Below are 60,948 nucleotides of genomic sequence, written 5' to 3'. Positions count from 1 at the left end.
TTTGTGAGAAAAAATTGGAAAAAGCTGAAACATTAATACGAAAAGCAAAATGAAAAGAAAGAAAGGAAGATTTGCAGTGGGATGAGAACACGTAGATTTGGGGTGGAAAGTATGCATTTTTGAAGGGCTAACTTCAAATCCATTTAAAGCATTATTTCACTATTTTATATGCATTGCCTAATTAATTAAATAATGCTTCTTATAATCCTTTTTAATCAAAAGTCACTTCTTTTCAGCAACAAAGTTATCACACCAACCTCTTACAAAACTTATAGTACTATATATTTTGTGTTTTACTCGCTGGATGATATTGGTATTGTTAATCTTCATAAAATCAGTAATGTATACTATATATCCATTTTTATTCTAACTAGACCTACTAAAAATTTGAGGATGCTTTAGCTAGCTCACTTTTTTTGTTTTCCCTATGTGTTTGTTATAGATTAGAATAAATAAATACTATTACTTCATTTGTATGCTAATAAATGTCTCATTTCATTTTTATTAGTTTTGGTAAGTAAGTCACGCATTTCACTAACTCAATTCACTATCATTTTATGATAAATTCAATATAAAAGTAGGATACATATCTACTTACTTTTCAATTCATTTTTCATTACAAAGGCTACCTGACCTGACCTGATCAACTATGATACGATTATTGGTGGACGGAGGAGTAATACAGAGAGAGCGAGTGGGCCGACTTGACTCAATTGTGGCCTACCATCTGGTAGAAGCCAATTGGCTTAACGCATCAAGATTAAATCTTTGCATGGCATCGTCATGCTCAACTTTTAACATCGATTATCATCATTATTCAATTTAATTAAATTCAATTCAATTAAATTCCAACCTGCCCCATCACAATTCACACACTTTTCACAGTGGGTCTCCTCGTAATCCCATGCATAACTGAATAACAGAATTAAGAAACGAATCTGTTTATTGATTTATTCACCTCTCCATTTTATCTTCTCCCTTTCCAATCTAATTTCATCATCTAGAAATTTCACACCATAAAGACAATAGAGTAAACACCATTACCAAAACCAAAACCAAAACCACTTTTTCTTCGGCACAATATATCCCCTCAATCAAAATGGAGAGAAGACAGTTAAATTATCATGAAAATGTGGTTGTTTTGTTGTGTGTGATTATGATGATGGCAAAATCATCATCATCATCATCATCATCATCATCATCATCATCATCATCAAGCAGCAGCAATAGTGTGGGAGTGAATTGGGGCACAATGGCAACACATCAATTGCCTCCTTCGAGCGTCGTTGATATGCTGAAAAACAACAACTTCAACAAGGTGAAGCTATTCGACGCCGACGAGGCCATCTTGGATGCATTATCTGGCACTTCCATCGAGGTCATGCTCGCCGTCCCCAACTACATGCTGGCCGAGATCAGCTCCGACCCCTCCATTGCCGCCTCGTGGGTCGACGCCAACGTCACTGCTTACGCCTACCCCGGTGGAGTCAACATCAAGTAAGGCTCTTCTTAATTAATTATATAGTCAGTACATTTATTCAAGAATAAACTGATTAGTACGTGTGAGTTGGCCTAGTGGAAGAGTGGATGTCTGAAACCACATGTCTCAGGTTTAACTTTCAATTCATTTGCCTATAAAAAAATAATTTTAAGAAAAAACTGATTAATCTAGTATGTAGATACGTAGCCGTTGGAAACGAGCCGTTTTTGAAGACGTACAACGGGACCTACTTGCAGCAGACGCTGCCGGCGTTGAAAAACATCCAGGAAGCTATCAACAATGCCGGCCTCGGGTCAAAGATCAAGGCCACGGTCCCGTTCAACGCCGACGTCTACAACTCGCCCGAGTCGAACCCAGTGCCGTCCGCGGGCGAGTTCCGCGCTGAGATACGCGATCTGACGGTCCAGATCGTCCAGTATCTCTACTCCAACGACGCCCCGTTCGTCGTCAACATCTACCCGTTCCTGAGCCTCTACGGAAATTCCTATTTCCCCCTTGACTTTGCCTTCTTCGACGGCTACAACAAGCCGCTCCGGGACGGAAACTGCGTCTACACTAACGTGTTTGACGCAAATCTAGATACCCTGCTCTGGTCGCTCACCAGAGCAGGGTACCCTGACATGAAGATCATAGTTGGTGAAGTGGGATGGCCCACTGATGGTGACGTCCATGCAAATGTACAGAGTGCTAAGAGATTCAATCAAGGTCTAATCGAACACGTGATGAGTGGACAGGGCACACCTCTGAGAAAAGGCAGAATAGATGTTTATCTATTCAGCCTGATCGACGAGGATGCCAAGAGCATCGACCCAGGAAGCTTCGAGCGACACTGGGGGATATTGGAATTCGATGGTAGGCCTAAATACGAGCTCGATATCTCAGGCTCGCATCAGAACAGGAGCCTCGTGGCCGTGCAGGGCGTGTCCTACATGGGGAGGCGGTGGTGCGTGTTGGACCCACGCGCCAAGGATGTTGAGTGGGATTTGGCGAAGAATGTGGACTACGCCTGCAGCCAGTCTGATTGCACGGCGCTGGGCTACGGCTCGTCGTGCAATCACCTGAGCCTGCAGGGGAACGCGTCGTACGCGTTCAACATGTACTATCAGTTGAAGGATCAAAATGAGTGGGATTGCGATTTCGCGGGCCTGGCCGTGATCACGGACCAGGACCCCTCGGATAGCAGATGCAAGTTTCCTGTTATGATTGCATATGGCAAGCGTCCCGTGCTGATGCTGCATAAGAAATTGGTCGACATTTTGCTTGTGGTTGCTGAGGGTTGTGTAGTGTTTCTGCTTCTTGTGTCTTAGGTTGTTGGGATTGATCTTACCCTTACTTACATGGATTTAGGACAGAAACAGAGTTCTATTTCTATCGTGGTATATTGCCATTTAATTTACTCTTTGTTTGAGGAGGAAAGGAGGGGTGTGTTTTGTATGTTTGTTAAGAATCATACCACTCGATTCTAAACACATTTATGCAACCATCGATTTTGTAATCATAAAAATATCATTTGAATCAGTGTTTGTATGACAACTTTTATATGTATAAAAATGATGTAAAGTGTTAGCTCAATTCAAACTTCACATAGTCACAAGCACCCCATTCAATCACTATATATAGATAATTGGATTGTTAAAAATGTATATTTAATTTGATACATCCATTTACTTAAAATATTGCCGAAGTTAATCTTAATATTCAACCCCTGAAATCTGAATTCACAATTAAGATACATTCAATTGTAAATTGCACTTTAAATAAGGCAATTTAGCACAAATTACAGGTGTGGGTGTGAATTGCGTCGCCTATTAATATGTTTGGTTGTGAATTTAATTTTGAATTTGCCAACTACAAGTAAAACAGTACTTCAATTCTAAAAATGTACTATAGGAGTATTTTATTATTATTATTATTATTATTATTATTATTATTATTATTATTATTATTATTATTATTATTATTATTTTTCTATCTTTTCGTAACTATTTCTCATATTTGCAATGGAAAGTGGGTATTTTGAAATATTTTATAGTTGAATTTGTGAGGGTGAAATGAAGGGTTTAGACCATTATGGGGAGTTTACTGAATAATAGTATTTCAGATCCTGGGGATAATGTATGAGCTGGGTCCAATTAATGTAAAGCATGTTCCCCATTTAACATATACTGTAATTAACTTTTTAAAAGTAATTATTATCCCCCACCCCAATTTGTAAAAGGCTTCATGGTCGAAAGGGCTAGCTGTTATATTTTGAAAGCATAATTTATGATCTACAACATTTGCTCTCTCTCTCTCTCAAATACACACACATTTAAGATGACTCAAACCTTAAATCCGTCATTTGTGCATCATGCATGGATTGGATTTGTAGAGGAAGACCAAATCTCATGCCTAATTGAAGAATTTAGGGCAAATTGCATGTAAAGTCATGAATTTTTAAAACAGTTTGGTTTTTACCGTGAATTTTAAATGTTGCATGAAAAGTTATGAACTTTATCGAACTGTGTAAATTTCTCATCCGAACCGACCCGATAGATTTCCGACACAAATTTATCCTACGTGGCACACCGCATGCGTGACTTGGCAAATGACAAATTTATGGTTCAATTCAAATTATGGAGTTAATGCTACTTTTATGCTGAATTCGATTTGTATGTTTTTATTTGTGCTACTTGTATGTTTGTAATAAGTTCAGGGTTTGAGATTAGTGGAAGACAAACAATCAGAATTAGTGGAGTTGCCAAGTCACGCCTACGGCGCGCCACGTAGGATAAGTTTGTGCCAGAAATCTATCGGGTCGGGTCGGATGAGAAATTTACACAGTCTGGTAAAGTGCATGACTTTTCTTGCAACATTTAAAGTTAAACAGAAAAAAAAAACCAAACTAAGTATTTTAAAAGTTTATGACTTTACAGGCAATTTGGCCAAGAATTTATAATTAATTGGAAGCAAATTCATCTAAAGTAAAGTGCATATAAAAGGAAAACAAGAATCTTTATTCGTGAAATTAAATTATAGTACTAATTTCAAATGATAACATAATTTTGCGTCTCTGGATGATTTGGAATGATATAAAAAATCAGTATCATATATTATACGAATAAAAAAGCAGTGGCTATTTTTCACGTCGCCCGATGTTGATTCCTGATGTAATTATTTTGGAGAATTAACAATATCCTCTTTTTTTTCCGAGGGAATAAATAGGTGAGTAACTATTGAATAAGTTTATTTTTGTAATATCGAAACTGTGATTCTCTCTTATCGAATCGAATCCGGGGTCTAACATGTCACGTGATGTCATACCACGTCAGCCTCCCACTGAAAATAAAATAAAGATAACTAAAAACCCTAATTCAACTCTTTGCAGCAAAGTATGTAGTGTAGGGCATCCAATCCAACCATGAAGCATCCACAATAAGATCTTGATTTTCAGCCGTAGTCATCAGTGATCCAACCATCATTCAACCCTGTGAAGCAGCAGCATTATTTGGGAGGATAAATTCATTCATCTCGTCATCTTGTGGATCATATTGATTAAAAAGCTCGTTAAATGAATTTAAAATTGAAAAAATTAGAGAGTAAATGAAGAACGAATTTGGAAGTGAAATAGGGTATGTATGTATCTATGTAAAGAATTTCATTTTATTAACAAGAAAAGGAAAAATCAGACCCCTCCAAACTCTCTTTCTGCTTTCTTTACTCGCAGGAGTTTAAGAAATATTAAAAAACATTATTTATCAAAAATAATAAAATTTAAATAAGATATTTTATCGTCCACATTCATTTTTGGTAAAAAAGATACGGGGTAATATTTTTATAGATGGGCTAAATATCAAACTATATATTTATGATATTCCTGGATCCTCCTTCATTTAAATATTCAGGGGCTTCATCTAAAGAATTTATTTTTTGTTAAAGTTTTTTTTATATTTTTCTCTGGAGAAGGGGGTTCACCACATGCTCAATGGCGGTTCAAATAGGACAAAATGAAGAATTAAAAATAGTAGTATGAACGTAACTAACATCTAACTTAGTAAATACAGTATCACTTCAAGACTTCACCTAACGATTTTTTAAAGTAAAAAAGTAAGCTTTAGTTAATGTGCAATTTTGGACGCAAGAACGTCCTATATAATAGTAGTAAAGATTTTATTGTAGTTTTAATTAAAAAATGAAAATGGAAATTGTCTATGTGGAATTACTGTAAAATGCATTATGCTCACAACAAATTAAAGTAGAGGCAAACAGAATATTTGATCCATCTGGACTCACATTTTTATCCTAATTAGCCTATTAATTACCAAAAGTCAAATTTATCTGATTCGTAGTAACATAATGGTCTCCAAAGCAATAGATTAATCTAATAATTGAGTCATATATTCCTCTCGATCTATTTTATTCGCTCACTCCCATAATAATGTCAGCTTTTTAGGTGTAAAATAACTAGGAATCTTACAAATATGAAAAAAATTATAGCCCGTCAGTCAATTATTTCAGACAGGCAAAAGCTTTGCAGAATATACCCTATCTATTTTTGAAGCAAAAAGATGTTAACTTTTTTTCATGTTAGCATTGCACTAAAAAATTCTTTACAATTAAACTGGAATTTGCCTCCTTAATTAGTAGAAATTATGAGAGGCCGTTTTATAGCAGTATCTACTTTTTTTTCTTTTTCTAGCTTTTTTGTTACTCTATGAACTCAAGCATGTTAAATGCATAGTAGGAGTAACCACATGCATGCATTATTAAATTGCATGCAAACAAAAAATGGTCAAGGAAGGTATGTACATAATCATTAAATTGCACTATAATATTGTTGAAAATTGCATGCAAACAAAAATGCTCAAAGAAGGTGGTATACATCATTATTCAAGCCGGATCGAGTTTATAAAAACATGAAATGTGCCTGGTTATTGGTAAGAATATGTTACCAAACAATTACACCATGTTTTTTTTTGCCAAACTAATTTAAGTACTATTATTTACCAACTCCAAAAACAAAATTTATGTTTTTAGAACCCATCCTTTGATTCGGTAAATTTTTTTAAAAAGAAGATGAGTAATTTAATATAGGCATTGGTGATTCATCATGGGGTGATCTATTGAATTATTATTAGAAAAGAAGGAATATAGAAGGGTGCAAGGATGAATATTGGAATTTGACAATGGATGTGCATTATGAGGAATAGATTCCAAATTTTTTTATCTGTTTCATTTCTTTCTCCTATTTTACACTAGCCTGAACCACATTGACCGGACCATATAAAACCTCTAGCTATACGTATTTCCATCATCTTATAAATAGCATTGAAAATATAGTTTCATTACATTTTATCGTATTAAGTGCTAATATACACCACAATTGACATCATATACTACTAATACACACAGACATCTATCTTTGATTTGATTGTGACAATTAATTTATGTATATAAGTATAGTATATGGGGTGAAAATGAAATAATATATGGAGGCACCTCACAATTCACAAATAACATCTACCCCTCATAATGCCTAGCTACCCCCGCAAATGGGCATAGAATACAGAATAATATTTCCAACTCTTTTTCAGTAATAATGCATATCGAATCACCCAAAAGGCACCATTATTGATCTATCACTTGTTTTTTTCAACTTACCAATTTCCATACTAGTATAAGTTTTAACCATAAGAGAATTACAATTTCTTTCAAAATTAAGCTTGATGGCCGCATTTAAAAATTTGATTAGCGATAGTTAGAATAGTCCATCAAAGTAACAGTTTGTTAATTTTTACCCTAAGTAGGGTAGATAACTTATCTAGGGATGAAATTCTATGAATAAAAATCATAAAATTTAATCTGTATATGAGTTATCTACCTTACCGAACATGAGCATGAGGTGATACTATAAGACATGTGTTGAGCTAGAACGATTTTACTATAAGCCACCTTACCTTCATATGCACGTTTCTGGATAGGAAAAAAATGTGTCGTCAGATAGGAATCCCATCTGAAGAGACAAGTCGACACAAAACACAAGTTTTAGGGGCCCACAGGGCCTCCCTCACTAGTATATAAACCCCATGATATCCATTCTCCTAATTTACCACCACCTTCAACAACAACAAAATACATATCAAGAGAGAATGAGTAGAGAAGGAGGAGATTGGATGTGCCAGGCGTGCCAGCACATCAACTTCAAGAAGCGGGAGGCCTGCCAGCGGTGCAGTTGCCCCAAGTACTCCACCGCCGCTGAGGTGGAGGCGTATGCCGCGGCGCAGAGGACGGAGGTGATGGCGGGGGACTGGTATTGCGGCGCCATGAACTGCGGCGCTCACAACTACGCCAGCCGAAGCACCTGCTACCGCTGCGGCGCTGTCAAGACCTACTGCACCTACGGCGGCTATGCCTACGAGGCCGTTCCCGGCTGGAAAACCGGCGACTGGATTTGCAATCGGTAATTACTAATTACTGTACTCATCTTTCATCTTTATTGATTTATATTGCTATTTTTTTATTTTATTTTTTATTTTTTGCAGACTAGGATGCGCCATGCACAACTATGCTAGCAGGACGGAATGCTATAAATGCAAAACACCCAGAGAGTGAGGTCATTTCTCTCTCTAAACAACAAATGTGGATGGTTTTGGTAGTAACTAACTAATTATGTGTTTAATTAATACTACTAATTTTTGTTTTCTTGTGATTTAATACTAATGCAGGAAGAGTAATTGGGTGGGGAATTGGAAGATACTAACTAGTAGTAGGAGGGAGTTGAACAAGTGCTCTTTTCTTGTACTTTTATTCTACTAGAATTTTGTTTTATTCTTTTTCAGATTTCATTTGAATTAATGATCATCCATCGATCACAAATTGTTAATCCCACTGCATTATTTATAGGTTAATTATGTTGTGACTAATTAAGATAAGGTGGTATTTTTTCTAATATCTCATCGCAACGTTGGATGAATTATGAATGATGGGATACGAACTAAACAACTAAACAATAATTGCAAGCCCAATAGCAGTGACGGCCCATCAGCCCAAAACCCAAGAAAGAGTATCAGTTCGGCACAACCAAAGAGTTCGGTCACAGCCTATAGCTCGGTAAAAACCGACCAATCGAGCTCAACTCTCAGATCGGCAAAAGCTGATCGGCAAAGTTCAGCAGTTCGGTCTCAGTATTCGACCGAACAAGGAGATAGTGGACCCATGCAGGATCTCCACGACCTCCATTACACCCACGATCTATTTAGTGGTATTAAGCAGTTATCAACCCCCCTACCAGGGCTGCAAACCACGATCTTAGTTCGAATGTATAAATAGAACTTAGATCAGATAGACCAGGGTTAAGTTCTCTAGATCCTGAATCTCATATAGCAAATCAGTATTGTAATCTGTAAGCTAGATCAAGCAATACAAATTTGCCCTCTATTCTTCCCGTGGACGTAGATTTACCTCAGTAAATCGAACCACGTAATTCTCAGTGTTGTGATCTTCATTTATTACTTGCATTTATTCCCATCAAAAATTCGCTAAATCATCACTGGCGCCGTCTGTGGGAACACAGAAAACCAAAACTGTGATAAAAGCGAGTTTTTGATCCTCTTCCACCAAAAAATGCGTACCAGATCACATAATACCCATACTTCCGTCCGTGATGAACGTGAGGAAGCTAGTCCAGCCCGTAGGTCTGGAAAACAGCCTCGGGAGAAATCTGCCTCCAGTTCTCACGGTGAAAGAACAAACCACTCAAAAAGTCATCGCACCGAGCCTCCCCAGCAGCTCGATTTGAATGAGGCTGTCAAGTTGTTCTTGGCTGAGAAGCAGGATGAGTTCTTAACATTCCTGCAAAAGAGCCAGAAGCCGGAGAAGAAAACGGCGGATTCTCCCTCCCCCTCCAGACATGAAAGTCACTACCGCAGTAGTGTCGTATCTTCCAGGAGAAAGAATCCTCACCACCGATATGTTCCTTCTCCTCCTTGTTACCGAAATCACAGGAGAACTCCATCTCCACCATACCGTAGAGATGTCGGATTCGCTATGTATGGAGCGCTGAAGACTCCATTTTCGGATGATATCACCAGAACTCCGTTGCCACAGAATTACCGAACTCCGTCAGTGACTTATGACGGGTTAGTGGATCCTCATGATTTCCTGGGACGCTATCAGTATAATATGGCGAACCAAGGTCTCAATGAGGTTCATATGTGTAAGCTGTTTCCCGAGCTGCTCATCGGGAACGCAAGAAGGTGGTTTGATAGCCTCCCTCAAGGCAGCATTAGATCTTACAGAGATCTAATGGACGCTTTTCATAGGAGGTTCTTCCAGAAAGCTGAAACCCGAATCACTTCGGCTCAGCTGCTTTCTATACGTCAAGGTCGCGATGAAAAGATTAGCGACTTCATGACAAGATTCCACAAGGAATGCCTACAAGTAGATGATCTCAATGATCTACTTGTCATTTCGGCATTCCAAAATGGAATTCTGCCAGGAGCTCTCTACAGAATGCTCGTTGAATGCAGTCCGCAAACAGCTCAAGAGATGTGGGACATTGCGGACCAGTTTTCTCGTGCTGATGAGGCAGACCGTCGAAAACGGTCTTTAGACAGCTCTTCCAGAGGAGACAAGAGGAAGCCCGATCATAGCGATCAGGGACATCCTCGCCGAACTCCTTTTGAAAGAATTCAAAGGGCACCGGTACAAGACAGATTGGGACCACGTCTCAATCCTGAGAAACCACCCGCTCAGTTCGTACCATTGAACAAGTCGAGAGCGGAAATTTTCGAACTGCATTCTGATATGTTCGAAAAACCAAAGCCGATGACGAAATCGGCCACGCGCCGAAGTCAGGATAAATATTGCTCCTTCCATCAAGACCACGGTCACGATACCGAGGAGTGCCGAAATTTGGCAGCAGATATTGATGTTCTTGTGAAAGCAGGGACGTTAAAAAAATACCAAAGCAAGCCGCCGAAAAAGAATAAGAAACAGAGAAGTGCGAACTGCGCTCCTCAGGATCCTAAAAGGCAACAGGATCCCGAAGACGATGACGAGCCGCAATATGATGGAGTGATCCAGACTATTGACGCTCTCCCAGCCGGGAAGACTAAATCGTCTCTAAAATCAGAGCGCAGAGGCTTCAATCGAGAAGAGCCAATACATAAAAGGCTGAAGAAGGAGGAAGTAATTACATTTTCAGATGCAGATCCCGTCCCGGCCATTTCTCCTCATCAAGACGCTATTGTCATTCAAGCTGGAGTGGCAAATAAACTGATCCACAGAGTGTTTGTGGATACAGGAGCGTCGGTTAGCATTCTTTTTAAAGAATGTTTTGATAAACTGGAAGTGGATCCAGCTCGGCTCAGTCCGGCCCCAATTCCTCTGAAAAGTTTCGCCCAGGAGGACACCCGCCCTGAAGGTATTATCAGCCTTCCGATTACGGTAGGAAGAGCGCCTACTAGCTCCAGTACGGTGATCGAGTTTTTTATGGTAAAAGCTCGATCCCCGTATAACATTATACTGGGAAGAGACTGGCTCAACACAGTTCGGGCCATTTGCTCTACTTATCACCTCACAATCAAGATCCCCACTAAAGGAGGGATAGCAGTCATCCGAGGTGATCAAAAGAGAGCAAAAGAATGTTTGCAGATTGCGCTTAAAAGTGCCGAACAATCAGATCGGCACCATCAAGCATAGCAATCACAGCAGCCGGAGTCAGAGGCAGGCGAAATGAACGAAGTCACACCGGAGCCGAACTCGATGAAAGTTCAGTTATACGAAGATGATCCATCCAGAACGGTCAAGATCGGTTTCGCGGGAACACCTCTACTCCGGGAAAAGACCATCCAGCTCCTCAAAGAGTACAAAGATGTCTTTGCGTGGTCTCCGTTGGACATGACTGGAGTGTCTCCCGAGGTAATTACACATCGGTTAAATATTGATCCTTCAGTCCGGCCTATAAAACGGAAGCAAAGACTCTTTGCGGCAGAAAGAAATCAAGTCATCCATGACGAAGTCCGCCAATTACTGAAAGCGGATGTATTATTTGAAGTAAAATATCCTTCTTGGGTGGCCAATCCTGTGATGATCAAGAAAAAAGAAGGAGGATGGCGGATGTGCATAGATTTTACGGATCTAAATAAGCACTGTCCTAAAGATTGCTACCCCCTTCCCAACATAGATAAAAAAGTAGAAGCTCTGATAGGCTTCGAAATTTTCTGTTTTCTTGATTTGTATAAAGGATACCACCAAGTTTTAATGGATGATAATGATGCTTCAAAAACGGCTTTCATTACTGACTTCGGTATTTTTGCTTATAAAAAGATGCCATTTGGTTTAAAGAATGCCGGAGCCACATATCAAAGGATGGTAGATAAGCTATTTCGGCACCTGATCGGAAAAGAGGTTGAAGTATATGTTGACGACATAGTTGTTAAAAGCAGAAGCACTTCGGAGTACGAAAACAATCTCAAATCCACTCTCGACGTGCTCAAAAAAGCCAACCTCAAACTCAATCCCCAAAAATGTACCTTTTTGGTAGATTCGGGAAAATTTCTGGGTTGTTGGGTTTCAAAGGAAGGACTCAAGGCAAATCCCCTAAAGGTTCAAGTTGTTCAGAACATGGCAATGCCGAAGTCCATACATGATGTGCAAAGGCTAACTGGATGTCTAGCCGCACTGAATAGATTCCTTTCCCAAGCAGCCGAAAAGCAAATGCCGTTCTTCAATGTTTTGAAGAAGGCACCAAAGTTTGAGTGGGGAGCCGAACAGAAAAAGGCTTTTGACGAACTCAAAAGTTATTTAACCGAACTTCCTACTCTCTCTGCTCCAACAGATGCCGAAGTGATATTCTTATATTTAGCAGCATCAGATCAAACCATTAGCGCGGTGCTTGTACGAGAAGAAGGCCTAAAACAGCGTCCTATCTACTTTACAAGCCGAGCATTAAGAGGTCCCGAAACAAGGTATCAACCTCTGGAAAAAATTGCTCTGGCATTAGTAAATGCAGCAAGGAGACTGCGGCCATATTTCTATGCTCACAAAGTATGCGTCTTAACCGATCTTCCACTTCGGCAAGTTTTGACTAAGCCAGAAGCATCAGGCAGAATTGCCAAGTGGGCCATAGAGTTGGGAGAACATTCAATAGAATATCTACCTCGGAAAGCCATCAAGGGACAAGCCTTGGCAGATTTTCTTGTAGAGGCAAAGTTCGATCAGGCAATCCCTATTATTGCCGAACAGAAAAATCCTACCAATGATGAACTAACACAGCCCCAGAAACCCGAAGTAGAGCCGCCGGACTGTTGGATTGGATTCGTAGATGGAGCTTCGAATAAGACAGGAAGTGGAGCTGGTATTCTACTTATCGCTCCCGACGGACACGAAGTAACTTATTCACTTCGGTTCTTGTTCCCAACCACTAATAACGAAGCCGAATACGAAGCCCTTCTTGCCGGACTTCAGTTAGCGCAACGTCTACTTGTCAAATCTCTCAAAATTCATTGTGATTCACAAGTCATAGTGAATCACATGCTGGGTACAAGTGAAGCCCGTGGTGAAAGGATGAAAAAATACTTGGACAAAGCGCAAAGTATTAGCCGAAATTTCTCTTATTTTCGGATAATCCGCATTCCCAGAGCGGGAAATAGCCGAGCAGATACTTTAAGTAAGTTGGCCTCATATCCGAGCTCAAAGGTGGAGGAATTACCGCACAGAAGCATTGATGAAGCTGAAGTACACTCAGTAACCAGTTCACCAAACTGGATGACGCCAATATTAAAGTATCTAGATCAAGGACAACTGCCCGAGGATAAGAGAGAAGCAAGGAAAATCACATGCCGAGCACGTCGGTATGAACTTCATGAAGGAGTCCTATATAGAAAGTCCTACCTTCAACCGTTATTGCGATGTGTAGGACCAGAAGAGACGGATTACATCCTTAGAGAAGTTCATGAAGGATCTTGCGGTAGCCACATCGGAGCTAGAGCATTAGCTAAAAAAGTTCTGAGATGGGGATATTATTGGCCAACTTTGGTACAAGAAGCAGTACAGCTAGTTAAGAAATGTACGAAATGCCAAATCCATGCAAATATCCCAAGGACGCCGCAGACTGATCTATGTGCTATGCAAAGCCCTTGGCCTTTTATGCAATGGGGCATAGACATAGTAGGACCACTACCACAAGCTCCCCGGCAAATGAAATTCTTGATCGTTGCCGTGGATTACTTCACAAAGTGGGTGGAGGCTGAACCATTAGCTACGATAACAAGCTCAAAGGCATTAGATTTTGTCTGGAAGAACATAGTTTGCCGATTTGGCATACCCCATATCCTCATTTCAGATAATGGGACTCAGTTTACTGACAAAACATTCAAGAATTGGTGCCAAGAGTTGAATATTCAACAGCGGTTCACTTCAGTCTCTCACCCACAAGCAAACGGACAAACGGAAGTAACAAACCGTACTTTGGTGAAAGGATTAAAAACTCGGTTAGAACAAGCCAAAGGACAATGGGTAGAAAATCTTCCTCAAGTCCTATGGTCTTACCGAACTACACCAAAAACCTCCAACGGTGAAACTCCGTACAGTCTAGTGTACGGCACTGAAGCCGTAATTCCGGTTGAGATCGGCATACCCAGCCCCCGAACCCTTAATTTCTCAACAGAACTGAATGGCGACGGACTGAGAGCCGAACTAGATCTTGCCGAAGAAAGAAGAGAATTGGCCTTCATAAAAGAAGCCAAGTACAAGGAGCAAGTAACCCGGTATTATAACCAAAGGGTGAAAAAGCTGCAGTTTCAAGTGGGAGATCTCGTATTGAGAAACAATGAAGTAAGCCGAGCAGAAAAGCTGGGCAAACTTGAACCCACATGGGAAGGTCCGTATCGGGTGTCAGAAGTCCTGGGAAAAGGGTCTTATAAATTAACTCACATGTCAGGAGAACAAGTACCCCGAACATGGCATATTTCCAACCTCAAGAAGTTCTATTTGTAAGAGACAAGGTCCGGTCAGTCTTGTGTCTAGTTCAGTCCTAGGGTTATGTGCTTTCATATTTTTATTGTTCTTTATACTTGTCGTTTTTTAAAAAGTTTAAAATCTTTTTCGTCCTTTTTATTTGTCTCTCTATGTGCGTTTTGTCTCTTACAAATGTTACTGAGGTATATTGTTCCTTAAAGGCTGATCCCTTTTTTTTAGATCATGTATTAAAGACAATTGTGAGTCCAAGCTTCTAAGGAAGATACAAGATTCCACAATTCAGCTTAAGAAACAAGCAATTCGTCTGAAACGAACTGCAATAAGCCGAAAACCACTCCGGTTAACTAGGGAATGTCCAATCCAAGCGATAAAACTCGCCAAATAAGGACACTAACTAAGTCCGGTTAAAGAAGAGTTTACTTCATAAGACCGAGGACGAGTACAATAAATGAAATAAAAAATCGCTGAACTGTAAATACGCAGTGATAGAAGCGAAATGAAAAAATTTCATTTACTAAGTCTTGTTGGGCATACAATTCCGCTGCCCTACGAGAATGCGTTACACCATTACAAAGGACTATTCTACTGTCTACGATTGCTAAAGTTGAGCCACCTATCCGAAAAATCCTCATGATGCTGAGTTCGGGCGTTCCGAGCAGTTGAAGAATAAGTAGGTGGACGAGATGCTCTGATCGACCTACCGCCTCTTCCCTGAGTCCGGGAAGTTCTAGCACCTCGGCGGCGAAGAGTCTCTTCACGAAGCATTCGCTGATCTTGCTCACTCATATTCACAACTCCTCTACGAACTTCAGGGCGTTCTTGTCTTGACGTTTCCGGTTGCTCCTGAGTCCGTTGCTGATTTGGAGTAGAATTTTGAGTAAGTGGATTAGAGGTTTGAGTTGGAGTGTGAGCATCTGTTAGCGGGAAACGGCTAAGGAATCTCTCGATTGAGGGACGCCGGGAAAGAATGATGTCGTACAGAGAAGCCAAGCGCCGCAATGATTTCACAACTTGTTGGCAAGCCGAGCTCTCCAGCACATTGTTCTCCCGGAGTACATGAAGCTTCTCCCACAGTTCATCAACTTGATTCTGAACATCAGATATAGTCATTCCCCCGCGCCCGCAGATGAAATCTTCATATGCAGTCCTCTCAGCGATGACAGTATTCAGCTCGGCCTCCAGATCTTTCTTTATGCACTCTAAGTCCTTATTGTTGGACTCCAGCTCCACTAAACGAGCCAAGAGTTCATCATACTTCACCTGGTCATCTATAGCTTTTTTCTCAGCTTCATTTAAAGCCAAAGAGTATAGCCGCTTCCAGTGAAGTACCTCCAGCTCCTTAGAGTTAAGAATACGAAGCAGCTATGTCAGTTCGGCATTTCAGTTTACCGAGCAGGCAGTAAACCACAATAGGAGTAAAAGAGATTAAGAAGAGCTATAAGGAAGACACGAGTGTAGAAAGAAGAATTTTTTTTCATTCACAAGAAAAAATTTACACAAGGAGGGCTTCAAGGCCATTTTACAAATAGAAAGAAAGAAACTAAACTAAGAGAAGGGAGACGAAATCATACTCCGCCAGTTTCGTCTCCGGCTTCCCTGTGGGTTTCAGCTTCTTTCTCCTTGTCGACCTTGGTCTCAGCCTCGGCCTCCCTCCTCCCTCCCTCCTGCTCGGCGCCCCCATCGCCGATCTGCTGCACCTCTTGCTCGGCGTGCCCGTCGCCGGTCTGCTGATCCTTCTGCTCGGTCTCCTTGCCGGCCTCATTTTCCTGCTCACCCTCTTCTTTGAAAATTGAAGCGGGTGAAACAGGCCCCAAGGAGGCAAAGATGGCCTCCATGTTCTCGTCACGGTCAGCACGGCAATTACGGACTCGTTCAGCAGAAAGCAGGACCGATGAAGACGCAAGCTCCTCAAGGAGCGGCAGACTCTGGAGACGCGCTGCAATCTCTCGGCCATACAGCGGCAAGACGACTTCGGGTTCCTGCTCAACATTATCGGTCATCAATTTCAGCAGATCACCGATAAGGGCCGAAAATTGATTGCTCAAAAAGAGTTTCTCCGTGTAAACACGGAGAGCCTCCCCCTGAGCAACCACGGCAGCCGCCTCCCTCTGTTTCGACCGCTCTCTCTGGATGATGAGCTGGTCTTTGGCACGCTGGGCTTCATCTTGAGCCGAGATCATAGCGGCCCTTGCCCTCTCAAAGTCTGCCCGAGCCTGTTCGGCCTGGTGACGAGCAGCATTCAAATTCCTCTGCATCTCATCATAATCGCTGGACGCTTTAGAGAGTTCAACTGTGACGAGTTTGCAGAGCATATTGTTCCTCTGAAAATGGAAAAAGGAAAAAGTCAACAGAGGGGCCACAAAAAAAATATAGGAAAGAAGCAAAGCCATAAAATCAAGAAGAAAATTCACCTCTACAAAGTCCTTTGGCCATAAAAAGGGCTCAGAGATATGTTCCGAAGTGGCCGTAACCACTCCTGATCCATAACCCCCCTGGACAATGTCTCTCTCTGGCGCTTTTGGGGGTTTCTGAGTCTTCGCCTTCCCCCTTGCCGAGGTCGATCCCGGCTTTTTTGGATCCGAAGACTGACTCGAAGAGGTCTTCTGCCTCTTCGGATTCTTCTCGGCATCAGACGCCGAGCTGGTGGTTTTCTGTTTCTCCGGCTCCTTTGATTCGGAGGATTTGCGACCAAGCCTGCTTAGCATGTTCACTGCCAAAAAGCAAGAAAACAAAGTTAGTTTTCGCCGCTAAAGCAGTAAAGCATAAAAAAGAAATCCTCACCCTCAGTCTCTTCGTCCGAAGACGAGGAGTCGAACACGAAGTCACCCTTGACGAGCTCAGATTCCAAATACTGTTTCCTAATCATGGGAATCTTATTGATCCCGCCCTCGAGCTCGTCCAACGGTTCTACCCGAGGATGAGGAATTACGGACTTCGGCCCTCTCCAGGAAAAGTCCGGAGCCGCTGTCCTATTGTAAAAAAAGAAGCGATTTTTCCACATCGGCCATTTGGTTTTACAGAAGGCTCTAAAGGGCTGTAAAGGGATCAAGTAAAACCAGGATCCCTTTCTCTTAAACTGAAAGAAATTAAGGATTGCCCTCAGAGACAGATCCTTTTCTAGTCTACGCAGCTCGGCAGCAAAGGCCGATAAGTGCCTCCAAGAATTTGGAGTCACCTGACCTAAAGGAAGTTGGAAAAAATCAAGAAGCTCTACAAAGGCGGGGGGAAGAGGGAAACGAAGCCCGCATTCTAAGCAGGCTTCGTAAACGGTGGCATAACCCTCCGGCGGCGAGTTAGCCCTATGAGTGTCGTCGGGAATCACCACTAACCCCCCAGGAAGAAAATATTTTCTGTGTAAGGATATCACAGTATCCTTACTCAAAATGCTGTGAAAATATTCTACCGTCTTCTCCCCGGACTTTTTCCGGCCAGAAGATCCCTTACCCCCCTTCCTACCACTACCTGATTCAGAAACAGTTTCAGAAGAAGAAGACATGATTCTTACTCTTTGATGGTCGAAAGTCTCTGAAGAAATTCTTGAAGAAGCGGAAGAAAATTTTACGAAAAAGAGAGAGAATGCAGAAGAAATAATCGCAAAAGTGTTCCAATGATGAAGAAAGGAAATATTTATCAGATTCGCAGAGGCGTTTTCAAATTCGTCGCACCGTTTCAAATCCCACTTTTTCTGGATTCTCTGGCCGGATTTGCTGTCACATTTAATGCAGACACGTGCAGAGCACGTCCCCTGACGTCAGCCTCCCCCTTACACTTATCCAAAATGCCGAAGTGATTCACTTCGCTTTTCGGGGGGGGTGGTGATGGGATACGAACTAAACAACTAAACAATAATTGCGAGCCCAATAGCCAGTGACGGCCCATCAGCCCAAAACCCAAGAAAGAGTATCAGTTCGGCACAACCAAAGAGTTCGGTCACAGCCTATAGCTCGGTAAAAACCGACCAATCGAGCTCAACTCTCAGATCGGCAAAAGCTGATCGGCAAAGTTCAGCAGTTCGGTCTCAGTATTCGACCGAACAAGGAGATAGTGGACCCATGCAGGATCTCCACGACCTCCATTACACCCACGATCTATTTAGTGGTATTAAGCAGTTATCAACCCCCCTACCAGGGCTGCAAACCACGATCTTAGTTCGAATGTATAAATAGAACTTAGATCAGATAGACCAGGGTTAAGTTCTCTAGATCCTGAATCTCATATAGCAAATCAGTATTGTAATCTGTAAGCTAGATCAAGCAATACAAATTTGCCCTCTATTCTTCCCGTGGACGTAGATTTACCTCAGTAAATCGAACCACGTAATTCTCAGTGTTGTGATCTTCATTTATTACTTGCATTTATTCCCATCAAAAATTCGCTAAATCATCAATGAACGTAGTAGTTTAAAATAGTCATGTCAGATTTCACAAGGCACATCCAAAGACATATATTTTCGCTACAAGTTTTATAGGGTGGATAATGTTTCCCGAGCAACATAATTTTTTTCATAATATTCTTTTTTCACTCTTCACTCTCAATCATAGTGCGATAATATTTTTCCATGCAAGTACAATATCACAATAACCTTTTCTCATCCCAGAAACGTCGGATAAAAAAGGTAGGAACTACTACCATTTGATAAATTTTTCTTGTATATATAACCCCTTGTTTATTGTAATACTCCCTCCGTCCACAATTAGTTGAGTCCGTTTGACTCGGCTCGAGTTTTAAAAAATATAGTGACAAGTGAGTAGAAAAAGTTAGTCGAATGTGAATCCTACTTTTATATATTAGTTTTAAAATAAAATGTGAGTGTAATAAGTTAGTGAGATGTGAGATTTATTACCAAAAGTACCTCCGCCTCACTCAAGATGTCTATATTCTTGAGTGGCACGAGATTTTAGGAGGAGTTTTTAGTTGAAGTAAGTAAAGAGAAAAATGTAGTTGTATATATTAAATGAGGAGAGAGTGATTTATTTTCAAATATAGAAAATGGACATCTTGAATGAGACAAACTAAATAAGAAAGGTGGACATTTTAAGAGAGACTGAGAGAGTAAAATGTAGGGTTGTCAATTAATTTTGGATGGGCGAAAAATAAATTAGTGTCAATTAATCGGAGTGAGTATATTGTTCTTAGAGTTTTTAATGGTATTCATTTTTATTTTGAACTGAATTTCAGTTTTGTTATAATTACGGCTATTATTGATTTTATTTTACTACTAGTATGTATTTATTTCTACTCTTATACATTTGTTGCACATGATTTATTGTTTTAAAGATTATGATATGATTCTATAAATTCCAAGTTTTTATCCATCAATGAATTAGTCTAATCGAGCTTGCTTGGTGAAGAATTAGCAATGATTGACGTTTACTACCAAAGTTACAATTTGATATTGTGATTCTGTATTACAAAATGAGTGTTGATCTAATTGATAAAAATCTCATTTTCATTGTAATGTATTTGCTAAATCTTTTTTATTGTGTAATTGAGTTTTAAATATGGCAACAAATTGCATTTACTTTTTGCAGTCTCTAAAATTGAACTTTGATCTACTAAATAGATATGTTGAACATGGTGTGTTGAGACGTGGGAGTTTTTAAAAATTCAATGCCCAAAATCGAAAATCTAATGCCACTACAAAAATAAGGGTAATTACCGAGCACCAAAGTGCTCGGAATAAAGGGTGAAAGTGCTCGGTAAACAGAAAATGCCGAGCACATTCCGAGTACTTTAGGTAGTCGGTATTTGCTTCGTCTGAATATTTATCCGAGCATTGTTGGTGCTCGGCGAACTGGTCAACCATGTCTTAGGATAGGCGAGTGATGGTTGGGCGAATTTTTGATGGTAGTAAATGCAGGTAATAAATACAGATCACGACACAAGGAATTACGTGGTTCGATTTACTGAGGTAAATCTACGTCCACGGGAAGAAAGGAGGGCAAGATTGTATTGCTTGATCTGGTTTACCAGCTTACAAATACAGACTTGCTATATGATATTTGATGTCTAGAGAGCTTTCTTTCTCCTCCTCCTTAGTCTATCTGATCTAAGTTCTATTTATACATTGAACTAAGATCGTGGCTTGCATCACCACTAACTAGGTCGTGGCTTACATCACCACTAACTAGGTTGTGGATGTCGTGGATGTCATGAGATCCTGCATGGGTCCACTATCTCTTTGTTTGGTCCGCTATCCTGCATGAGATCCTGCATGAGTTGACACCACTATCTCCCAGTTCGGTCGAATAATGAGACCGAACTGCTGAACTATTGCCGAGCAGCTTTTGCCAATCTGAGAGTAGAGCTTGATTGGTCGGCTTTTACCGAGCTGTAGGCTGGGGCCGAACTCTTTGGTAATGCCGAACTGATACTCTTCCTTGGGGACCGAACTGCTGAGCTATTGCCGAGCAGCTTTTGCCAATCTGAGAGTAGAGCTTGATTGGTCGGCTTTTACCGAGCTGTAGGCTGGGGCCGAACTCTTTGGTAATGCCGAACTGATACTCTTCCTTGGGCTTTGGGCTGATGGGCCGTCACTGCTATTGGGCTTGTTTAGTACGTACCCCATCACTACCCCCCCCCGAAAAGCGAAGTGAATCACTTCGGCGAAGCGAGTCACTTCGGCATTCTGGATAAAGGTACGGGGAAGGCTGACGTCAGGGGACGTGCCTTGCGCGTGACTGCATTAAATGCGACAGTAAAATCCGGCCGTTGAATCCTGAAAAGGTGGGATTCGAAACGGTGCGATGATTTTGAAATCTTCTCCGAATCTGATAAATACGTCCTTTCTTCATCATTTGAACACTTTTGCTATTGCTTCTTCTGCATTCTCTCTCTTTCGCGTAAAAATTTCCTTCCGCTTTCAAGAATTTCTTCAGAATTTCTTCAGACTTTCAAAGAGTAAGAACTATGTCTTCTTCTTCTTCTTCTGAGTCAGGTAGCGGTAGGAAAGGGGATAAGGGGTCTTCTAGCCGGAAAGAATCCGGGGAGAAGACCGTAGAGTATTTTCACAGCATCTTGAGTAAGGATACTGTGATATCCCTACACGAAAAATATTTTTTTCCTGGGGGGAAGGTTGCGATTCCCGACGACCTTCATAGGGCTGACTCGCCGCCGGAGGGTTACGCCACCGTTTATGAAGCCGGCTTGGAATGCGGGCTTCGTTTCCCTCTTCCCCCTGCCTTTGTAGAGCTGCTTGATTTTTTTCAACTCCCTTTAGGTCAGGTGACTCCGAACTCTTGGAGGCACTTATCGGCCTTTGCTGCCGAACTGCGTAGGTTAGATAAGGATCTGTCTCTGAGGGCAATCCTTAATTTCTTCCAGTTTAAGAGAAAAGGATCTTGGTTTTACTTGATCCCTTTACAGCCTTTTAGGGCCTTCTGCAAAACCAAGTGGCCAAAGTGGCAACATCGCTTCTTTTTTTATAATAGGACAGCGGCTCCGGGCTTTCCCTGGAGAGGGCCGAAGTCCGTGATTCCTCATCCTCGGTTAGAACCGTTGGACGAGCTCAAGGGCGAGCTCAATAAGATTCCTATGATTAGGAAGCAGTACCTGGAGTCTGAGCTCGTCAAGGGCGACTTCGTGTTCGACTCCTCGTCTTCGGACGAAGAGACCGAGGGTGAGGAATTCTTTTTTGTGCCTTACTGCTTTTGTGGCGAAAACTAACCTTGCTTTCTTGCTTTTTGGCAGTGAACATGCTAAATAAGATTAGCCGCAAATCCTCCGAGCTTAAGGAGCCGGAGAAACAGAAGGCTACCAGCTCGGCGCCTGATGCCGAGAAGAATCCGAAGAAGCAAAAGACCTCTTCTTCGGATCCAAAAAAGCCGGAGTCTACTTCGGCAAAGGGGAAGGGGAAGACCCAGAAGCCCCCAAGAGCGCCGGAGAGAGACATCGTCTTGGCGCCCCCTTCGGAGCATGTCTGTGAGCCTTTTGCATGGCCAACGGACTTTGCCGAGGTAACTTCTCTTCTTGATTCTTTGGCTTTGCTTCTTTCCTATGTTTTTTTGGTGGCCCCTCTGTTGACTCTTTCCTTTTTCCATTTTCAGAGGAATAGCATGCTCAGCAAGCTCGTCGCGGTCGAACTCTCTAAAGCGTCCAGCGACTATGCTGAGATGCAGAGGAAGTTGGCGGCTGCTCGTCACCAGGCCGAACAGGCTAAGGCAGACTTTGAGAAGGCCAGAGCTGCTAGGATCTCGGCCCAGGATGAAGCCAAGTTTGCCAAAAACCAGCTCGTCATCCAGCGAGAGCAGACGAAACGGAGGGATGCTGCCGCCGTGGTTGCCCAAGGGGAGGTTCTCCGTGCTTTCGCGGAGAAACTCTTTCTGAGCAATCAATTTTCGGCCTTTGTCGGTGATCTGCTGAAACTGATGACCGATAATGCCGAGCAGGGGCCCGAAGTCGTCCTGCCGTTGTACGGCCGAGAGATAGCAGCTCGTCTCCAGAGTCTGCCGCTCCTTGAGGAGCTTGCTTCGTCCTCGGTCCTGCTTTCTGCTGACCGAGTTCGTAGTTGCCGAGCTGACCGGGACGAGAATATGGAGGCTATCTTTGCCTCCTTAGGGCCAGTTTCACCCGCTCCAATTTTCCACGGAGAGGGTGAGACCGAGCAGCTTGATCAGCAGACCGGAGACAGGCAGGCCGAGCAAGAGGTGCTGCTGATCGGTGATGGGGGCACCGAGCAGGCTGGGGGGAGCAGGGAGGCCGAGGCTGAAGCTGAGGCAGACAAGGAGAAGGAAGCTGAACCTCACCGAGGAGCCGGAGACGAAGCTGGCGGAGTATGATTTCGTCTCCCTTCTCTTAGTTTAGTTTCTTCCTTGTTGTAAAATGGCCTTGAAGCCCTCCTTGTGTAAAAAATTTTTTCTTATGAATGAAAAAATTCTTCTTTCTACACTTGTGTCTTCGTATAGCTTTTCGTACTCTCTTTTACTCCTGTTGTGGTTTACTACCTGCTCAGTAAACTGAAATGCCGAACTGACATAGCTGCTTTGTATTCTTAACTCTTTAAGGAGCTGGAGGTACTTCACTGGAAGCGGCTGTACTCTTCCGCTTTAGACGAAGCTGAGAAAAAAGCCATAGCTGACCAGATGAAGAATGACGAACTCTTGGCTTGTTTAGTGAAGCTGGAGGCCGACAATAAGGACTTAGAGTCCGAAAAGAAAGATCTGGAGGCCGAGCTGAATACTGCCGTCGCTGAGAGGACTGCGTATGAGGATTTCATCTGCAGGCGCGGGGGAATGACCATCTCTGAAGTTCAGGAACGAGTTGACGAACTGTGGGAGGAATATCATGTACTCCGGAGAAACAATGCGCTGGAGAGCTCGGCTTGCCAACAAGTCGTGAAATCATTGCGGCGCTGGGCTTCTCGGTACGACATCATTCTTTCCCGGCGTCCCTCAATTGAGAGATTCCTTTGGCATTTCCCGCCAACAGATGCTCGCACTCCAGCTCAAACCTCTGATTCACTTGCTCAAAACCCTACTCCAAGTCAGCAACGAACTCAGGAACAACCGGAGACGTCAAGACGAGGACGGACTGAAGTTCGCAGAGGAGCGGTGACTATGAGTGAGCAAGATCGGCAAATGATTCGTGAAGAGACTCTTCGCCGCCGAGGTGCTAGAGCTTCCCGGGCTCAGGGAAGAGGCGGTAGGTCGATTAGAGCATCTCGTCGACCTGCTTATTCTTCAGCTGCCCGGAATGACCGAACTCGGCTTCACGAGGATTTTGTGAATAGATGGCTCAACTTTAGCAACCATGGACAGTAGAATAGTCCTTTGTAATGGCGTAACGCCTTCTCGTAGGGCAGCAGAATTATATGCCGAACAAGATTTAATAAATGAAATTTTCATTTCGCTTCTATCACTGCGTATTTACAGCTCAGCGAAAAAATTTCATCGTGCTCGTCCTCGGTCTTATGAAGTAAACTTCTTTGACCGGACTCGTCCTCGGTCTTATGAAGTAAGCTTCTTTGACCGGACTCGTCTTTGGTCTTATGAAGTAAACTTCTTTGACCGGACTTGGTCCTCGGTCTTATGAAATAAACTTCTTTGACCGGACTCGTCTTTGGTCTTATGAAGTAAACTTCTTTGACCGGACTCGTCTTTGGTCTTATGAAGTAAATTTCTTTGACCGGACTTGGTCCTCGGTCTTATGAAATAAACTTCTTTGACCGGACTCGTCTTTGGTCTTATGAAGTAAATTTCTTTGACCGGACTAAGCTTGTGTCCTAATTTGGCGAGTTTTATCGCTCGGATCGGACTTTCCCTTGTCCTAATTTGGGGATCGGACTTTCCCTTGTCCTAATTCGGCGAGTTTTATCGCGTGGATCGGACTTTCCCTTGTCCTAATTCGGCGAGTTTTATCGCGTGGATCGGACTTTCCCTTTGTTGCAGTTCGTTTCAGACGAACTGCTTGTTTCTTAAGCTGAATTGTGGTCTTGTATCCTCCTTAGAAGCTTGGACTCACAATCGTTGGCTTACATATGTTCTAAAAAGGGGATCAGCCTTCGAAGAACAAGATACCTCAGTAACATTTGTAAGAGACAACACGCACATAGACAGACAAAACGCACATAAAGACAAAACGCACATAGACAAACATGAAAAACAAGTAAAAAACAAAGCATATACCCCTAGGACCGAACTAGACACAAGACTGACTGACCGGACTGTCTCTTACAAATGGAACTTCTTGAGGTTGGAAATGTGCCATGTTCGGGGTACTTGTTCTCCTGACATGTGAGTCAATTTGTAAGACCCTTTGCCGAGGACTTCTGACACCCGATATGGACCTTCCCATGTGGGTTCGAGTTTGCCCAGCTTTTCTGCTCGGCTTACTTCGTTGTTTCTCAAGACGAGATCTCCCACTTGAAATTGCAGCTTTTTCACCCTTTGGTTATAATACCGGGCTACTTGCTCCTTGTACTTGGCTGCTTTTATGCAGGCCAATTCTCTTCTTTCTTCGGCAAGATCTAGTTCGGCTCTCAGTCCGTCACCATTCATTTCTGAGGAGAAATTTAGAGTTCGGGGACTGGGTACGCCGATCTCAACCGGAATCACGGCGGGCGGGCGGCTTCTCAGGATTGAGACGTGGCCCCAATCGGTCTTGCACCGGAGTCCTTTGAATCCTTTCAAAAGGAGTTCGGCGAGGATGTCCCTGATCGCCAAAAGGAGTTCGGCGAGGATGTCCCTGATCGCCAAAAGGAGTTCGGCGAGGATGTCCCTGATCGCTATGATTGGGCTTCCTCCTGTCTCCTCGGGATGAGCTGTCTAAAGACCGTTTGCGACGGTCTGCCTCATCGGCACGGGAGAACTGGTCCGCAATGTCCCACATCTCTTGAGCTGTTTGCGGACTGCATTCCACGAGCTTTCTGTAGAGAGCTCCGGGTAGGATTCCATTTTGGAATGCCGAAATGACAAGTAGATCATTGAGATTATCTACTTGTAGGCATTCCTTGTGGAATCTCGTCATAAAGTCGCTGATCTTTTCGTCGCGACCTTGACGTATAGAAAGCAGCTGAGCCGAAGTGATTCGGGCTTCCGCTTTCTGAAAGAACCTCCTGTGGAAAGCATCCATTAGATCTCGGTAAGATCTAATGCTGCCTTGGGGGAGGCTATCGAACCACCTTCTTGCGTTCCCGATAAGCAGCTCGGGAAACAGCTTGCACATATGGACCTCATTGAGACCCTGGTTCGCCATGTTGTACTGATAGCGTCCCAGGAAGTCATGAGGATTCACTAACCCGTCATAAGTCATCGACGGAGTTCGGTAGTTCTGTGGCAAGGGAGTTCGGGTGATATCGTCCGAGAACGGAGTCTTCAATGCTCCGTACATGGCGAACCCGACATCTCTTCGGTATGGAGGAGATGGAGTTCTCCTGTGATTCCGGTACCGAGGAGGAACAGGAACATGTCGGGGTTGAGGATTCTTCTTCCTGGAAGACACGGCACTACTGCGGTAGTGACTTTCATGTCTGGATGAGGAGGGAGAATCCACCGTTTTCGTCTCCGGCTTTTGGCCCTTTTGCAGGAAAATTAAGAACTCTTCCTGCTTCTCGGCCAAAAACAACTTGACAGCCTCGTTCAAATCGGGCTGCTGGGAAGACTCGGTGCGATGAGTCTTTGAGCGGCTTGTTCCTACTCCGTGAGAACTGGAAGTAGATTTCTCCCGAGGCTGTTTTCCAGACCTGCGGGCTGGACTAGCTTCCTCATGGTTATCACGGACGGAAGCACGGGTATTATGTGATCTGGTATGCATTTTTTTGGTGGAAGAGGATCAAAAACTCGCTTTTATCACAGATTTGGTTCTCTGTTTCCCACAGACGGCGCCAGTGATGGTTGGGCGAATTTTTGATGGTAGTAAATGCAGGTAATAAATACAGATCACGACACAAGGAATTACGTGGTTCGATTTACTGAGGTAAATCTACGTCCACGGGAAGAAAGGAGGGCAAGATTGTATTGCTTGATCTGGTTTACCAGCTTACAAATACAGACTTGCTATATGATATTTGATGTCTAGAGAGCTTTCTTTCTCCTCCTCCTTAGTCTATCTGATCTAAGTTCTATTTATACATTGAACTAAGATCGTGGCTTGCATCACCACTAACTAGGTCGTGGCTTACATCACCACTAACTAGGTTGTGGATGTCGTGGAGGTCATGAGATCCTGCATGGGTCCACTATCTCTTTGTTTGGTCCGCTATCCTGCATGAGATCCTGCATGAGTTGACACCACTATCTCCCAGTTCGGTCGAATAATGAGACCGAACTGCTGAACTATTGCCGAGCAGCTTTTGCCAATCTGAGAGTAGAGTTTGATTGGTCGGCTTTTACCGAGCTGTAGGCTGGGGCCGAACTCTTTGGTAATGCCGAACTGATACTCTTCCTTGGGGACCGAACTGCTGAGCTATTGCCGAGCAGCTTTTGCCAATCTGAGAGTAGAGCTTGATTGGTCGGCTTTTACTGAGCTGTAGGCTGGGGCCGAACTCTTTGGTAATGCCGAACTGATACTCTTCCTTGGGCTTTGGGCTGATGGGCCGTCACTGCTATTGGGCTTGTTTAGTACGTACCCCATCAGCGAGCACCTCCATGTGCTCGGGAATTGCGAGCACCGCTATATGCTCGGAATTTCTGAAAGGTTCTAGGAAATAAGGCGAGCACCTTCCATGTCTTGATGTAGCAAGCACCTCCATCGAGCACACCCATGTGCTCAGTATTTTCAAGAGGTTTTAAGAGACACGCCAAGCACCTGCGAGCACACCCATGTGCTCGGTATTTTGGAGATATTTTAGGATTGGTGCTCGGCAGTTGCAATCCTAGATTTTTTAATATATAAATTCTATATTTTTAATTATTAAAAAAATAAAAATAATTAAATGAATACACAAGTAAACAAAGTTCAAATAACATTAAATAGGTAAGATTGTTTTACAAAATATATAAGATAAGATTGTCTTACAAAATTAAACTAAACTACGCATTTTTCCGAGTTTTTCATTCGCTCTTCCATTTGTTGCTCCCTTTTAGCCCCTTCCTCCCGCACCGCACCATTGCAATTTATGAGTTAAAATACACACAATATATGAACGAATGAGTTAAAATACACACAGTATATACAAAATGAGGATCGAATGTATACAAAATGAAGAGCAGAGCTTACCTATAACAACCACAATTGGGACAAGTCCTGCAGATCATATACATACAAGCAAGAGTAGTAGTATTAGTAATGAGCAAGAAAGAAATTGTGTCTCAGTTCAATAAGCTAATTCAGATAGTTTCCAAAGCAATGCTTATCCAATCAATTTACACGTGATCCTTAAAGCTATTTACACCACAATCAGAACTTTAAGTCAACAGAGTAAGAAATCTCACATCATTGCTAAACTACTAAACTTCTAAACTACTAATCATGTAAGAACTTTAACACATTTTTAACTTTCATATATAAACATGAGAATTGAGTTCATCAATTAATTCATCTTCGGTATTGCAATCATCATTTCCAGCATAAGCCCTAAGCAATTTATTAGTATGTTAGAGTAAGCAATACTAAAGATTCAACAATTTTTACTAATGAGAAGGCAGCTGACAGCAGATTTAGAAAAAGAAGAGGAAAATGATAAGCCATAGAACTGGTTCCACATTCCATAAAAGAGTATCTATAATCACAAAACAAGCTCAAATTCATGCATCGGATAACAAGACACATTTCACTTACATATGCAGTGAAAATCTTGGGTGATGCTCACTTCAAATGTTGCTCGGATACATAAAAACCCTCACTCTGGCTCCCTGGTCACAATTAAAACAATTCAAAGAAAATAACAAGAGAGTCGTTGCTTATATATTGAGAATGCAGTATAATAAACTTGCTCAGAATAGGAGTTGAGCAAGAAAGAAATTGTGTCTCAGCAAGCAAGAAACATGCATTCAATTTACCATAAGAATAGGAGCTCAAACTTCAAATCAGTTTCCAAAACTATGCTGATCGAATCAATTTACACATGATCCTTAAAGCTATTTACACCACAATCTCAAAACTCCCTGCTAAAACAAGATAAAAACCTGGCAGTTACAATATAACTTCACATCATTCAAAATAAACACACAAGCAAGCAGAAATGGCTATGAATTAAGCTCAAACTTCAAATCAGTTTCCAAAACAATGCTGATCGAATGAATTTACACATGATCCTTAAGGATATTTACACCATAATCTCAAAACTCACTGCTAAAACAAGATAAAAACCTGACAATTGCAATATAACTTCACATCATTCAAAATAGACACACGATCAAGCAGTACTGGCTATGAATTAAGCTCAAACTACAAAATCAGGATTGAGCACTTACTGAGATAGTCTCCGAAATTGAATCTGGTATTAGCAGGCCAAGCAGCTTAGTCACAGGAAGTTTTATTGGTGGTGGAGTCCAAGAACCAACCGGTGGTGGAGGTTTGTCTGATCAGGAAAAAACAAGCAAATTAAAGCGAATTGAATCCCTAATCTCAGTCTAACAAAATCAATTTTACCGAAAAACTTGGTGTTCGATTGTGTGCGGAGAGCGGCGGCAGCGGAGAAAACTGGAGAGCGACGGCGGAGCAATGAGAGGGAGCTTGTGGCGGAGTAATTTTTACGCAGTGAGGAGAGAGAGGCAGTAGAAATTTTGGGATTGCTCAATAAAATTATCCAACAGAGAGAGAAGACGGTGAGGGAGAAGTAATTTTGTTCCAAAAAAAAGGGCGGTGAGGTTTTGGAGCCCGTGGTTTTCTTATAATATTGTAATTTTACAAATATCATTTCATATTTTGCCGACCACGTACATGGACATGGTGCTAGCAATATTCCGAGCACATGCTTGGTGCTCGGCTGCTCGCTATTAAAATAAAGACTTGTGAAATTGTTTATTGACGTTTTTATAGATATAACCGAGCACTATATATTTGCTCGGGATACAAAAAAATTAGTATTAAATAAATTAATTTCTAATAATTTACCATGCATAGAGCTAGCTAGCAAATTAGTAGCAAATTAGTACATATCAATATTTTTAAGCAATATCTCAGAAAATTTGCATACATAAATTTGCGGATCATTCACCATAAATATTAAAATTTATTTTGAACTTATAATATAAATATTTTTAATCAACAGCTGCGAGCACCATATATGTGCTTGGAAAATGCCGAGTACTATATAAAGTGCTCGGAAATCATAAAAAATATATAATTAATAGTAATTATTTAATAACAATAATAATTTAAATCATGTAAATATCTTTTATTAGTGAATAGAAATATCTCGGAAAATTTGCATATATAAATATTTGTGGATCATTCATCACAAATATTAAAATTTATTTTGAACATGAAATATCAATATTTTATACAATTATTCCGAGCACTACATATGTGCTTGGAAAATGCCGACCACTATTCAAGTGCTCAGAAATCATAAAAAAATATAATTAATACTAGTCTATTTTTTACGTACATTGAATAATTATAAAAGTTTTTTGTTTGGCGAGCACATTTATGGTGGCAGGGATTATCCGAGCACTCTATAGGTGCTCGCTATATTTGAAAATACTTATCACCAACCACATGACATACATTGAGTAATTATACAAGGTCTTTTTTTTACATAAGTTGAATAATTATACAAGTCTTTTTGGACATACATTGAATAATTATACAAGTCTAAGTTTGACATACATTGAATAATTATACAAGTCTACATTTGACATACATTGAATAATTATACTAAGTCATTTAAATCCTTTTTGTTGTTGAATAATTATTAATTATTATTTTTTTATTTTTTCCGAGCACGTTCATGGTACTCGGCATTTTCCGAGCATGTATATGGTGCTAGGCTTTTCTTAAAAATATTGGTATTTTATGTTTAAAATAAATTTTAATATTTTCATGCACATTTATGGTGAAGGATCCATATGAAAATTTTATGAGGTATTGTATTGCTTCAAAATATTGATATGTAATATTTACAATGTTTTAAATCCTTGTTGTTGTTGAATAATTATTAATTATTATTTTTATTTTGTCCGAGCAAGTACATGGTACTCGGCATTATCCAAGCACGTATGTGGTGCTCGGCTTTTCTTAAAAATATTGGTATTTTATGTTTAAAATAAATTTTAATATTTTCATGCACATTTATGGTGAAGGATCCATATGCAAATTTTACGAGGTATTGTATTGCTTCAAAATATTGATATGTAATATTTATAATGTTTTAAATCGTTGTTGTTGTTGAATAATTATTAATTTTTTTTTATTTTGTCCGAGCAAGTACACGGTACTCGGCATTATCTGAGCACGTATATGGTGCTCGGCTTTTCTTAAAAATATTGGTATTTTATGTTTAAAAATAAATTTTAATATTTTCATGCACATTTATGGTGAAGGATCCATATGCAAATTTTACGAGGTATTGTATTGCTTCAAAATATTAATATGTAATATTTATAATGTTTTAAATCCTTGTTGTTGTTGAATAATTATTAATTTTTTTAAAAAAAATTTCCGAGCAAGTACATGGTACTCGGCATTATCCGAGCACGTATATGGTGCTCGACTTTTCTTAAAAATATTGGTATTTTATGTTTAAAATAAATTTTAATATTTTCATAAATGGTGCTTGCCATTATTGATTGATTGCCAGGCCGAGCACGTTGACTTACTCGAAATTGCTCGCAATTAACACTCCCGTTTCTGATATCGCCGAGCACCTTCAATTGTACTCGGTATGTTGCCGGTGCTTGCTATTTTCCGAGCAAAGTTGATGGTGCTCGCTATTTTCGAGCACATTTAACCGTGCTTGGGAACGGTGCTCGGTAAATAGCCTTTTTTGTAGTGTGCCAAATATCGTTAGAAATTTTCAATATAGATGTTTTATGGTCATTAGGTTTATATAGATATTATATATTTTGGATTTCAAATTTTAAAATATCTCATCTGAACATCAAAATTTTTTAAAAATGCTTCTTAATCCGAACTGAAAATCTCAAAAATTCAAACCAAATTATAAATTCCAAGTTTAGATCAGATTTTCGGATTTCAGATATTTTGCTCACCTTTAATTATATGGACCAAAAATTATCAAACTGAAGTTCGTATATTCACAAAGTTCACTTAAACTAATGAACGTGCCCAATTTTAAACTCTAATCTTAATTTTAATTTGAATTAATCAGAGTAGAAGTTATAAGAGCGTCACTACAAAAAAGGCGCGGTTTACTGACGGAATTAGTGACGGAGATCTATCCTTCTTTAATTAATGGCGGCATTAGTGACAATATGAGTTCCTGAAAATAATAACATTTTATTTTTTAAAATAGTGACGGAAGATTCTGTCAATAAATTATTTTATTTTTAGTTTATGTTTTGTGATTTTTTAATTAGTGGCAGTCCTTTTCGTCATTAAATATTTTTGAATTTTTTTAATTTCAATTTAGAGACGGATATAAGTCCGACACTAAATATATTTTATTTTAAATTATTTTATGTAATTTTTTAATTAGTGGCAGACATTTTTGTCATTAAACATATTTCTAATATTTTTTTAATTTCAGTTTAGAGACGGAATTAAGTCCGACACGAAAATTGATTGCATTTTTAGTTTTTTTTTTTAATTTTTTTAATTAGTGGAAGACTATTTTGTCATTAAATATATGTAAAAAAAAGTTTTAATTCAGCTTAGTGGCGAATATAAATCCGACACTAATCATTAGTAAATAATTAATTTATTTTATTTACATAATTTATTAATTACTATATAAAATTATACTATTTCAGAAACTAATTTCAAAATTGCGTGTTCTTCTTCATCGGCAAGCCATATTCCAAATTGAATCCAGTCGGATTCTCGACCATTGCAGCTGAGCTCCCGAGAATCCAAAATCGAGACGCCACCACCACCATCACCACTTCTTCCTCCCTCCGCGCCTCGAGCTCGACCATTGCTTAGCGCCGCTGAGCTCCCCGCCGATAAGCCTGTGCAAACCTCGTGTCGAAGAAAGCCTAGAAGAAGTTCAAAAGGCGAACTCTCGACCTCTACCTCGATTACTCAGGTGCTTAGCATATGGAGTACCTTTTTCATTTTGCAATATATTTAGAAAAATCTGCCCTAACTTCTCTCACTTTCCCCATTTCCTTGTCAATCGCTCTCTCCACCGCTGTGTCGCCGCCGTGATTCTCCTACCCTCAACCAGACATGGTCTCCGTCTCCAGCTTGGTGTGAATTTTCACAATGAATCGGTTAATTCCACAATTGAACCGATTGAAATGGCAATAGCCTGAGACTGTGATACGATCATATCTCTTATGATCTTCCAACTATTTAGTTTTCCTTTATTCACCATATCTTTCCCATATTTGTTTAGATATTTGTTTCTTGTTCATTAAGTTAGGGTAGTAGTATTCTAGTATTATAAATAGGAGAGATTATATCATTTTAATCAATCAATGAATATAATATTTTCCCTAAACTTGTCTGGAGCAACAAGAATATTATCTTTCGTTTCCTAATTGTTGTTCGTCGGAGAACGTCCGAATATCAGCAATTCGAGGTCTATCTTTCGAGAACGTCGAAGGTCAGATCGCCAAATCCATACGAGAAGTATGATAACTGGTCTCGTTGCGGAGCACGTCCGTAACAACTGGTGCTTTCATCCCGTGCTCATCCTCCATCTTCGTTCATCCATATCCCCCAAGCAAATCACCAATATCAAAAAAAAGTCAGCCGCATCACCACCTCTCTACCACACCCACGCTTCAGTCCGTCGACATGTCATACGACTACGCCGGCTACCGCCGTCGTCAATACAACTTCCCTCAGACCACACAGCAATTCTGTCCCTACCAGCCGGTCCAACCTCGCCGTGTAACCTGTTGGAACCCTCCGAGCAGCCGGGTGGATGTACTCCGTCCGCCGTCGTGGCCTGATCCAGAATCACCCTACGTCTCACACCACTTGGATCCACCCGATCCGTCGCGTCGCTTGTCGGCGATGACCCGCCGCGGGGATGGTCAACCGGTGTTGTCCCTGCGCGATAATCCAGAAGGCAGCAATCCCCGCGCGCCTTCCCGAGATCGAGCGAGATTTTCTCCGCCGAGCTGGAGAAGATCATGGCCCGATTTGACAAATTAGAGTCCATGCTGGAATCACGATGTGAAGAAATCGATCGTCGTGTGAAAAATTTGCGTGCGTCAAAAGCAGCGTATGGACGACAACCCTATGCGGATTTCGATTCGGGAGCGCCTAGGCGTCGTCCAACTGGCTGGGATCCGGCCTTCCAAACTTCCAGTCACCGTGTTGGAGAAACTCGTGCTCCTCCGCTGCCGGAACCACCGCTATACCGAAAGTCGCCCTACACCGACTTGGATTCTTCATACGAGCAGCCGAGGCAATACACGACCTCGACTTTAAGGCACCCACCCTATTCGTCGGACGTGCCCCCATAAAATTCTCATGCTGTGGAATCCCGACGCCTCTCACGTCCTTATCTCTGTCATGATCCATCTAGCCCCTCGCTACCTGTTGTCGCTGCTGTTCCGCCTTCAACTCCACCAGCACCGTCGTGCTGCCCTGACGTCAGTAGAGATAAGGGTGAATTGTTACACGATGACCCGCCCCCACCGGCCCCAATTTTGCAGCTGTACAACCCAGATATTAGTGAAGAGGAGGAGTCATTGCTAGAAGATAAAGAGGAGGATGATTCTATTGGTGAAATGGAGAAGATAATCGCATAGTTCAATGTTGCTCAAATGTCATCGACGGATGTTGAGAATTGTTGGTTTAAGAGAGGAGGTGCTCCATGTTTGAGTATTCTAAGAGGTGTGAACAAGCTTTTCGTTGGGGCATGGAATTTTGCCAACAACATTGGGTCTCCTTTGTTGATTTTTGACAAAGGTGATAAAGGGAGATATTCAGTTGTTCGATATGTGTTTGATCCAGGAGGAGACGCCTCGCCAAAGCTTTTGCTTTCAACTCTCGTCGTTGCTTTGTGGTTTCCACCTTGAGGACAAGGTGGATTTCAACCGTGGGGGAGTTGATACGATCATATCTCTTATGATCTTCCAATTATTTAGTTTTCCTTTATTCACCATTTTTTTCCCATATTTGTTTAGATATTTGTTTCTTGTTCATTAAGTTAGAGTAGTAGTATTCTAGTATTATAAATAGGAGAGATTATATCATTGTAATCAATCAATGAATATAATATTTTCCCTAAACTTGTCTGGAGCAACAAGAATATTATCTTTCGTTTCCTAATTGTTGTTCGTCGGAGAACGTCTGAAAATCAGCAATTCGAGGTCTATCTTTCGAGAACGTCGAAGGTCAGACCGCCAAATCCATACGAGAAGTCTGATAACTGGTCTCGTTGCGGAGCACGTCCGTAACAGACTGTTTGCGAGCTTGTTGGAATCTCTGGTACTTTCTCTCTCTGGCTCCTACGATTTTGCATTCTCTTAATGTGTGTGATTGTGGGGATTTGGATCCTCTACGGTGCACAGCACTGCTGTGCACCTAATAAAATAATTTTTTAATAATAAAAAAAAAATATTTTTTTAATGTGTTGTGAGGTGCACAGCAGTGCTGTGCACCGTAGAGGATCCAAATCCGTGATTGTGGTCCTATTTTGTGAAATTTTACAGTACTAGTATTTTAGTGAGTTATTTTATTTTTTTCACGTGCTTGGTTTGGTTAAAGGTTATTGATTGAGTTAGTTTATGTATTTCTGTGTAAAATAGCTGGTGGCGCTCAGAATAGAAAGATGAGATTGAGATTATATGAACTAATATGAAGGAATGGTGGGGTTTTGGATTTATCTGTGGGTAGGGGTCTATTTTAATCGGTTTTCATAAGTATGGACAAATTTTTATGCGATACATGAGAGTTTCGTAGTTCTTGTGTTACAGTTAATGTTATCTCGTTGAGAATCGGGAAAAAACTTGTGTTACAGTTAATGTTATCTCGTTGAGAATCGGGAAAAAACTTGATAAGTTGAGAAATAATTTTGTCAAAAGAGCACCTGAATTCCCGAGGAACTATTTTACTTGTTTGGTGGATTTCATGATGAGTGATAGTAAGAGTTACTTCTCTCAGGTATTCCGTGCAAGGATACTGTTCATTAATAATTATTGGTCTACAATAATGATTGTAATTTTGTTGTCTTGGTCTAGGACATATTTTTTATTAGAGCATCTTCAATAGTTCTCGACCAGTCATTTTGGCCAGCAACAACCCCTCATGCCATATCATCAGCACTTAAAAACTCTTCCTACCACATCATCAGGACAAGTAACTGGACAAGCAATAGGCTAGCCACAATAAACAAAATTATAAAAAATAAATAATTACCAATCACACAAAATACGAAATTAAATTTACGGCACAGATACGAGAAAATTCAATAATAACATTTACATTTCAAAAAAGTACATTAATTAAAAAAAATTACATTAACTTTAAAACAAGTGGTGCGAATGAAAATGATGTGCAAATCGCGTATATATAGTGTTTCAAAAATTAAAAAATAAAAATAAAAAATCGGCTGGCCGATCAGGAGCCTGCAATGGGGCCAGCCGATCGGCGAGCGCATCAGCCCGCGCCCGAAAATCGGCGTGCGCTCGCCGTTTTTCTCGCCGATTTGCCGCTCGTCGGCTGCAATGGTTCGGCGAGCGGACCGGTCAGCGCCGGGAATCGGCTAGCCGGTCTGCTCGCCGCCATTGTGGATGCTCTTAGTATTTGAATGATACTTTTTTATTAGTATTTGAATATATAATAAAATTGTAACACAACAATTTTTTTAAAAAATACTTCATTTTATTGAAAATTGAAAAAGCACAATACAAAATACTTAAAAAACTACAATTTCAGTGGCGATTACGTGCCCAAATTTCTTCAACCATGTCGGATATGAGCCGAGCATGGTCTTGTTGGTTGCGCATTGAGGCCTGTGCCGCTAGAACCTCATTGTAGCCCATCAGTAATCCTTGAACATGGGGCAGGGTCATCGTGCTGGAACTAGATCCAGCTTTATCATCGCTCCAATCGGTGACTCTTCCACCTTCGTATTCGACTATCATGTTATGCAAGATGATGCACGCATACATAACATCGGTAATGACTTCCTTGTACCAGAAACGCGCCGGACCTTTCACTATTGCCCACCGCGCTTGGAGCACACCAAATGCCCGCTCAACATCCTTCCGCGCAGCCTCCTGCCGTTGTGCAAATAAAGCTCTCGTTCGATCTGTTGGGCAGCTGATCGTCTTCAAAAATACAGGCCACCTCGGGTATATGCCATCGGCCAAGTAATACCCCATATGATATTGGCGGCCGTTGGCAGTGAACTCGATGGCCTGGTCGTTGCCATTGCATTGCTCGGTGAAGAGGTTGGATGAGTTGAGGATGTTGATGTCGTTGTTCGACCCCGCTACTCCGAAGTAAGCATGCCAGATCCAGAGCCGATGGTCAGCGACGACTTCGGGGATCCTCGTCGGGTGGCTGCCTTTGTATCCACTAGTAAATTGACCTCTTCACGCCGTCGGGCAATTCTTCCACTCCTAGTGCATACAATCGATGATCACTAGCATTCCAGGAAAGCCGTGCGCCGTCTCGTGTATCTTCATCATGGCTTGGCAATCCACGACAGTCGACTTTCGCAAATATGTGTTGCTATGAGCCTCCACAACTCCCCTAAAAAATTCTTCAGGCACTCGTAGCCAGTTGTCTCCCCGACGTGAAGGTACTCGTCGATAGGGGTGTGCATTCGGGTTTCGGTTTGGTTTTTCGCCCTAACCGAACCGAACCCGAAAAACTGAATTTCGCCTAAAACTAAAACCGAACTGAAACCGAAAACCAAAAAACCGAAAACTGAAAAACCAAAAACCGAACTTAAAAACCCGAACTAAACCGAAAAACTGAAATTACATAAAATTTGTGTAATTTTTAAAGCGTCTATTCTTGTGAAACTGATAAGTAACATTGTGCAACCATATTGACAGCACTCGACGAGCAGTCAAGTTTAGACCTGAGTTTTCTCGCAGTCAAAACGCGGAGCAGGCTCTCTATGTCTAGAGTGGGCTGCCTCGCAATAAATACTTTCTCTCTCCTCACGTTCGACGTTTTTTCCTACGTTTTCTACAGCAAAAGGCCGCTGTCTTTCTCTCTCTCTCTACTCTTTGGTAAAGTTGAGCTGTATAGGAACATACGCGAGATCCGTCCTCTCCTCCTTCACTGATTTTTGAAATTGCGCTTCACCGATCAGGTTCGCCCATCCATTTCTTCTGCTTCGATTAGATTATTATTGCTATTAAGTAAACTGAAGTTGCAGGCTCTCGATTTTGCCGCTGTTTAGTTTTTTTTGCCGGCAATTCAACTTTGAATACTTCAATTTACCAGATCTGATCGTGTCAGAGTTTGAAGTTTGTGTGTCTAGTTATCTATTTTTTGGTGGTTTTCGGTTTGGGCTGATCGTGTAGTTGCTTTTATGCAGTGAACGGATTGGGGGAAAAGTGTTGAGGTTTATTCTATTCGTATTGAAATGGCAAACCGGAAGGAGGACGAGAAGAATGAGAAAATTATAAGGAATCTTCTAAAGCTTCCCGATAATCGCCGGTGTATTAACTGCAACAGCTTGGTATTATGCTGTGCTCCTTCCTGATTGCTGCTTTGTCGAATAAATTGTCATAATTTGGTTGCCATGGCTTTATATGCTCCAACTACTGAACAACACCTGATAATATGTTGCATTACTTAGTCAGAACTATTTGGATCACTTTCATAATTGCGCATTAGGAATTGGGGAACCATAGAGCTTAATCTCACGTTTCATGGTATAGGGCTAACTGCAATGGTAATAAGGGAACTTGGAAGTTTGTCACGTGAGCTCTTCTAGCATGATGTTTGAAGTTCAAGAATTGAACTTTTATCTGAACATACAATGCTTAATCATTGGAAATGTGATGTCCACATTGATCAATAAAATAGGTTGGTATTCTCTTGTCTTTGGGGGTTTGCAGACTAATGCAAAATATGCATTGCTGTCAAAATACCTTGTTAAAAAGGGACTTGCACCGCATCCAGAAATATTGATGACTTATCCTTTGTAATGGTGTTAAAGTATGTCACCAGTTCCAAAAACTGTACCTGGATAGTGGTGTTGTATCTGTTAATTAATTTCATTAAACTTGGTCATTCTAGTTTAGTTTAAAAACCTGTAATCATCTACAACTATATATCATATGAACACACTGGACAGTTAAACCATGACATTAATGATTAATCTACTTGAGAATCTCCTATATTTTAGAAAGTTTCAATTTCTTATCTAATGTGTTTCTAAGTGAGAGAATTGGATACAATTGTCACTCCTGTTTCCCAAGCTAACTAAAGATATATTCCTATTAAATATTCATGACAGGAACAGAACCCTAAGGAATTAATATACACATCATCATGCTGAGTACCAGCGATGCAGTTGTGGTTGATTCTCTTGTTTTCTTGAATCCACCTGAAACACATATATATGCGCTGCAATTTGCAAATTAACTTATACCATTATTTCAACCTCATATTAAAGAAATTACTGTACCACATAAAGGGAAGAGAAAAAATGCCCTAACATTTAAATTTGAAATCTATTTGCAATGATTTAAAGTTGCTTTCGTGAGGATTTAACAAATAACTAAAGAGATTGCAAGCTTATTCAGCTGAATTGAAACTCATAGGCATTGGTATCAAGAGTTGAATAAATCACATAAACATCTCTACGTAAGTTCAGTATGTTGTTTGAGTGTCTTGCATAAAAGGTCAACTGATTAATTTTGGCTGCTGATATTAAATTTTTTCTTTATGATATAATACTTTATCTGAAACCAAAATGCATGCTCACAGGAGGGTGCCTTGGGTCATGAACAGCAAGTATCTTGCACAATTTATGTGGGTCTTAACCTCTGTTAAGCATGGAATTTTCTCGTTTTTATAGTTCAGGATCTGTAATTATGATGAGGCAGTAGTGTAACTTTCTTTCTACATGATATATCATGATTTGAGTTATATCTGACACATGACAGTTTTATAGATTATATGGGTTTAATATATTTTGTTGGATGTTAATGCATTACTGATAATAAAATGGTGTCCTACTTATGGATGTCAACTTTCATTCATGGTAGACTAGTCCTCTTTTATGATTGGATGCTTGATCAGTAGTTATGGAAGTATCAAACTCAGTTACTAGGAGCAGATGCAAAACTTTGTGTTTATTAGGATTTCAGCAAAACTTCTTTAACAAAGGCTCAATGTAGGGATTATAACCAAAAGATAGTATTAATACATGGTTTTTATGTATTGGAGAAGGTATGCATGCTCCCCTAAGTTCATAGTCTCCATAGCATGTTAGTACTAATTTTTAATCACTTTTCATGTGCTTGAGATTAGTGTACTCATGCTTCCCTATGTTATTGGTCTCTGTAGCATGTTTTTATTTTATAATCACTGCTCACACACTTGAGATTAGTTTGATAATTAAATATTGTCCTTTTCATTTTGCGAAGGCTAACAGTTTTGGATTTTAGATATATTTTATCAACTTTGCTTTGCCTGCTATTTCATGCTCAAATGACAAGTTTTTTCAAGAGATGTGGTTAACTGTTTCATTGCTTCCTATTAGGGACCCCAATATGCATGTACCAGCTTCTGGACATTTGTGTGTACAACCTGCAGTGGGATACAGTAAGTCATTTTGAGTTGCAGAGAAGGTTTTTGTGGACGAATATTTGCTCTTGCAATCTCTATTTCAGTCCCTGATCTTGCTCATCATTTTCAAAATAGTACATATTGTATTGCGTAACAACCTTCTAGGAGTTGGAAGCAATGATATTTCTGTTCACTTATTGCTTTTCAAACTACTTTCAGTCGGGAGTTCACGCACAGAGTGAAGTCAGTATCTATGGCTAAATTTACTCCACAAGAAGTTAGTGCACTTCAAGGGGGAGGAAATGCGGTACTAGAAACTGTTTCCCTGTAGATCTCACATTTCTTTCTTTTGTTCAAGCATGTTTCAGTACTCATGCTCAAATCATTTTTTGTCCTGGTAGAGTGGTAGAGAAATTTATTTGAAGGAATGGGATACTCAGCGTAATTCTCTCCCTGATGGCAGGTAACAGTAACACTAAGAAACATGATGCTATTGAATTCTACACTGGAAATCTTTTAGTTTTTTATTCGTTTGAATATTCTGATAGTATGTGTTTTGCTTCCAGCAATATAGACAGACTACGTGATTTCATCAAGCATGTCTATGTAGACAGAAGATTTACCGGTGAGAAGAATGCGGAAAAACCTCCAAGGGCAAAGATGGTATATTTATATCCCTTTTCAGTATAAAGTCTCCATTATTATGATAGTTGCTTACTAAGTGGCACATGCTCGTATAAACCATCTTTTAGGGCATCTCAGAGTATCACAGTTTCAGAAAGATGGTTCACCAACCTTGTTATTCTTTGCCTTTATGCAGGGAGAAACTGATGATTTCAGTGGAAATAGGAGGGTCGACAACTATCAGGGTAGTCGGAGTCCTCCTTATGATGATTCCTTTGAGCGTCGCTATAGTGATAGATCTAGTTCGGGTGGAAGAAGTCCAGCATATGATCAAGACAGTAAGCGAAGTGGTGATTTTAGAAAAAGTCCTGCCCGAGAAGTAGTTAATGATTGGAGACGAGAGGATAGATTTGGAAATGGCAGGAGGTCTTCTGATGAAGGCTCTAAGCTTGAAATTAGGTCCCCTGATCATCGAAAGGATTCGGATATATCCAGTCCTCCTGTGGTTCGTCCTGTTAGAGATATATTAGGAGATAACGTATCTCCACTTCGAGTTATTGAACCTCCGAAAGCCACTGGTGGAAAGTCAAATGATGGTCGGCCACCTGCACAGGTGTGAAGTTTCTCTTCTAAGATGTGTTTTGTTATGTGCCCCCCCCCCCCACAAACAGTGACAATGAAGCAGAACATATTCCTTTTGGCCATATCTTCTCGTTTATCAGCTGCTGCAACAAAGCCTTGTTTTTCATTGTAAAATTTTCATAGTTTTACATGTCTTGTCATGCAAAACAGCATCTATTTATTAAGCTAGTGAGGGACCTTGGTATCGCTATACTCGAGTAAATATTCTCATCCAATAATTAAATAATATAAGTCACAAATACTTCTCTTGCAGAGAACTGCGTCCTCCAGTAGCTTGGCATCATCAGATGCGAATCCATCTGAGATAAAAGTGGAGACTTCATTTATTGATTTTGATGCCGTTCCTGAACCACCTCCCACAGTTACTGTCCAACAACCTAGCAGTAATGACTGGGCGAATTTTGATTCTCTGCCCGATGTCAAAACAACTACTCCAGCTTCAAACTCTGTGGAATCACTACTTTCTGGGTTGTCAGTTCCCGCATCCTCATCTGGTCCCTTTGCCCCTCCAGGAACATCATCTTCTTTCAGTTCCACGGGTATACAAGGCTCATCGTTCGGACCATCCTTCGGAGATACTGCTCCACCATCTGGTATTCCCACCGGTGGTGCTTCTGTTTCACCCTTTGGCTCTGCACCTATAAATGCTCCCACTGGAGGACAGTGGCCTACGATGAATCCTCAACAACAACCTCTGTTCCCTAGTGGTATTCAACAGCCTCTTTCTGGTGGTTCTTCACTCAACATGGTATGCCGCCCTTTGCCTGATATTGTACTTCCTTTCTATATTTTGTATTTCTCAGGGAGTAATTAATCACTCCCTGGAACTCCAACAGCCATGGAATCCACCTACGCAAAATGCCTATGGACCTCCTGGTGCTTCTATTGCACAACTTGGTCAAGCTGAAATGGCTTCTTCTCCTGCACCTGCTACCAGAGAATTTACATCTGATCCAAAACATAGTGGAAGAAATGCACTCCCGGAGGACCTATTTTCGATGAATTACTCTTATAATCCATCTCCAGTTCCAGGGTGGTATCCTGGTGCCTCCTATGTTGCCAGGGTCCCAATGCATTACAATACGCCCATGGTAACCTAAACTCCGAGTTTTATCCTTTTGCTTTTCACTATTACCTCTGAATTTGTTCTGCATTTTTGGCTTAGTCAATTGACTCTTGTCTCAGAATTTTGGGTTGATTAATACTCTTGATTTGAAACAGCCTTCCTTTTTCTTTTTTTCTTCCGTTCTTGCGATAAGATACAAATAAATTATAATGACTTAAAAATATAATAGCACAAAGGCAATGGCGAATCCCAGAAAAGGGTGGCCAGCTAACAATTTATAACTGGTTTTGACATAAAAATGATGTGGATTCACAAAACTCCATATGCTCGAAGGTTAGGAATGCTTTTACAGTTATGGATTGATACCTATTCGATAGAAAAAAAATGGAATTCTCCTAAGTATTTTGAACTAGGCTTCCAGCCTTATTTCATGCAATGGTGCTAATGGCTGTAGACAGAATAAAGTACAAAAATTAGTAGGAGGATACTGCATGCTTGTGTTTGCACAATATAAACTAAATTTCTACAATAACAGTTCATTTATAGAACTGAGGCTTATATACTTACTCATGGTTAAATACTCATTGGCTGGCAATATTTACTTGTAAAAGATGAGGGCAGACTTCACTTATTAAATGTGTTTCAGTGACCACTGTTATATTTTGAACTGGGAATACTAGATGAACTTTGGGAGGCAAAGTGTGAAGTGTGTGTTCTATTTTACTCTTGCCAACATCATTGTTCATTTACCTCATGTGACATTTGACTTTTCTGTTTGAAGGCTGTAGCAAATTACCCGTCAATGCCAACATCAACCAATCCTTTTGATGTTAATGAGCCTTCTCCAGTACAAGCATCAACAGTGAGTTTACTGTCATGGCTTAGACTGATTTTTCTCTATTGTCTGTTTCAGTAACGATATTAGTCCGCAGCTTGTTTATTTTTTTGAGGAAAGTCACCTGACATGAGTTTGGCAAATAGATTATATGCCCTCCCTTTTATATTTTTGAAGTTTCTGAACAGAATAAAACAGTATGTTGAGTAAGTTTGGTTTTATTCTCATGCTGATTGTGAAATTGATTTATGATTGTGATGCAGTTTCCTTCTATGGCATCCTTACAAGGTGCTTTACCAAAAACCGCTGCCCCGTCTAGTCTATTGCATACTCCGAATGATGGAGCCTCTCCATATCATCCCTCTATGCTTGCTCAAGCGCCATCATTTGCACCAACAAATCCTACAAGTAAACGATCATATATATTCCTGTAAAGTTTTATTGCAACAGCATGGTTGCATAATATTTGTATGTTTTCGCTGATGTCTATAAACCAGGTGCATTCATGGGACATGAAATAGCTGGTGGCAGCATGGCACCAAGGTAATACAGTTTTAGGCTACGATTGCTTCAATTAAAAATTATCACGAATGTATCTTTTCTCTCTCGCATAATTAGACACTTGTCATACTCATGGAACTGATCGAACTATTCTAGGCCACAAGGATTTCCTGGTTTCGGGCTCGAGGACTCTGCTTTTGCTTCTCTTAATCCAAATCCTCAGGCAGGTGGACTACACCCAGCAGCTCATCCTGCTTCTAGTAACTTCAGTACCCACAGTGGAAACCCATTTGGCTGAGATTGAGGTAACATAGATTTTATATTATGAAAACAGAAGAGAAAAAAAAAGAAGAAAAAAATCGGTTTTGTAAGAGCACCATGTTGTTGCATCATTTCAACATATTGTAGATGAAATAGTGAACGTGAAGTGTGCTGCATTTAGACTTGGGACATTTTTGTTGGGGTGGAACTCAACAAGAATCTATGCTATTGGGAGTCGGGGGGAATGGGGTCATGTACATTCCGACATAGGTAATGTGTGAAGCCGCGACTGTGGCATGTAGTGAGTGATGCCACCTTCTCTCCGGATATGTGTATTATAAGTTAAGTTTTCTAGTGTTGTTATTTTGTTGAAATTTACGTAGTGAAAGAAAACGTATCGCCAGTTTGTAGGTTAGATTCTGGAGTATAATATTATTTGCGTGAATCATTGATATTCATATTCTTTGGTAAAAATAAAACTGCATATGGTGGATTTGTTATCTTTTGTTGTATATCTTGGTAAATTTATATTGGTTCCCTCGCGTATAATTATGTGCGCAATCTCCAAGTAGAGTGTGAGAAATTTAGTCAAATGACTCAAATCAACTTGTGTTTAGGCACTACAATAACTAATTATCACACAGCGATGTATATGAGCAATTCAAAGTCTTTATTTGGAGCTTAACAAGCTTTACCACTATGTCTAAACTATAATTTGAGTCGGATCATTTTAGGCTTTAGGCAATTATCCTTTAGTTTCTCTTTGTAATGTGGGTGACTTTTCATATCACTCTCCCTTAAATTTTTAACTCCATAAACTAGATGGTTAATTTTAGAAAATTAGGGCACTTCCTCCAAGTAAAGAACAATCATCAATAAGTCGAATAATATTAGCATGTCTCAACAACACCAAAAATTGTGTTTATTCTGTAACTCAAAACTTCAATCGAAAATTCTAATCTATAGACTTGAAATCCAAATCTACCGAAACTAAGAATGCAAAATGGAAAAACGGGACTCCTATTCGCGGATAGAAGGAGTATTTATCAATAGAGTACTCGAGTCAAGACACTCACCCCACCATCTACATAAATGTTCAAGAATTCACCTCTCCACTGTAAATGGGTTAACATTTTTATCACCATGTACTTTTTACATTTTCACTCTAACAACTTTGTACCATACTCTTCCAAGAAACATAGTCCAACTTTTATAAAAACAGAGGAAAACAAAAAAAAAATCAACATGACTGAATAATTTGCCAAATATATGTTGCATAAAGGTTAGCACCATGTTTGTATGTGAATTCTTTATTAGCATGAAGCTAGTAATAATTTGGCAACATTCCATGAAGAATGGTAGAGTTTAGAAACACACAGTATATAGTCCATGATTAGAGCCAAGGAGAGTTGTGAATAGGCATGGCTACCGACTTTACTTGAAGGAAGCCTTGGAGACACTCCATCCCTGAATCCTTGCCAAAGCCGCTCATCTTAAAACCTCCAAACGGAAGATCATCATTGAATACCATGTAGCAGTTTATCCACACAATCCCCGCACGAATCGACCTAGATACCATGTTTGCAATGTTCAAATCGTTCGTCATCACTCCTGCTGCCAGTCCATACTGACTCGCGTTGCCTCTCTTGATCGCCTCCTCAACCGTCCTGCATATATCATCTCATTAATCAATCTCAGTCTCACTTGTATATATTTAATCCCATAATACAGATACTACTACTTACTTGAATTTCATAATTGACATCACAGGTCCAAATATCTCTTCTCTTGCTATTGTCATCTCATCCTAAGAGATCCAAATACATTAGTTACTATAATTACAACATAGTATTTGAGATGTGAAATAGTACTACTATTTAAATTTGGAATACTTACTGTTACATCAGTGAAAATAGTAGGCTCAATATAGTAGCCTTTGTTGCCCAGAGGCTTCCCACCTGTTAACAAAGTGGCGCCTTCTCTCTTCCCTATCTCAATGTATGAAAGAATTCGATTGTATTGCTTTTTATTCACCTATATATATATATATTCAAACACTCAAATAAAATAAAAACCATAAAATTTGAAATAGAAATAGGCGGGAATTTGATTAACATCCATCATACTTGTGGGCCTTGACGAACATTTGGATCGAAAGGATCTCCGACCACCCAAGAATTGAGCTTCTCCAACACCGTAGCTATAAACTTATCGTATATTCCTTCTTGAACAAAAACACGAGAACCAGCAACGCAGAGTTCCCCCTGATTAAAACAGATTGTTAATTAACTAGGTGAGAAATTCAGATGGCATGAAATGAAATTAGGAATGAAGTTAACCTTGTTGTACAGAATCGCACTTAGAGAAATATCCGCAACTTTATCAACATCAACGTCGTCGAAAATGATGAAAGGCGATTTTCCTCCAAGTTCTAACGACACGGGTTTTAGGTTGCTAGTGGCCGCCGCCTGCATCACCAGACGCCCTACTTCCGTAGACCCAGTGAAACTAACCTGGACGGATACATAAATTTATTTTGGTAAGGACTATATATATATTCTAAAAAATAATGTCACACTTAAAATGCATGCATGCATAGATGACCTTGTCTACATCCATGTGGGAGGTTATTGCAGCCCCAGCAGAGTGGCCATACCCGGTCACCACATTGAGCACGCCGTCTGGGATGCCAGCCTGCAGAAAATCAACGAATGTGACAAATGTGTCTATCATATAAACTTTGAAGTTAAGAAATGATACCAGCTTGGACAAGTGGGCGAGGAAGAGGGCCGAGAGAGGGGTCTGCTCAGCGGGCTTGATGACCATGGTGCAGCCGGCGGCCAGGGCTGGCGCGGCCTTCATCATGAACATGTGGGAGGGGAAATTCCAGGGGATGATGAGGCCCACTACGCCTACCGGTTCGAGCAACGTATAGCCGTGAAACTGGCCGGACATCTTCAGTGTGGATCCGTGAATCTTGTCGGCTGCGCCAGCGTAGTAGCGGAGCTTCTCGGCGGCGGAAGGGATCTCGGCGAGCTTCACAAGGTTGTATATCTTTCCGGCGTCTTGAGCTTCCAATGCTGCGAGTTCTTCCACGTTTTGGTTTATCAAATCGGCAAACTTTAGCATTCTTCTTCTTCTTTCCTGCCGGGTTATATTATATACCAAACTAGTTTTAAACGCTACACACTAAACACATCATTATAAACAACTTTAATTGTAGTTCATTATAGGAAATTCAGATATTTAAAAACAATGATGTCATCTTACATAATTTACAAATCCGAGTTCATTATAAGTTTGTTATTAGTTCATTATAATGAACTCGGGTTATCTTATAATGAGGTTTTCTTACAATCATATTTTCTTTTCTTTTTCTTACAATTGGTTTTCATCTGCGTCAACTTAGTAAGTATGGATTAAAGATTTTGTTTTTATATTTCTGAAAATATAAATAATAGAAAAAATAGCAGCAGCATCATAGTAAAATGTGAAGACTAAAATGGAAGTAATAATAAAAGTAATAATAAGCAATGAGAAGTGAACTTACAGAAGCAGGGAAACGAGGCCATGGACCATTATCAAAAGCACGACGAGCTGCTTTGACAGCCAAATCAACATCATCCTTGTCCCCTTCTGCTATTTCTGCTATTACTTCTTCATTTCTTGGATCTATTGTCTCAAATTTTTTCCCTGTTTTTTCATTCACAATTTCACTCTCAATTCATATTACTATATTATTGGGAAAATGTGGAGTATGTTATATGAACATCATTCATGAGTATCACTCTAGTTTAACCTACATTAATTAATAGGAGTATTTGTTTTGATTTATACATTAATACCTCAAAAATTAGCATCTTCACAATTAATTAAACAAATTACTTAATAATCAAAACATAATTTGTTCATTTTCTTTATATTCAAATAAATGAATAAAGCAACAAAATTAGTTTTAATTTTTAAATGTAAACACAAAACAAATAAACATAAACTGAACGAAAATTAAGCTCATAATTGCTCACATAAAATATGTAGTAGTATAATCATATTATTATTATTATTATTATTATTATTATTATTATTATGATATTATCCGAATAAAATTACACCAATGGACAAATATGGAGTAACATATATAAAGAGTTTAAAATATAAAAGGCACCTATTGTTTCTTAAAAAAAGTAAAATGTAGTAGTAGTACTGAAAATTATACATTGGTTATTTATACCGAACGATTATAAAGCGGCAAACTGCAAGGGCATCTTTCGTTTCTATAAAAAACTAGTGCTGAAAATAGGCTACTTTCCAATGATTATATTAATATAGCGACAAACTGAAAGGGAATCTTTCTTCATACATTTTGCTTAGGGACAAAAGGTGATTCGCTCACCCCAGGCGCCCCCATAACCCGGCCCGACATCGCTATGGAGGGGTTCAAACACGGTACCTCAGCGGCCCATCGATTGTAAAAGCTTCAATTCACACAAATTTGGTGATTCAAATCCCCTAGTAATATTATTCATTTGATTTTGTGCAAGATTCGCCGAAATGTTTTAAGCCAAACAAAAAAGTTCCATATTTTCACTCTTTTCTTTAAAAAATTTAAAAATAAGGATGTAGATATCAAGCTAGACTTGATTTCTCAGGAAGTCAACTCTTTTTGTCAAGACCAACCTACATTTAATTCAACTTGTTCTTTTCCATTTTACTCATTTTTCTCTGAAAATATATCAGCAAGAAAAGTGACAATATTTGATGAGAAATTCAAGTTCAACACTCTACATGTGCTTCTTCATAATTTTACTAATTTAGTACATAAAAAAGCATATTTACACATATTAGTTTCGAACCATACGATCAAAACCACTATTCAAACGTCGATCAAAATATGGGTTGGGATCCCCTGCAGTGCACATCCACACCATCCATTGCTATAATGAAAAATAATAATACAGGTATGTAAAATTATTCAAAGGTGGGGATGTGCACAACATCCCGTGCATACAAAAGTGTCTCCGGTGATCAACTTACACATACAAAAGAAATATAGGAATTTAACCTTATTAGTAATATTGAAGAATTATCAAAGATGAGGAGTAGTATAACATTACTCTCAGATTTTGAAATAAGACACACGTATTGAATGAAACATAAATCTATATGAATGAAAATCCATCAAAATCATTCATCAATTAAGATGTATATATGGAAATGAATATACCTGATAGAGCGTCGACGAATTGGCCGTCGATGAAAAGCTGAGTAAACTTGATTTTGGGTAAACACTCCAAACTCCCATTTTGCGTCGTCATTGCTTCTCTGTTAACAATTAAGATGCAGTGTTCATTCAAGACTACCTCTTCTCTCTTTAAATAAGAGAAGAGAGAGAGAGAGACAGAGAGAGTTTGTCAGCACCAGCACTAGATATAATGATTTGGTTAAATTTTATTAAATTTGGGTGATTTAATTTGTGTCATTTTAATTAATAAGTAACTAATACTCTCTCCATTCCTATTTAATATAGACATTTTTTGGGTATGTATATTAATAAAAGATAGTACTCCCTATTCGGTATATTAGGTTTAAGTGAAGACATACATAACAAAAATAGTAGGAGACATAACAAAGTGGAGTAATACTAAATGAATAGAAAATGTGTTAATTTATCTTAAAAATGAAAATGATTCTATTATTATTGAATATCACAAAAAGTAAATACTACTCTTTTCATCCGAAACGTATTTAACACAAATTTCAATAATAGTATTTTTTTATTATTAAAAACAAGGTAAATCACAATTTTGAATTGATAATGAAAAAGAAAAACTTATTGAAATTTAATCAATTATTGAAAATGAATATTAAATGAAATAGAAAGAAAGTAAAAAAAACTAGAAAGAGATTAATTTTTACGAATGAATCGAAATGGATAAAAAAAACTACTCCATTGACTATGAATGGTTGTAAAGGTGCATGAAATTATTTTCACGGTTATTATTGTGTATGCTACTTCTGCAGTGTCGTTTGGATAAGTAGCAAATGGACTTGTGGCTATTTCTTATTGAGATTTTATCATTTTAACTATAACATAATTACTTTTGTTGAATCAAATTTATTCTGCTGATTGTATTGATAAAATACCCAATAAAACATATCAATCACACGTTTAATAATCACCATCCAAATGTGTATATTAATAATGAACATTATAAATAAAAATAATCTTACATAGTTATATGTGTACCAAAGTATAAACCATCAAAATTGGAGATATCTTTTAAAAAAAATTAAATTGCAAAACTTTTATTTAACCATTTTGGAATAATTGAGGTAAGTATGGAGAGAAAAGGGATGGCATGTCAGCGTGGGACAGCCTATTTATCGGCGTAAGTAAAGTGTGAGCAAAATTGCATTTCCCCCTTTATTATCCGCCATTTCCTAATTATTTTAACCAACTAACCATATTCTTATATATTTGGATTTGGATTTGGATTACTTGCTAAAGAACATATTTTTGCTATTCGTTTAAGTACTTCTGTTATTTTTTTAGTTTTATATTAAAGCTTAGTATCAACGTTTTTATTTGATAAAGTTTTCCTATTAATTCTATATAAACTAACTTTTAAAGAAATGGGAAGAGTGATGGTAAATAGCAAGATGAATCAAGGGGCAATGGGGGATAATCTTTAATACATTTCACTCTAAGATTATGGGATTTAATTTGATGATAGTCAATATTGATTAAAGTTCTTTTTACCTATCTACCTCATTATAGTCAGTTAATGTTTTTAGAGATAATTTATACTACTACAAACTTTTAATAAATACCTATATTTATATATACAAATGTGGGGGCCCGGCGTTTATTTAGTCTTTTCTTTTGATATAGATGTTCGTTATTGTATTTATTAGAGGAAGGCAAAGATTTTAACTTTTTTTAAGTAGGCTAACATTTTTAATGATTACTAGAAAGACTGGTAGATTACTCGATTTAGGATAGCAAATATTAGAGTTTGTTTACGGCACGTTTCGATTGAGATATCATTTTGTGATTGAAGTTTTCTTTCTTTTCCTAAAGTATTTAATTTGTTGGAAATTCTAATTAACTATGACCAAATTACAGAAATAGTTGCTAGATAATAGAGATCACATTTTCACTATTCTAAGTGTTTTTATTATCATGGATATTAGACATAGGATTTTAGGCCATTTTGCACTGTTTTACGATATTTTTGACATTTTTTAAATGTTTACTTCATGAAGCTTTTTGTCTATTTACGAGTAGTATATTTACTAACATGTGTATTTAAATAGTATTTGAAAACATATTAAATAACTCATCTGATATGGAGTATAAAAAAAACATCGTTCAAGTTTCTTCTAAATAACACATTAATTAGTTGATATAGTTAATGGAAAAAAATACCTCTAGCTCACAAATATTTGAAAAACGGCACAAAATGTGAGCAAAAAAGATAGTATCAAATGTGATAGCATAGTACTATCTAGAATCTATTTATGAGTAGTAAAATTTATTGGGGATCGCAAAATTGTGAACTCCAATGTTGAAATGCCATTTTTAGTTTGACAATACATCTTTATAAAAAGCTTGCTAACACTTTATGTTTATTTAGTCCAAAACATTATTGGTTTAGCTTGACACATCCGATATTGTTCAAGCTAAAATACTCTGTCCATGGTCAATTCCTTATTGATTATGGAAACTTTCTCATTATATTTTTTCTTTATTTCTTCTACTTCATAAATCTTTCTTATTATATATTTTTTTTGTTTATCTCTTCTACTTTATCAACATTTTTTCTATTTTTTATATATTGCACATTAAAATTTTCCGTGGAGTATTATTTTTCAATTACCTCTTATCTTTTGATTAGAAGGTGATAAAGGGTCGAGAATCTGGCGGATAGGATAAGCATAAATTAAAAATGAAAGTTGTTGAATATAATAGAGAGAGTGTGTTATTATGAGGTCAACTGCAATAAGAACATCTCCAATAAGAAAAGGTATCTATTTAACTTCTTAAAAAAATGAAATATACCATTCCAAAAAGTAATACATTCTGAAGAAAAAATGTATATACAAAGGTATATCATTTTAAAAAAATAAAATAATAGTACAAAATGCATTAAAAACATAAAGCGTAATACCTTCTCAAATACCTTCCCCCTTGTAGAATGATTTTTCATGAAAAGAAGGTAAATATGGTGGTTATATGATTTTACCTTTCCATTGATGGAGAGGTAAAGATACCTCTTCAAAATGGGGAAAAATGTATAATACCTTCTCAAATATCTCTCCCCTTGGAGAACGATTTTTCAAGAAGAAAAGGTAAATATGGTAGTTATATGACTTTACCCTTCCATTTACCTCTCCCCTTGGAGATGCTCTAAGGTAAATATGGTAGTTATATAGACGTCAAGGTTGTATAGAATTAATAAAGAGTAACATGGAGTATTAGATATTGCATAAGCATGAGAAGCAACAATTAAAACACTTATAATCACAACCCAACAATTTAAATCGCAGTCTAATTTAGTACACAAGCAATCATAAAATTATGAGTTTAGATGGAGAGATAATATATGTTAAAAAAGGGAGTAAAATCAATTTTGGTCCTAAATATATGACTAAAATATGAATTTGATCCAAAATATTTACTTTTTGAAAAACAGCTCCATAACAAATGAAAGTCTTATCGGAGTGGTCCTCTATTGACGATTCCATAAAAAAACTAATGGTCATATCACTGTGCAATTAGCGTTGACCGTTAGTTTTTTTACGTAACCGTTAAAAAAGGGACTACTTCATCAATATTTTCATTTGTTATGGAACTGTTTTTCAAAAAAATTAATGTTTTAAACTAAATTTATATTTTAGTCATATGTTTAGGACTAAAATTGACCTTCACTCTTTTAGGAGGTGATGGCTGATGAGCATGCAAGTTGAGTATTGATTCATATGAAAGTTGGAGACATAAATAAAACTCATATTACACAAACGAATATAAACTTATTTCAATTCAATGGGTCAATATATAAGTCACATATTAACATTTTAATTCACATTCCATGACTTCGATTTAAGTATGAGTACACCCACATATGAAATATCACCGTTTCTCATAATTTATTTGAATTGTCGAAAATTAGTCCATCACATTAATTAACGGTTTGTGACTAAAATTTCAAACTATAGGCTTTTCCAAAGGAGAAAATTCATCTTTGAGAGCACACTATTGTCCGATTCTATATTAATGAACGGTTTGTGACTAAAATTCAAACTATAGGCTTTTCCAAAGGAGAAAATTCATCTTTGGGAGCACACTATTGTCCGATTCTATATATTTATAGAGAAAATAAATCAACAAATATGATTTAGACTTCATCACATCAACACTATATAATTATAGACTTCTTTCTTCATAAAAGAAAAGGTATGTAAATGAAACCATTTATGTGGCTTGCATATTGGTAAGAGCAAGGCTTTATGTAATGCACACCAAAATAACACAAATGGATTTCCTTGAAGTTAATTATTTATTTTTATATTCTAAAAAAAAGATCATGATGACCATATGATGAATACTGCCCACTTTTATTATTTTTTACTCCTTGCTCTTCCGCAAGAGCACAACACCCACATCCATGCTCTTCCGCAAGAGCATGCTCAAGGGTCCCACCATTCTATTATTCAATTAAATACTTCAATTACTAAAAACATTTTCACGATATTAAAATGCATTAACAATATGCGAAATACTATTACAAATTACTAAAAAATTAAAAATTACAAAATTAAAATCCTAAAAATTGAGGTTGAGAGAGTTGTTTGGTATAGTGTGATTTTTTATGTTGAAATGAAGGTATTTATAGATGAAAGTGTGAATTTTGAGATAAAAATAATAAAAAAATAAATTAAAAGTGTGGAAAAAATGGATATATTTTATTGGGAAGTGGGAAAATATTTTTTTATTAAATCTGATTTTTTTTAATTAAAAAACAAAAAAAAGATAAATCAACGGCCAATCAGAGTATGCCACGTCAGCTGCTCGTGCTCTTGCCGTTGGCACAACGGTGCTCTTAGCTAAGAGCAGGGCCGTGCCGTCGGCAAGAGCACAATGGCGAGCATGGTGTTGGCCGCGCCGTCGGCACGACGTCTGCTCTTAGCTAAAAGCACCGATGACATGCTCTAAATGGCCCAAGCCCAAAGAAAATTTAATCACCATAATTTGGGTATCCAACAAGAAGACCCAATCCTTCCAAATTTCGAAGCTATTCAGTAACTTGTATTCATATAATGGGCCTAAATGAACTCGTTGAGTTTGGCTAATAATATACTTCCACCTAAATTGTGCAATATTCTCCTAGGAATTTTGATAAAAAGATAGGTTACCTTTTTGTAGTAAAGAAAAAGTCATATCACAGATAAATAGTTATCACAAGAGTATTATGGTGGGTCATTTTGTTACAATTTTAATGACACCTTTTACAGTAATTGTTGCGTATAATTTAGTGGAGTACCACTATAATTTTATCATATATTTTCTCTATCCACAAAATTTGTATTTTATTTACTCTATTTAATACTATGTCCTAAAAATCGGGTCTTATTTATTAATTTGAAGTGCAATAACGAAATAATCTTATTTAATATTTTTGGAAATGACGTGTGGAGGAGAAATAAGGGCAACATAGAAAAATTATACTATTATCGTCCCAACTAAGTTGAGACGTATTCATTTTTGAATTATCCCAACTAAGTCGAGTTATTACCCTTTTGACAAACAATAAAATATCCAATCACTTTTATTTTATTCTATCACATACTTTACCCTCTCTTTATTTTTTCTATTTTGTTCATATCTCCTATTTTTCAACACAATTTTTTAATCTCCGTGCCCAAAAATTTTGACTCAACTTAGTTGGGACGGAGGGAGTACTATGTAAAGTTTCACTTTAAATAAAAATTAAATATTTTTTCATTTACAAAACTGAAAAGTGATTAAATTAAAAATGGAGTTGTAACAATAAAATTAAGGGAAGGTATTGTTTCAACAATTGATAAAATGTGAAAAAGGTAATTTCACTTTTGAATATCTTTTGTCTGATTTTCGAAATTTTCTCCTTTGACTTCGATACGTAACTATATATATTTTGTCTGATTTCCGAAATTTTCTCCTTTAGCTTTGATATGTAATATATTGGGTGTAAATTCATTTATTATAATTTGTTTCTCACTCTATCTAGAAGATTTGTACTAGCATAATTCAAAACATGAACCAAAATTAGTAAGTAATTTGTTATACAAAACAAGTTCACAGTTATTTTTTATTACGATTATTTGATCGAAACTTAAAAGGAGTGTTTAAATCATCGTAAAAGTGAATACCATTCTCATTAAAATTCTATCTACAAGTAAGCTACAAATATGGGGGCTCCTGGAATTTCCTCACTCCAATAATTAGCGAAAACGCATGAAGAATTGAATAAATATCACTAAACCACCAAAATCATCTCCATAAAAATCTAAAAAAATAGAATAAAAAACAATTAAACTCAGTGAATTAAATAAGTAATGGCCAGCGCAACAAGCAGCAGGGTGTAAGCAATTCCTTGATCAATCGCAGTGCCTGGGGTTTTTTCTATTTTTGTTCTAAAATAGAACTTAGATTCCTCGTTTGTTCTAGCGTTTTTTTTTCCGGATTTGGGAGAGACGCATGACCCTCATGCGTCTCTTTTTAATGAGACGCATGACGATTATGCGTCTTTTATAGAGACGCATGAGGGTCATGCGTCTCTATTTTTTTTTCGTTTTTTTAACGACGCATGAGGGTCATGCGTCTTAGGTATAGACGCATCTCCCTCATGCGTCTATTGTTTTTTTAAAATATAATAGACGACGCATGAGCGTCATGCGTCTTAAAAAGAGACGCATGAGCCTCATGCGTCTCTAACTTGCTTAAATCAGTACCCACGGCAGAATAGGCAGAATACGCGAGAGAAAGAGAGGAAGACAAAACGTGCGATTTCCTTGGCGATTTCTTGGCGATTCCCTTCATATTTCGGTAAGTTTCCTTCAATCTTTCAACATTGCTCCCGTATTTGTTGTTTATTTGCATATTATTAGGGTTTTTGATAAATCTATTGTATACTTACTATATTAGGGTTTAATGAAAAAAATTGTCTTTAATTGTTGTTGGTTTGTATATATATTTTTGCAGAAATCATGCAAGTATACGTGAGTTTATATTGGGGTGGTAGAATATATCAACTTCCTCAAGTGGGTATTTGTTATGATCCTCCTCGTGCGAGAGCTTCCATCGTATTGGATTCATGTGTCTCATTATCTGAATTAGTTGCAATGATATGTGTTAAGATAAGAATAGATTCAAACCAACACTTCATCGAAATATCTTGGAGGCATTGTTTCTTGGGTACCGGTACGAGTTATGTATGTACTGCGGTTGACAGTGATCAAAGTGTGTTTTATATGTTCAATGCGGCTCTAAATTCTACTCGGCATATTGAATTATTTGTTGAGTATTTGTATGTTGGAAATGCCTTCATCCCACCAATTGTTGATCATGGTGTTGGATCATCTACGAGGTTTGAACCTTTGAGCATGGATTGCGGTATGAATGAGCAAACAGATGTTGCAGATGCTGCTGATGTTGGATTGAATACTCAAGAGACTGTAGAAGAGCATGATGATGTTCATGTTGTACGAAGAGACCTTGATGATCCAGAATTGTTGTCATCATCGTCTGATGAGATTTTAAGTGATGATTCTGGTGCTGACTCTAGTGATGAGGAGGTAGTGTATAAACCCGTCGTGCAAGGTGAACAACCACTTCCATAATACGTTCACACCGGATTGAAATATTTTCGCAGACTGCCTAGTGGTCCTTCTGAGGTACCTGAAGTTGGTAATGAATGCAGTACCATGTACTGGGATGAAGAACACCCATATCGGATTAATGCGGGAACAAAATTTGATAACAAAATTCTATATGTCACTAGCACTTTAGTTAATTTGTTTTGTCTAGTTTCTATGAAACGTTGTTTCTGTGTATCTGCCAATTAAATCTAAACTTGTGTTTCGGACTATTGGAAAATGGAAATTATTTGTCTCAACTCCACTGAATAATTAAAGTATGTAAATATGAAAATACTCTGAAAACGCCCGATCGGGCGAAATTAGAAGATGGAATCGCCCGAGCGGGCGAACTTTCTGTACTCTGCCTGCCTGCAAGTTAGAGACGCATGAGCATTATGCGTCTCTACCTAAGACGCATGAGGGTCATGCGTCTTACGTAGAGACGCATAATGCTCATGCGTCTTACGTAGAGACGCATAATGCTCATGCGTCTCTAACTTGCAGGCATGCAGAGTACAGAAAGTTCGCCCGCTCGGGCGATTCCATCTTCAAATTTCGCCCGATCGGGCGTTTTCGGAGTATTTTCATATTTACATACTTTAATTATATTTATAACACATAAATGATAAAGGTAGGCCAATGCCGCACTTCCCCAACTAATATTCTTCACCTCTTCTGGATCCCCAAGCCCATTTAACCACATAAATGGCACCTTACACCCCGTGGTGTCCGGTAGAATGAGACCTCCTAATAAAATTAGGGCATGGATACGTGCCCTTTGGATGTATACGTACATAGGTAGGTCATCACCCAGAGGCATCCTTGTCTGGTTGATCAGTGCGGTCATCAGCAAACCGTCTTGCTTTGTCTCTGTGGAAGTATCTGGTATCCATCCCAACAGATCGCGACACTTGCTGGTCCAGTCTGTAAAGTTGTCATGATTGTCACGCCCTGTGAAAACGCGACCATCCGCCCTCAAGCCCCAAATGGCTTGCACATCTTCCAAGGTGATCGTCGCCTCACCGATCGGTAGATGGAAAGTGTGCGTCTCCGGTCTCCAACGCTCAATCAACGCCGTGATCAGCTCGTTGTCCACCTTCATGGGCTTCCCACAATCGATCACGCCTTTGAAACCAAAGACGTCAAGCCAATATCTAACATTTTCGTGAATTTCGACGTCCCAAGTCTTGCTTTCTGTCCTTCGGACTTTAAATACTTGGGTTGTGCCCTCTTTCATGAGTTTATGTGAAATGTGATGTTTCTGCAAATTTAGCAAGGACGGGTCTTCGGGTCCATATAATAATTGCCCACTAGAACTTGAAGTCTCCATCTAATCTAAGTACATATTCACGAAACAACAATTACAAACTAACATTTACAACACAAATTACATATCCATTCAAATTCATCTTCAAAATAACAACACATCATAAACCAATTCAACACCATTCATGCTTTATAAGGCCTAATTTACATATAGCTACTAAATTAGAAGGTTAAATTAAAATATGCAATTCAACCTATACTTTATTCTTCAATAACAACCAAAATCACAACACCAAGCATCTCTAATATATGAATAACTATACAATAGAATGAATTTAGCCACTAAAATCCATTACAATTAACTAAACACCAAAAATCGGATAAAATTGACCAATTTGTTATAAACCCTAATTTACAAAAATTAGGGGAAATCTAAACAAACTATGCAAATTAACAACAAATAAGGAAGGAATGTTGAAGGATTGAATGAAACTTACCGGAAAACGAGAGGAAATCATCGGATTCGCCAAGACATCACCAAGGAATCGCCGGAAGTCGCCTATCAGAATTCTCTCTCGCGTGTATTCTGTCTGTCTGCCTCTCGCGGAACTGATTTAATTCGAAATAGAGACGCATGAGGCTCATGCGTCTCTTTTTAAGACGCATGACGCTCATGCGTCGTCTATTATATTTTAAAAAAACAATAGACGCATGAGGGAGATGCGTCTATACCTAAGACGCATGACCCTCATGCGTCGTTAAAAAACGAAAAAAAAATAGAGACGCATGACCCTCATGCGTCTCTATAAAAGACGCATAATCGTCATGCGTCTCATTAAAAAGAGACGCATGAGGGTCATGCGTCTCTCCCAAATCCGGAACAAAAAAAAACGCTAGAACAAACGAGGAAGCTAAGTTCTATTTTAGAACAAAAATAGAAAAAACCCCAGTGCCTGCAAAACCAAATCAACAAAATTTGACCAATTTTTCAAATTAAAAACCTCAGCAGCAGAGAGAGAGCATAACGAAATTAAATCAAACACGCAACTCACCGTCGTTGGAATGCGCCGGTGCTGGTGAAGGAGCGTCGCCCTCTCCGGCTGCGAATTGGCGAAGCGTCACCAGTATAAAAGCGATAATCGGAAGGCCGACGAAATTTCTCATGGCGATCGAATTCGTGGTCGGAATCGAGAAAAAATGATGAAGAGAATAGGAATTTGGGGATCGAAGGTTAAAACAGTAAAAAAAAAGAAGAAATTTCAATATTCGAGAAAGAATGAATGTTAATTAATTAATCAGAAAAATGAATGATGAAAAGGCTACGAGGGGTATATATAGGGTACGGTGATTGGTGGACGAGTCGAAGTCGTGTTTGGAGAAGGTTCCAAGAAAACGAATGAAATCGCACGTGTTCAATTCAATGTGGCTGCATCTTCATGATTATGATACTCATTTTTTTTTCTGTTAAAGCCTTGATTTAATTTTGTTAATTGTGCGTTTACTACTCAATTAAGGGATAACTGATTCAAAAGTCATTAACTTTCATGTAATGTCATGAACTTAATATAGCGTTGCTGTTTTCTCATGTCGGGTTCTCCAGCTGTGTAGATAGCTTACATGGAATTTTTGTCTGATGTGGCTGCTTAGTCGACGCTGAGTTGGATATTACCCCTAAAATTAAAAAATCCAACACTTAAAATCCCATTTCATTTCCCCCATCCCAAATCACTTCCCCCATTTCCCCCCAAATCATTTCCCGTAAGGAACCCTAGCTTCCCCAAGTCCCAAATCATTTCCCACACTCCCACATCCAGCAGCACGACGACGACGACCCAAGGCGACCAAGGCGTTGACGACGACTAAGGCGGCGACGGCGAGCTGCTGACGTTTTCTCGGCAGGAATGACCATTGCGCGAGGAAGAGTTTGTTACGCGATGTCAGTTCCCCCGTAAGTGTGACGAACCTTCTTTATTCATCAATTTGAAATTTTTTTCACCAAATTTGGCTCGTATTTAGGGTATGAGTATTTTAGGGTCTCGTATTTAGGGTATGAGTATTTTATGGTCTCGTATTTTATCCCCAATTGCATCAATTTTAATCAAATTTATTATTGAATCTATCAGAACGCCCTTTGGAATTTTTTTCCTTCATGGGGGGCAGTTTATTCCA

At 39.0% G+C, this 60,948-nt stretch overlaps 4 protein-coding genes and 1 long non-coding RNA gene across 6 annotated transcripts; 3 read left to right on the top strand and 2 right to left on the bottom strand.

The window, feature by feature from the left end:
* Positions 1-854: 854 nt before the first annotated feature.
* Positions 855-3,020, top strand: LOC121746912 (glucan endo-1,3-beta-glucosidase 8-like). Its single transcript, XM_042140871.1, has 2 exons — positions 855-1,497; positions 1,680-3,020. Exons 1-2 carry the CDS (start codon positions 1,100-1,102, stop codon positions 2,806-2,808), a joined length of 1,527 nt encoding a protein of 508 aa, XP_041996805.1. The 5' UTR covers positions 855-1,099; the 3' UTR covers positions 2,809-3,020.
* A 4,585-nt stretch (positions 3,021-7,605) lies between these two features.
* Positions 7,606-8,391, top strand: LOC121747494 (zinc finger Ran-binding domain-containing protein 2-like). 2 transcript variants are annotated; one of them, XM_042141539.1, is made up of 3 exons: positions 7,606-7,940; positions 8,023-8,093; positions 8,206-8,391. In XM_042141539.1, the coding sequence occupies exons 1-2, from the start codon at positions 7,630-7,632 to the stop codon at positions 8,090-8,092; spliced, it is 381 nt and encodes a 126-aa protein (XP_041997473.1). In that variant the 5' UTR covers positions 7,606-7,629; the 3' UTR covers position 8,093; positions 8,206-8,391. The 2 variants fall into 2 exon arrangements, with proteins under 2 accessions (XP_041997473.1, XP_041997472.1); XM_042141538.1 differs by having other exon boundaries at positions 8,023-8,391.
* Positions 8,392-27,843: 19,452 nt separating this feature from the next.
* LOC121746798 lies at positions 27,844-29,742 on the bottom strand. Its single transcript, XR_006039077.1, has 5 exons — positions 29,489-29,742; positions 29,311-29,417; positions 28,897-29,001; positions 28,676-28,749; positions 27,844-28,141 (listed from the first exon to the last, which is right to left on the bottom strand). It is a non-coding gene; the product is annotated as an uncharacterized LOC121746798 (long non-coding RNA).
* An 8,328-nt stretch (positions 29,743-38,070) lies between these two features.
* LOC121749603 (probable ADP-ribosylation factor GTPase-activating protein AGD14) lies at positions 38,071-45,113 on the top strand. The gene is made up of 13 exons (XM_042144176.1): positions 38,071-38,252; positions 38,481-38,624; positions 40,659-40,720; positions 40,904-40,991; positions 41,086-41,147; positions 41,251-41,347; positions 41,505-41,921; positions 42,204-42,698; positions 42,787-43,041; positions 43,798-43,878; positions 44,115-44,259; positions 44,349-44,394; positions 44,509-45,113. The coding sequence occupies exons 2-13, from the start codon at positions 38,529-38,531 to the stop codon at positions 44,648-44,650; spliced, it is 1,986 nt and encodes a 661-aa protein (XP_042000110.1). The 5' UTR covers positions 38,071-38,252; positions 38,481-38,528; the 3' UTR covers positions 44,651-45,113.
* Positions 45,114-45,867: 754 nt separating this feature from the next.
* Positions 45,868-50,021, bottom strand: LOC121747558 (aldehyde dehydrogenase family 2 member C4-like). Its single transcript, XM_042141611.1, has 9 exons — positions 49,838-50,021; positions 48,164-48,306; positions 47,374-47,757; positions 47,218-47,307; positions 46,953-47,126; positions 46,740-46,877; positions 46,510-46,647; positions 46,359-46,420; positions 45,868-46,280 (listed from the first exon to the last, which is right to left on the bottom strand). The coding sequence occupies exons 1-9, from the start codon at positions 49,926-49,928 to the stop codon at positions 46,007-46,009; spliced, it is 1,494 nt and encodes a 497-aa protein (XP_041997545.1). The 5' UTR covers positions 49,929-50,021; the 3' UTR covers positions 45,868-46,006.
* Positions 50,022-60,948: the final 10,927 nt, after the last annotated feature.

This window comes from Salvia splendens, chromosome 9, assembly GCF_004379255.2.
Source record: "Salvia splendens isolate huo1 chromosome 9, SspV2, whole genome shotgun sequence".
NCBI classification, from domain to species: Eukaryota; Viridiplantae; Streptophyta; class Magnoliopsida; order Lamiales; family Lamiaceae; genus Salvia; species Salvia splendens.
The sequence above is the reverse complement of the archived record's forward strand: the minus strand, read 5'-3'. Positions and strand labels throughout refer to the sequence as shown.

Excerpts from the sequence above, each read along its gene's own strand:
- LOC121747494 (XM_042141539.1), top strand. The coding sequence starts at position 7,630 with ATGAGTAGAGAAGGAGGAGATTGGATGTGCCAGGCGTGCCAGCACATC. Across the intron at positions 7,941-8,022 it reads GGCGACTGGATTTGCAATCG|ACTAGGATGCGCCATGCACA; the intron begins GTAATTACTAAT and ends TATTTTTTGCAG.
- LOC121749603 (XM_042144176.1), top strand. The coding sequence starts at position 38,529 with ATGGCAAACCGGAAGGAGGACGAGAAGAATGAGAAAATTATAAGGAAT. Across the intron at positions 41,922-42,203 it reads ATGGTCGGCCACCTGCACAG|AGAACTGCGTCCTCCAGTAG; the intron begins GTGTGAAGTTTC and ends CTTCTCTTGCAG. Across the intron at positions 43,042-43,797 it reads TGCATTACAATACGCCCATG|GCTGTAGCAAATTACCCGTC; the intron begins GTAACCTAAACT and ends TTCTGTTTGAAG.
- LOC121747558 (XM_042141611.1), bottom strand. The coding sequence starts at position 49,928 with ATGACGACGCAAAATGGGAGTTTGGAGTGTTTACCCAAAATCAAGTTT. Across the intron at positions 47,308-47,373 it reads TCGCCCACTTGTCCAAGCTG|GCTGGCATCCCAGACGGCGT; the intron begins GTATCATTTCTT and ends GATTTTCTGCAG. Across the intron at positions 46,878-46,952 it reads GTGCGATTCTGTACAACAAG|GGGGAACTCTGCGTTGCTGG; the intron begins GTTAACTTCATT and ends TGTTTTAATCAG.
- LOC121746912 (XM_042140871.1), top strand. The coding sequence starts at position 1,100 with ATGGAGAGAAGACAGTTAAATTATCATGAAAATGTGGTTGTTTTGTTG. Across the intron at positions 1,498-1,679 it reads CCCGGTGGAGTCAACATCAA|ATACGTAGCCGTTGGAAACG; the intron begins GTAAGGCTCTTC and ends TCTAGTATGTAG.